The sequence below is a fragment of the Carassius carassius genome, chromosome 3 (genome assembly GCF_963082965.1).
Source record: "Carassius carassius chromosome 3, fCarCar2.1, whole genome shotgun sequence".
NCBI classification, from domain to species: Eukaryota; Metazoa; Chordata; class Actinopteri; order Cypriniformes; family Cyprinidae; genus Carassius; species Carassius carassius.
In genome coordinates this window covers 22706760-22778848 of record NC_081757.1, presented here as the reverse complement: position 1 = coordinate 22778848, position 72089 = coordinate 22706760, and the positions used below count along the sequence as shown (strand labels likewise).

Genomic DNA, 72089 nt, shown 5'->3' with positions numbered 1-72089 from the left:
CATTATTATTATTATTATTATTATTATTAATATTAATTTGTTAGAATACATCTTAAAATTGTTTTAATAATAATAATAATAATAATAATTATTATTATTTATTTATTTTTCATCCATTCTCAAACTGCTTGTTTAATGTAGGGTAAATTGTTTCTTTTGTATTTTTTCCTTGTCTGGAGCATAGATTAAGTAAAAATTGGTCTGGCTTACAACACACTCCCCTATATCAAAATAATAATGAGGTAGCAAGGTCTTTTGGAGTCTTAGGGTTTATTTATTGATCAGCATTGTGGCTCTGCATGGGCATCTCTTTGTTTGTTGACCCTTAACCCTTTGCTCATCAGTCCCAGCAATGGGGAGGCGTCAACTGTAGCCTCTCTATCCACAAGTTTTATGTTTGTTTGCAAGCATCACCTTCTTAAACACAACCATTTGTCATTCAACCTACCCAAAAAGACACATAACGGGCAGCAGTTCAGTTTATGTGCACCTCGTCCCTGCTTGCTCTTGAAAGAGCAGCACCTCGAGGAAGATTAATTCTTCCTGCTGCCCAGTTTTCAATGCAAGGATGCTAAACGAGGTGATAAATACCTTGAGTTATCATACACTGAGGAATAGAAACATCAAATCCGATCCTGTAGTGGTGATTCATTGGTGGACGTGGATGCATCTCAGAGGACAGTAATTGTGTGAGAGAGTATGTTCCTGCCCAACCGACCCATCTGAGTAGAAGCGTATTGATGAATTCAGGAACAGTGAAAAGTCAATACATATAGCACACATTTAATGCCAGTGAGATGAAAATCTAAAATATATATTTAAATTAAGACCAAACAATGTTACTACATGCTATATGTTGGGGTTCCAATGAAACATATGTTCACCACAGAGATGACCTTTAACTTTTCAGTTGGCAGATGGCATTGCTCTGAACATGAGTATCTACTGTATGTGTTCAGTCTGAGCATGGTTTTCAGTCGGCAAGGCTGCTTGAGAGGTTTTCGAAAGTTCAAAAAGTGAGCTTTGACAAACCTTTGACAAGAAGTACCTTGAGTGCTTAAATAATCAGTTCTGGATGAAAAATGTAAAGACAAGGTTGCTTTTATTTACTAGGGAGCATGTGTGGGCGAAAAGGGTGGCATATCCAATTGTGACATGAAACAGCAATTTACAGTAAAATGTTTCAAATAAACAAAAACAATTGGAGCTTTCTAGAACCTTATTTACAGAAGCAATGAAGGTTGATATAGCAGTGTCAAAAAATAAAATTAAATAAATGTTTTATATAACAACAGGACAGTAGTGGAAATAGCCAGATGCTTGATCCCAATGTGAACTATGTGAATTAGCTGTTTCAAATGTGTACCATAATCTTACTATCAATCATAAATAGTATATTATAGTACTACTGAAAGATTTTACAGGCCACCTCAAACTCATACACAAACCAACAAACCTTCCTAAAGCATTTCCTTTCCTCCCACACTCAGTTAAGGAGCTAGGTTTTACTTTATTTTACCTCCCTGTTTTCCTGGAACAGTGCCCACTCTCTAAACTGTTGGGCAAACGTAGTAAGAGTGGTGTGTCAAGCAGAATAAGCATGCGGTCTACTGGGATTCCTGGATTCCGGTTGTTTTGTATGTTCCAAAAACTCTTTCAAGGTGAGAGAGCAATTCATCATTGTCTTATGCGATGGAGGAGATCCACCCTTCTCCGCCAATCACACAGGGGACCAAGGGCTTCGGTTTGACAGAATCAGATCTGACTTTTTCAAGTCACTTTCTGGATGTGCCTGACTGTCACTGTTTATTTTGCTCAAATTGATGACAAACTTGAACAGTTTTTCCACAAGTATACTATGCATCTCAGTTGCATGACAAATAGTCCCATGTGAGTGGCAAGAGTCTTGTTGTTGGATTGCCAGGCATCTGTAGGAGAGGCCCTCTTCTCTGTTCCTTAACTGCAGCTGCGCTTCTCACTCTGACACTTGCTTGCATTTGGATGATTGCTGGTTCTTTCTCAAAATACTCTTGAGACAAGTTGTGTATAATTATTATTATGTCCTTGGAGTTAAATTCTGTAATAAGCTCAACCTTTCTGCAACTTTAGTTCATGTCTAAATGCATTTATAAATGTCTCTTTGTGCAACTGTGCCATTCAGAAGTGAATTAAGAATGGCTTGCTATTTCCAATTGCATTCCCTAATGTTCAATGGCATTGCAAACCAAATTGTTCAGGACAACAAAATTCAGGAAGTAGAATTAAAGTTAATTTAAAGAACCTATTCAACTGTAATTGATAGATTTCAGTAGTTGATAGACAGAACAAAGATAGATAGACAGACAGACAGACAGACAGACAGATAGATAGACAGACAGACAGACAGGCAGATAGATAGATAGACAGACAGACAGACAGACAGACTGTGTGTTTCTAGATCCCAGAGCTGAGAAGCAAAAGATATAAATAAAATAAAATAAACCCTGTCGAATGGTTCAGAATGAAGCTGTGATTGAACTCCCAGTGGATGTAATGCGCTGGTGCCTGGTACTGGGAGAAATATTTATTTTAACAACAAATAAAATATTATGAAACTAGGAATCTGTGAGATATTCGGTGACAGGTCGCAAAATGCTTTCTGTTTTCCCTGACAAGGGGGACCCGAGGGCTTTACGTCCAAATGGTGAGCCTGCAGTCTCAGATGAGAGGGCACCACTCTCGGGCCCTTTCCACTCTGTTGCCTGCAAAAACTGAGAAAATGTTCTGGGTGGAGCTGTGAAATCCATTGCCCATCATCACATTCTCCTACCACAGGCCTCAGGCTGCTCTGAGACACCTGACAATACTGTCACAGAGGTGAGGTCATGTGGACCAAAGTGACCTTCAATGAGGATACCACACAGGCATTCTAACTGCTTTGTAATTTTTTAAAGGAAAGCATTTCTTATAAAAAGAGTTATAATTATTTTCATTTGCCTTATTAGTGGGATGTTTACACAAACGCCCCATTAAAGCCGACTGCTGCTCTGAGCCTTGTTACGCTCTTACTGTTCGAGCGTCTTTAATGCCATCAGAGAATTCAGTTTAACGTTTAGAGAACAGAGGAAGTCATGCAACAAAATTGACTAACATAGTCCCATCCTCTTAAATTTATCATGTCTGAATCACCACATATTCCCTTCTTACACAGATAATGGGATGTGATGAAATGTTTCACTTTTACTCTGGCTGCATTCATATAGCCTACATAGAAGAAATATATTTGAATTATGAATGCACTCATGCATACATAAGTATGCACAAATGTGTATGCCTCTTTCTCAGAAATCCATGGTGTTTGTAATGGTATTGAAATATATATTTTTTTTGCTTTGTGCTTAGACTACGTGTACAAAATAAAATTATTTTCTTTGCAAATCTGCCATCCCAAAAGTGTTTAATTTAATCAGATCAGAAAGGGAGATGCTGTGGAAGACATCATTGCTATGGCAGTGGAGGGACACAGGATGAAATCTGAGACATTTAAGTATTTAAAATCAATATAGAGTTAAGTAAGGAAGATTTAAATGAATGAATGCACAATTGAACAAATGAACACAAATTTAAACAAATGGACATACTTGAAATAAGGCATATTTGAGGGAATAAGCAAACTAATCAAACTTTAAATGAATAAAAGCAAATATTTGAACAAACATTTGACATGGCAAGCATTTGAAATAACAGGCATTTGAAGGAACAAAAGAAGGTACAATTGAAATAATTAGAGAGTAAATTCACGTTTGAATTAATAAAAAACATGTAAACAAACAAATGAAGACATGAAGTAACACATTTAAAAAAAAAAGCAAACAAACTCACATTTGAGAAATGCATGCATTAGATGAATAAACAAATGCACATTTTAACACAAACATTTGAGCAAAAAAACAAACAAATGCACATTTGAACAAAAGCATAAATGAATGAATGAATGAAAGACTGAACAAAGTCGAGATTTAAACAAACAAACGCACATATGGACAGACAAACAAATACATATTTGATAAAACATTTAATGAAAAAAATGCACATATGAATGAAAGAAAAAAGACACATATTTGAACAAATGCATATTTGAACAAACACACATTTGAATGGACAAACAAATGCACATATGCATGAATGATTGAACAAAGAGATTTGAACAAATGCACATAAGAATGAACAAATGGATGAACACATATTTGAACAAACGCACATTTGAATGATCAAACAAGTGCACGTGTGAACAAAAGTATGCGTATTCAAACAAACAAACAAATGCATGTATGAATGAATGAATGAATGAATGAATGAAGTGGAGATTTGAACAAACAAATGCACATATGAACGAACAAACAAATGCATATTTGAAAAAAAAAACAGATATTTTAACAAATGCACATTTAAAGAAACAAATAAATATTTGAATGTACAAATATCTGAATGAGCAAACATGTCTGTTTCTGAAACGTATAAATTGTTGAGCTATACTTTGGTTTTGCATTGCCTTAACCCGCCCAGCCCGGCTGAAGGTGAAGGATGGGCCGTTCAGTTTTTCTCCTCTATTCTTATCTTGGATACCGTGGAGAGCAGAGAGCAGACAGCAAGTGCGAGTGAAGGGCTGGGATCGTGTCAGCTCTACCCTGCAGCTGCACACCCAGCGTGCTGCACCCTCTTTGGCTTCAGATGCAATTGAATAATTTAAGGCAATTAACGCTGGCAGGGGTTAGGGCCTGTGGCGTCCATCTTTTTCTGAATCTGCTGCTGTGTGGGTCACAGGGGAATCTTTGTTGCTTCTGCTCTTGCAGCTGGAGTGAGAGAACACTATATCGCATCACACTGGCAAGAAGCCCAACAGTCCACAGCGTCAGCCCTGCTGCCTGCAGGTCTCCAGTTTTTTGGGTGTTGAGTTTAGCCATTTTAGCTAATATATTTATCTGGCTGCTTTAAATGTCCTTATTTTACCCCTCAGCGATGACAACTGTTTTAAAAACTGAAAAGGGCCACTTGCGGTCAACAGTACTGTAGTGGAAACGATTCCTACAGCATCACGATCATCCATCTTCCTTTTTCAAATTTTCTTCATTAAAGTGCATCTTTTGAGCCAGACTCACGGAGACATAAAGTCCATCATGTCTTTAGTGCTTAGTTCCATCTGTTGACACATCATCTGTTTTCATTCCATAGGTGGCAGACTGCTGTTTCTTGGGGGTATTGACAGTGTCATTTTTCTGGATGCCTCATGTTGGGATCAAATGAGGATGAGTTTCAACTCTGGAAGGAAAGAAAACAAAAGAGCGTCAAATGAATCGACGTTAGAGGCAAAGACTGACAGACTGACGGGTATTTAACGACCTCCATTTTACATCTGGTCCCCTTCTCAAGTTTACTTGGGTCTAGAATGATGGCTGCCCAGAAAGGTCAAACCTTACCAGATTGTAAAACAACACTAATCATCCTGGCCAGCCCATTTCCCACACTGACATCCCCTAATTTGTTACCAGCCGTCCAGCCGTTTCAAAGTGCTGCCAGCCACAAGCAGTGTTTGGCTTCTCTTTTCTGCTAAATAAGAATTAGCGAGGGTGGTGAAGGGAGATGTGAAGTAGGGCTCAAAGCGGTTCATCAACACTGTTGTCTCTGCTGCTAAGGAGAAGGGCACACTTTATGTAAAATTTATATGGGCTGTCTTGTAAATGTCCTTTGGATGTGACACGTTAGCTCGCCGCTTGATACCAATCTGTAAGACTATAGTGTCCTGCTGTCTAAAACAGGGCTCTCCTGCCTGTTCTTGAGTATGGATGAGACATGGCCACTTCTTTACTCCCGCTTCCCCTCAGTAATAACAGCCCCAGCCCATGTTTACGGGAATTCCATCTTCCTTGCGAGACAGCCGGCTTTGACCATGTTTTGTTGTGAATAATTATTCACATTATGACATTATGACATTGATAAATATGAACAGGATATTAAACTTGCTACATGAGGCCTGGTCGCAGAACAGGAAAACAGACAAGGTGTGTTTACTGTGCATTGATACTAGAAGAGCTGCTATCCCAGTCACCGATTAAACCTAATAGAGAGCTAAATGGGACATTTGATGAAGAATCCACATTGGCAATATCATTTTCTCCAGGACAAAGTTTAGTCTGTTCATATTAAAAGCATAAAAAGAAAAAAAAATCTATTGACCATGACGGAGGTAGCAAAACCAACAGCAGAATACCGTTAGGATATAATACTATACTAAATAATGACTTTTTAAATAAATAATGTGCTTTTTGTCATGATGAAAATATTCTTTTTTGCTACCACTCATGACTCAATTTAATTTCCTCAATGGTATCTTCAGTGACCCATCCTCCAATTCAATTTCCTCAAATAGTAAGTAGCCTTCTGTCCAGGCCTAGCTAACAAGATCCATATGATTTCAATCTTAAGGCAGTGATAAAACACCGTTGAGAAGACAATTGAAATTATTGTAGAATATCTGTCCTTTTAACAAGGCATTCATGAAAAAGAGAAAAATTAAAGATAATTAGACTTTGATTAAGACCAGGCAGAGGCAGAAATATAGATAATGGGGCTTTGTGAATGAGTGTACATGAGCGGCTTCACTGAAGCGTATCCAAGAATGTGGTACCCACAATCAAATGAGCTTCTTTCGGGAAGACCTCTAGGCAATGTCCAGTTTTCCTATTCAAACCAATCAGACACGCTCTTTCTTCAACCCAGATGGCTGGAATCATCATTGTGTATAGATGCTGTCTGCAGACTTTCAACACAACAAGGCCATGATTCATTCATGTTGACAGGAAGTTGCATCAGCACATTTGGATTAAAAACAGTCAGATGTTTCTGATGTACTTTTCTAGAATAATATCAGCACATATGGAAAGCATTCATATACATGCACTTGTCTGATGTTCACACTCTTCAGTCTGAATACTGTAGTTCACATATGTCAAAATGGAACTATTATTTACTTAATTAAATTAACTAATGCTATGTATTGGTTTTAAACTGTTTCATTTAAATGAAAACAAAAATCATTTAAATAAAAGATTGCTTTGGATAAAAGCATCTTGTAAATGTAGTCATATTTTTTTTAAGCTATGAACTTCATTAATGTCCCTGATGGTCAGTAAACCACACTGAATGGAAAGTGAATGTGAAATATGTACTAGTGTACAAATATAGGGACATTTAAAAAGGCCTCATGTAATATCTTAATTGAAAGATACCAAATACTTCCAGCACATTTACATGGTAACTACATTAAAAAATACAGAAATGAACGCAACTCACCATGTGTGTTCAGACTGAGCACTGACATTTCAAAACTAAACTTCCGGTAAAGTATTAAAATTTGGCTGGTTTGTGAACACTGAGTTTCTCCATGTTTTTGCTTCTCACTCTGACCTCCTGTATCCTTTAATCCGGTGTCCCGCCTCCAAACCAATCACAGTGATGAAAATGAACAGGACTTCTAATCAAGTAGCTCCACATTTTTTTATCATGTACATCTTAGACAAAATGAAATGTTGTAATTTATTATTGATATCCCAATTCAGCAGTGTGCATGAACAAACAAGAAGAAATGTAACACATACTTTGCATAAAAATAATTTTGATATGTCGGAATAAGTAAGAGACTGACATATCTGTACACTGGAAGGGCAACACATGCTAACTTCTCCATAACTGGTATGAGTTCAGGTAATGCTACTTATAACATATGAAATTGGATATATTTGGATATATATTTAATTATTATTATTATTATTATTTAATTAGTTTTTTTGTAACGTAATGGAAATGTTGCCAGACGGTGTTTGTGTTTGAGATAGATGGCCTGACTCATATGTGTTTTGGGCTACAGTGTTTACATATTAGTAAATACAGACTGATGTAATACAGTAATTGTGCCTAATTTGTACATGTCGACAAATACTTTCATTTTACTATAGTTTAGCCACCTACTTTTCATGCTGAAGGTAAATTACAAATTTGTTTATTTGATTTACAAAATGCCTGTATTCTTTAATGGCCACGAGACATTATTAGAGAAATTCATCATTGCTTAACCTTTATTTGTTTATTTATTTGTTTAGTGAGAAAAATTGTATGCAATGTGTTGAATTTCCTTTTTCCTAAGTTAGAGAGTTATTTTCCAAATATCACCTGACATTTTACATCAAGCTTCAATGAAATGATTGCTTTGCAGGTTGCACATATTCAATGATGAACCAAAATGCTTGTTTGTGCTCATGAGGGTGAAGATCAATTATTAATTTAGCTTAGCCATGTGTAGTCCAAGTCAGCTGGTGTTTTATCCAGACTGAATTAAACACAGAGGCCACAAACAAGGTCTTGAGACCTTGATATATTTAACTCATTTGAGTGTCCCTGAAAGTAACTAAATGATCCAATTATTTTGTTTTGGTTCCCTTAGATAATGCAGGCAAAAATTCAGTTGGTTTGGCCAAAGCATTTGTGTCACATATGTGGCTATTTCAGTTAAGATCAATGCCAGTATCATGTACTTTTTAAATGGCATTGAAAAGTACAGATAATTCGATTTTGCCTGTTATTTGCTACATTGTGCCCTTGACCCCTTTCATTGGAGGAGTTGACCAGTTTAAGGTCTCTTATAAGAATATTCAATAGGCTAAATCCACCTTGACCCAGACCTTTAACCTCCGTGCATTGGGTGTTGCCATTGACAAAACTAAAAGAAGTTGGTAACTTGGTTTCTTAATTTTATAAGTCTCCATCTTTCATATACTGTATGACTCACACGGATGGCACATGTTTCTTAACAAACAGTGTTGCTAGGGTTTTTTCTTAAAACATTACATCCACAGACTTATGTGTGGTAAACATCAAGCAATAATGATTCCATAGTTATGTCTGATTGGATATTACATTATAATTGTCTAGAACAATCTATTATGAGATGTTAGCCTTTGTTCATAAACAAATACAAAGACATAAAGATTCCTGCAAGGCATTACATTTCACAGACTTACTGTATACACAGGCATTTGGTCATGTCCGCGCACATGCATGTACTTGCACACAATTACATAGTCTTTAACTTTGATCCACTGTTACAAATCCAAATCACTTTGGTGAATTTCAAATATGATTTGAGACATCTTGCTGTGCTGCTGTGAGACATTTATTTCAACATCTGGTTCAGGTTCACCCTTGTAAGCTTTCCTCTCAGATGCTCACAGTATGTTTATTGGGTAGTTTCACTCTGCTGTGGAAACTGAGAACATGACGCAGGTGTTGACAAAAGTTGCAATATGCTGAGGGGGCATAAAACACAACTGAGAGAAAATGAACAAAGCTGGAAAGGCATTTTACATTTACATTTTGATATCAATGAGCTTTCTAGTTTAGATAGTTTAGAGTTCAAATTGGTTTATACAGGAAAGAATTCAAAAAGATTCAGTCATAAAGGAGTGTAAATCACCCCCTTAGCACAGCAACATGTAGCAGAGCTTAAGTGCAGAGACAAAGAGACACATACATACACTGAAATACTAGATCCCCCCCCCCCCCCCCCCCATGAGACAGGGCACAGCAGTCAGCAATGAGTTAACAGAGCCTCAGATGAGTTTTTACCTCTCCATCATCTGCCTGTTGAAATAACAGAAGGATGAGAGGCATTATGAACAGCAGATTAACACCAGTGTAGTTTGCATAGCAGCCCTTTGCTCCTATAATGAGAAATACAGAGATGAAAGAAGAGAGCCACCTGAATGAATCTGAACTAAAGTGACCGGGATCAGCCAGAGGCTTTACCTTTGTCCCTCCTCTTTGTATGCTCTGTTTTGACTAATCAGAACATAAAAGCCATGCAAATATTGTGTGTCTTTTGCATGGACAAGAGAGGTTAAGAAAGGACATGCTAAAAGTCGGAACACTGAACTTTCACATAAAGGGATAGTAAAAAAAAATAAAATAAAAGGAAATGCTGTCTTTACTCACCCTCTTGTCATCCAAAGCTATTATTATTATTATTTTTATTGTTATTATATAGATGATATTTTAATAATGTCTTATAATTTGTTTTTGTTTTGTTTTTCCACTGTTGGCCCTTACGCAAATGTAATATATGTATAAATATTAATTTAAATTAAAATATCATAAGGTAGATATCTGGACCAGACAAATATGCTTGTTTAAATACATTTTTAGACATAAATGTCATATATGTACAGTACAGACCAAAAGTTTGGACACACCTTCTCATTCAAAGAGTTTTCTTTATTTTCATGACTATGAAAATTGTAGAGTCACACTGAAGGCATCAAGGGCTATTTGACCAAGAAGGAGAGTGATGGGGTGCTGTGCCAGATGACCTGGCCTCCACAGTCACCGGACCTGAACCCAATCGAGATGGTTTAGGGGTGAGCTGGATTGCAGACAGAAGGCAAAAGGGCCAACAAGTGCTTAAGCATATCTCGGGGAACTCCTTCAAGACTGTTGGAAGACCATTTCAGGTGACTACCTCTTGAAGCTCATCAAGAGAATGCCAAGAGTTTGCAAAGGAGTAATCAAAGCAAAAGGTGGCTACTTTGAAGAACCTAGAATATGACATATTTTCAGTTGTTTCACACTTTTTTGTTATGTATATAATTCCATATATAATTCCACATGTGTTAATTCATAGTTTTAATGCCTTCAGTGTGAATCTACAATTTTCATAGTCATGAAAATAAAGAAAACTCTTTGAATGAGAAGGTGTGTCCAAACTTTTGGTCTGTACTGTATATCCATACTAAAATATAAAAAGGTATATATAGACATTTATATGTAAAGATAAATTATAATAAAAAAAACATATAAAGATACAGATACACACACACACACACAAACACAGTATGTTGTTTTGTAGATTAGTTGCACATTTAAATAAAATATGTAATGTTGTCATATATGGTGGCTACATATAATATCATAATTTTATCATTCCAAAATTACCATATAGATTTTATAAACATATGTACATTATTGATGTAGTTGTACATTGTTGCTGCTGCTGCTGCTTCAAAAGCAAGTGCAGGAACTTGCTACTGCCAATAAATAAACTAATACAGTGCTGTGAGACATAAAGGCTTTATTAAGTATTTTTTTATTTATTTAAGACATACTGCTGCTGCACGAATGGCATATAAAATAACCTGTAGCAGATCTATACAGGGGGAGCTGGGGAAGGTGGAGGATTTCAGAAAAACTCTGTAAGCATGCTACAAAATGCTCCAGTGAATGCTAACCAGCTATTTAAATGTAAAGCAATATGATAATTGGCTACATAAGTAACATAAACCAATCAGCTTAGTAGTTTAACACTGTGAATATCATCAGTTTGCCTTAATGACCAATTAGCCTGCGCCTAGGCTCTAAAGTTTCATGACAGATCTTATATAATATAACATAATACATATAAGAAGGCATATCTTTATTTTTTTTTACCCAGAAACTGTAAAATTATATTTTGACTTACAGGTAACACATATGGCAATGTCTCTCTTAATATATGGAAATATACAATAAATCATGGAGTATGCTACATATCTGTATATATGCATAAAGACATGTAATGGGGTCCAATGTTGTCTGGACCTCAAAATGTTCAAAACAGCTTCTCTTGTATTCCTTGGGGAAAAGAAAGGCATGCAGGTTTGAAACAACATGACAGTGATGACATTTTGGGATGAGTTGTTTTTTCCTTTAAGGGAGTGAAGGGAAATTGTATGTCCATGTCGCATATGTTACACATAAACCTCATCTATCCACATATTTGCTCTACAGATTTATTTTTTAAATAAAATTGAAAGGAAGCAGTAGTGAGGATGACATGCAGCTCTCCAATCTGGGGTGTCGGGTTCTTCTTTCCCTGCAAATAACGCTCCAATTTTTATCCAAGCTGTCTTGTGATTAGCCACGGTGGTCCAGCCTTGTCACTAAGGAAATGCCCCATGCCACTTCTTGGCATTGCAAATGAGCGTCAGAGTAAGCCAGCTGGCCCTAGATGGCTCAGTCCCCTTCAGTATGAAACAGGAATTTCTGAATGCTAAAAACCTTGGCCTGTTGCATCCCTCTGGCTGTTTTGAGATGGAAGAACTAAAAACTGACTCATTCAGAAGCTATTTGTGTTGAAATCTGAATTAAATGTTAATAGTCCTTAACGTGTTGGCTGAGTTATGGTTGTATGCTGTAACTGTCATTTTAGTTTCAGGTAATAGATATTTACCTGCTTACAGTCATTAAGCTCAGCTTTAAGGACATTGAGCAATAGCTGGCAGTGTTACAGGGAATCTAATTGTAGCTCCACTTACCTGCAGATGAAGTTTAGAGGAGATCTTGCGTCTGTGGCTTGGCGGTGGGTGGTGTCTCTGATCAGATTGATGGATGAGTTGAACTGAAGGGGCAATAGGTTGTGACAGTGTGGCTCGATTGAATTGTCCTTATTGGGCAAAGGGGAACTTTAGGGGGGAAAACAAGGCATATGAGTGACAGGTATGGCCCAGACGCTGTCTGAGGTTACTCTGGGATGGTGTTTGAAAGGAAGTGCAAATCTCATCCACCTTGTTTAAGACAGTGACATCAGTTAACTCACTCAGCTCAGACTTTAAACAAAGCAGGATACTGTTCAATAAACTGGAGACATGATAAAGCAAAATAGCTAAATCCATGATTTATGTATTTCCCCTATATACATAAGACCCTTTTATACAAAATCTGAATGTATATGTCCTAAAATGACATAAATGACAATTACTGAAAGGTAATTTTTCTCTTTTTTTTTTTTTTTTTTTTTTTGGGGGGGGGGGGTAGATTGCTAGTACATAAATATTGTGAAAACAAGCATGTGCATTTTACTGTTATCTGAAAAGCCTTTGAGCCTCAGTGTGGCTGATTATGACTTTAAGACCCAAGCACAGTGAAAGCAGAAATAAATTAAAGGAACAAAATGATATGGACTGTCTGTGAATGTACATGAGGGGAGATGGAGAGAGTGAGAAAGAAAGAGAGAGAGATGGTGGGCGTGCAAAAGATCGATGCTACTCAACCAATTCTGTGTGTGTCTCTTTTAGGTTTTACTCTATCCATCTGTAAAATAAAATATCTTCATGTGCAAAAAAAAAAAAAAAAAAATGGTGAAATCCCCAGTATAACACGCCGCACTTTCATTTCTTTTGACACAGAAGAAAGCCAAGAACCACAACATTAGACAGTGAAAACAGTAGCTCAGTATTGATGGACCTAGGAACTAGCTTTGTATTAAAGACAGAACAGAACATGGTGTCCAGACAAGCTAGGATCACAATTAAAGTGAACCTTCTTCAGCAATGTACTTCTTTCAACATTTCAAATACAATTAGGAGTTAAGAAGTGCAATACTATAGTTGGTGGAGTTTAAAAGAGAGCCCTAAATTTATGATGGACAGTGTCGGATAAACTAATTTTTATTAAATGCTTGCCTGGGGCCAAGACCTAGTTTTCTCAAAGTATAATCAACATCACCTAGAGCTTACAGGAACTAGTTTATTCCATATGTCATTTCAGGGTTATGCTCACAAGACTGACGTACTATAACAACCAAACTGCTGGAAACAATAAAAGAAGACTATCTGTGGGCTATAAGTTAGAGCATGTGTGCTTGTCTGTGATAATATGTCGAAATAATAACATCATTGCAATGCCATCTTGTTTAAATTGAAATAAAACAAAAAGATCCTCTAAAGAATCTCTTATCAGTCACTAATTTGAGAAAAATGTAGCAGAATATTAAAATGATGCTGTGCCAACACCATATTTGTATTGTCAAGTCAGTCCATTTGTTGGAGCATGTTATCATTCTCCTTGTATGCCCTCAGATGTAGTCTCGGGGTATCATGCTTCTTGTGATCAGATTAGTGGGTGACACATGGCCATGGGGCTGGGGAGACTCAATGGCATCCAGTAGACGAACCCCATTGGGCTCAATCCTATTTACTGGATATCACCATAGCAGCAGGAGCCCTCCATATGGTGGCAAAGATTCCCATTTGAGTCTAGCAGCCTGTTTCCTTTCCATTTGCTGCTGCAGCACAGCCACAGCCCCATTCAATTATATCCGCTATACCTGCCAATGTCCTGCACTCATTGCCCAACTGTCTAAAGCAGACCTCACCTATTTAAATTTAAGGACTCTAAGCAGCAAATAGAGACTAATACTTAGCTTGAGTGACAAAGTGAAAATAGATTAAAGGAATTCACTCATGAATGAAATTCTGTCATCAATTACTTACCCTCATGTCGTTCCAATCCATATGACTGGAAAGCAAATTAATCTATTTTAAAGGCTGTTTCAACTGTTTTTTGCAGATACAATTAAAGTCAATGGGGTCCAAAATAACATTGGATTGGACCCTGTTGACTTTGAGTGTATGGACTTCTTCAGAGATTTGGAAGTATTTGAGGGTAAGTAAATGATGACAGAATGTAAAAAAATTTCTGAACTATCCCTTTAATCAGTTTCCCTCCCTCAAAATAAGACTATGACTAACAGTTTATGTTGTGAATTGTTTCTTTCTGAAGTCTTGCTGAATGATGTTACATACACTTGCAATAATTTCAGTGTACAGCCTGTATAAAAGAAACTCTCAAGCTTTAATTGTCTATTTAGGAAGCAAGTGTCGGAGCACGCAGTCATCCGGTAGACAAAGGTTTCTATAGAAGTTCTTTGTGTTCTCTCAAAGAATTCTCTGTCGCTTAAATGACACCACTGAAATCTTTCCTTATTAGCATATATGCCTGAGAGTGAAACTGTCACCCAGCTGCACCAGCAATTAGCCAGTTTCATCATAAAGACTCGTATCAGCAGAAAAAAAGTAATCATTTGCAGTACGGTGAAAGGCCTTCCTCGTGATTTCCTCATTAAATTATTCATAGGGCTTCCTCCTGCTTGTATGTTTTCCATTTAGAATGACAAGGTTCATTACGAAGATGAAGCTCCTGGAATATTTTTGTGTAACTCTTCTTACAGGGTCTTTTCTGATTTTCTGGAACAAAATCACACGCTCAAGTCGTGGACCACAAGTGAGGAAAGAGTGAAAACCTTCAGACTTTACAAAGCAAGATTAAGAGTGAGAAAAACACAACTGTCTGTTTGCTTGTTCACGGTCTTCCCGTACCTCGTCTGATGTGACACGACCTGATAAAGAGCAAGGACCCCATGTTTCCAGAATCTCCTCAGGTAGAAAGGCGGCACCCCACTTGCAACCATATCTGTGGAAAATCTCTTAAAGAAAATAAAGCGAGCTCTCTCTGATGAGCACCTCCAACTGATAAGGTGTCAGATGTATCACTCCATTAGTGTGACTGAGGTCGTTCTGTTTTTCTTTCATTTGAACTCACACCGCAATAGAGTGAGTAATCAGCTCCTCTCTGTGCTCTGCCGAGACCCCCGCCAGGTCTCTGATCCACCAACAGATATCAGTGTCTCGTAATGGATTAAAATAGGGTTAGACAAAATGGATATTATATCAAAGAGTGCATGTGTCTGGATGCTTCTGCATGTGTTTCTGCAGTGAATACCTGATCAAAACAAAAGAGACAGAGTGATAATAGTTCTGAAGTATGTCGGAATCCAAGCCGTGTTTGCTTCAGCTGCTGGGATGTACATTGGCATGGGTGTCTGATTTTATTTACCCAACTGTGCCCCAGCAAGACAGTGCAATTGATATTGGCAGCCATTTGTTTGTGCGAATAAATGATAAAACAATAAAAGACATGTTCATTTTTGTCTTTTTAGGCATATTGAATGGTGGCTTTAGTCTTTTAATGTGTTACTTCAAAACAATGCTGCCACTGTCGTATAATCACTTGTGGGAAGTTAATAAGACAAACTGCATAAATCGTGTCATGGAATCCTCTCGGGAAACCTCGACAGGCTCTCCTCAGATGTAAAATTGTAAGTTCATACATACGATTTTGAAATGGAAAGGCAAAGCAAGACGTTTTCCTTATGTGACGCCTAATTTGTGCCTCAAAGGAACCTGATTAAAAACTGACATGGATCTGATTGCTCTGCCATCCTGAGGTATCACTGCCAACGTTGTCGCTCTGCTTCAGTTTGCTTTTTTTCTATTCCACTCACACCCCCGCCCTTACTTCTCTCTCTCTCTCTCTCTCTCTCTCTCATACACACACACACACACACACACACTTCTTTAAACCAGCTTTGGCTGAAGCTACCGTGTGAGCAGTGAATCCATTACCCGAGCGACAGCTCAATTCAATTATTAGACGGGCTAATAATCTGACTGAATTGATTGTTCACTATATCCCCAGCCAAATGGCTAATGGAGAGAGGATCATGTTTGAGATTTCTTGCCGTATAGACAGGAATAGAGCACATGCTGAATATAACCAGGAGCTGCTCTTAATGAACACCACAACGCTTCCTCAATCTGAGACTGTGGAACCTGAAGTCATAAATACGCCTATTGAAATCTCGTTTTTACCAAACAATCATTATTGTCTTCCTTTATTATAACGGTGTTGCAAAAACAACACCAAAGAGAGAGAATACATTTTTTTTCATCTCATTAAACTCTCCATCTAAACAGAGTGTTTTGCATTTCTCTTGATAGACTCCAAATGGGATCCTGAACAGTGATATTACAACAGTTTTATTTTTCAGCATGATCCACATTCATTTCCCTGCCTCAACCTTAAGCCACAAATGGAAAAGAAGTGGGTCAAATTGCAGTTTCAGTAGAATACCAATTTCAATCAACAATGCACAATGCTAAGAGTAGACATTCCAATTAGCAGGGCAGTAATGGATACCATAATTATAGACCAACCTACAATTAAGCTCTGACATGATGGCCAGAGTAATGGTCTTACAACGTAATGACCTATTTGCAAAATGAGTTTTTGTGAGTCATGTGCTGTTCTCGACAGTGATTTTATGTGTGCAACACCGTATTTAACCTTAAAAATTGTATTACTCTGAAAACATAGTCATCTTTGAAACAGGGGAAACTGGAGAGTTGTAAAACACCTTTACATTCAAAACGCAGCATAGCTTTGAGTACCTTAAAATCGTTATAAAAAACTTGGAACAGGTTTTTATTAAACCATTATTATTGTTATTATTATTATTATTATTATTATTATTATTATTAATATTTATTATTATTATTATTATTATTATTATTATTATTATCATCATCATCATCATTATTATTATTGATTAATTAGGCACTGTACACATATATGGTTAACAGGTGTTTCTGTCAGAGCTGTTACAATTTTTTTGCATCACAGAACAGCTTTAATTTTGTATTGACCAATCAGGTCATAACTTTTCATTTATTTATTTATTTATTTATATTAAATTGATAACATCAAAAGCATTTCACATATTTGCAAAAAAAAAAAAAAAAAACCACCAATAAAAAATAAACTAATAAATTATTTTATTTTATTTATTTATTTACATACTGAATTTAAAAAATGGAAGACATAATTTTATTGTAACAAAAAAATTATAATAATAAAAAAATTAAAAATAATATAAAATTGATTAACAAAATGAATCCACTCATAACTTGCTGTATAGCAGTCTCCGGTCTTTCCTATAGCCATCACGTCAACTAAACAAACAACAGTAAAAGTTCGAGTTTAAAAGAGTCATTGTGGATTCGCAAACGGTCTTTATTAGTTTTATTAGCTCGACTTTGCAAAGAGAATTGTGGCACTTTTACCATTTTTATATTATTTTACTTTATTGAGACGAGTGGGTTTTTCATTCCCCAGTGGGGGCTCAGCTTTCATCCGCCTGTTTTGATTGGAGGAGGATTTTAGAGGCCGGTTTAACAGTTACGTTGGCTGCTCGCTTCAGATGGGACCGCACGACAGGACAGATGAGAAACTGCTTCCATCTGGAAACGCGGGGACAGAAGGAGGGTCGACACGACTCAGTCACCGGCGGTAAGACACACATCCTGCTTGCGTTACATCGCACCGGTCATCATCATCATCATTCCGACTGTTGGAGGAGCAGAGCGAACGTGCGCGCAGAGCAGCTGCACCTGACTGACTGATCGTGGACATACAACAGTCTTCATTTAACAGTTGCCTTCGGTACTTACTTGAAGGAAGAGGGGAGAAAAATAAATACATACATACTAATAAAACAAGCGGCGTTTTATGTTTTGCTTCAATTCTGGGAGAGGACTTTGGCAAGGAGGACCCTGCGTCTGGAGTGCTAACACACTGACTGCTCTTGTTGGATGTTGATTGTTGGTCAGAGAGAAGAAGTGGCAACGTTTAGCCGCTGTTGGGACCATCACTGGACAACTGGTGTCGTCTTTGAAAGTGTTCTGAAGGTAGGAAGTGATGCTGCTGTTTACGACTGAAATGCGCATCATATCAACGCTGGACTGTATTCTGAGGAATGGAGAGGACAGGTCAGCCGTTCACACCAAAGGTTTTCTCCATTCCTCAGCAGTCAGCTCTCTTGCAGTGACTGCACACCTATTGTAAACCGTGCACACTTAGTCTGAAGTAAATGTGAGCGCCCCAGATGACATTCAGAGGAGCGATTTGCTTTCGTGGAGAATTTGCTGAAACATGGAGCTCTTACTTATGGCTCAGCGAGTAGCTCAACTTTTAGTTTTGAGCTGCTCTTCAGATCGTGAGTACGACGTGGTATGCACTGCGTTCCACTGAGGCTAAGCAAATAATAATAATAATAATAATAATAATAAAATCACGTAGTCAAGTTAATAAAATATAGCCTGTGTGTAGTACAGAAATACGCTGTAGTTTTATTTTTAATTGTTACATATTAGCCAATCAGTCTATCAGATTTAATTTTGTGACTTTGGCATTATTATAATGACTGTCGATCATGCACAACTTCCCATGCCGTTTAATAGCCTATAGCCTGATATCCATTATAACGATTCCATCTGGTGCATAGTACAGGATTTGTGTCCCCGGATTGTTCATTTGTTAATTTATTAAACGAGTTAAAAGTTAAATCGATTTTTATTATTATTTTGATAGAAGTAATGGGGTTCACGAGTTTGTGGACTGTAGAAGGGAATGCGAGGCGCCTGTCGCTGGAGTGAATCCACAAGCGCCTCAACATTCACGGTGAGGAATGAAGGAGTCGTGCGGTGGTGAGAGAGCACAACCTCGGGCATAGAAACAGTCATATAGCCTACCCCCCACTGTGAGAATCACACCATGAATCATTACACAAATCTTTTATGAACAATATCAGCTCTGCGTTTCCTCGGTAGGACGCGTAGAACTAGTCAAGACAGTGAACGATTTAGTGAAGTGAAACAATGTGTTTAGATCTAACAGTTAAGGAAAGGCCTTGAAAGCTGGATTTTGTATTTAAAAATTATTAAAAATGACCTTTATTTATTTATTTATATTTTTTTGAAAATCATATTTTGGTCGTAGTTAAGTTATGTTTTTTTAAAATTGTGGTATGTATTTGTCAGATGCAATAGGTAAAAGATGTCTGCTACTTTGTGACAGTTCTCAGATACAGGCCTAAAAAGATACCCACATACACATACATGTATATATATATATATATATATATATATATACATGTATATATATATATATATATATATATATATATATATATATATATATATATATATATATGACCCTGGACCACAAAACCAGTCTTAAGTCGCTGGGGTTTATCTGTAGCACTAGCCAAAAATACATTGTATGGGTCAAAATTACAATATTTTCTTTTATGCAAAAAATCATTAGGATATTAAGTAAAGATCATACTCCATGAAGATATTTTGTACATTTCCTACTGTAAATATATGAAAACTTATTTTTGAAATATTTTATTAGTAATATGCATTGCCCAGAACTTCATTTGGACAACTTTAAAGGTGATTTTCTCTTATGTGTTGTTTTTTTTCTTTTTTTTTTCTTTTTTTTTTTGCACCCTCAGATTTCAAGTAGTTGTATACGGGCAAAATATTGTCCTAGCCTGACAAACCATACATCAATTGAAAGCTTATTTATTCAAATGATGCATAAATCTAAATTTTGAAGAAAAAAAAAACAAAAGAAAAAACAGTATGACTGGTTTTCTGGTCCAGGGTCACAATATATCCTTACCTCAATCCAATACTAATGCATTTGGCATTTAAAATAACATAAAAAAATTATAATAATTAAATAGATAATTGAAATTGATAATTAAAATGGGGCATCACAGAGATAAATGAATGTGTATACACACACACAAACATATATTTATTTATTTACATTATATCCATATCTCAATCCAGTACTAATGCATTTAAAATAACATAATAATAATGACAACAACAATCGTAATATTTGAAGACCACCATGTACGCTCACATGCATTCAATAGAGGGTGCTGTTGTTCTTTTTAGTCATGGCCCAGTTTGCTTACAACAGTTTTGTTTTGAAGGGCCACTCAAAAAGATTGAGCGCCACCGTCTGTGTTGCTCACGCTCCCGAGGGATGCAGAATTCAATCTAGCAGAGGCTCTGGCTAATGCTGTGGCACTTTGTCAGGATTAACATCTTTCTAGTCAGTGACTTCTGTTACCTTTGGTGTCACATTACCACCTTGGAGTTGTGTACAGGGAGAAAAAAATGAAGCCCCGGTATCTTGCTCTTGCATTGTGCTGGGTGCTGCGCTGCTCCAGTCCCACATCACTGCGGGTCGATAGAGGAAGAGACTCAGTCATTTTCAACAAATAAAGGCATTTGTTATGGTGACTGGTGAAGCTTCTCAAAGAGACCTTTTTTTTCTTTTTCTTTTCGTCACATCTGAACAAGGCAGAGAGATCTCTGTGCTGAGATTAATTTTCAATTAAAGAAATAAATACCTCAGCTAGAATATATTTTCAGAGCTCTTCTGATCAGTCCATATCCTGTGAGGGAGCGTTTCATTTCAGCCTTCATTAAAGCCAGTCTTTTGAAAGGCAAAAGCAAAGTTACGATCAGACAAACAGCGCTTTGGCACATCATTTGGCTTTGCTGAAAAAAAAAAAAAAAAAAACGTAAATTAATCTCCACACCTAGGTAAATTCAGTCATGTTGATGCCTGAAGAAATTACTTCTGATTCTGCTGGCTGCCTCCTCGACAGTATGGTCTCATTGTGGTGCTTTCTACTCAGGCGCAGAATAATGATGATTATACCAACAGTTGGACAGGGCCAAGTTGTTCGTGCCAACTGTCTCCAGTGCAGGAATCTCATGCCATCTGTTAGTGACCTTGGAACACAGAAATACAACTGTCTGACTGGTAGCATGGTGCTATAAGAGAACCCTGCACTTTCTAGGGGTCTTTCCTGGTGAATGATTGAAGTGCTTCTTTTGATCTGATAACCAGCTTATACAATGGCCTGCATCTTTAAGTGTTTCTACAAAGATTCATGAAGAGAGTCTACATTTACTGCTCTGAAATTTGGTGGATGAAATGTGGCAACAGGAGAATAAATTGGATGCTTTATTTATTTATATTTTTTTTTTATTCCCCTCAAATAATTATTAATAGTGTATTTGACACAGTGGAGAATTATAGCTTCATTTACACAAAGCAGCCTTCATGCTGAACGTGGTTGTACTAATCACTGCGTGGGTGCGTGGAATACATCCATTCACCCCTATGAAGAGCAATTAGCAAAGCAGAAAATCATACACCCTTTTATATGCTAACTTTTAGAGCAGGGGCTGATTTTCTTTTCTTTCTTTCATTCTTTTAACGCTTTACAAGGCGGTGCAATGACAAACATTATTCATCATTTGTGATCTCACAACTAATGCTGTACAAAAATGTTGAGATGTGGATGACTATTGAATAATACCTGAGGTGATCTTCTTAGTGATACAGAAGTATATGAGCATGAATTGATATGGAAAGTGGCTGCAACGTGCCAGTTGCAGTTTGGTGTTTGTTGTTTTATGAGATTTGGTGTGATATGTGATCTCGCACTAAAATGTTGGCAATCTGAAGCCTGCTGTTCTGAAAATGCATTGGAATATGAATGAAAACACAGGAATGTATTATGAATTTGCTGCCAACATTATGGCATGCAAGATGTACTAGGCTTCACTGTTAATATTCTTCATTTACCCTGGATAGCCTGGAGTGTGACAGGCCAAGTAGATTTTGTCAAAGCGGTTTTGAAATACTTTTTTCTGATGTCAAGTCCACTCTTTGATCTAGCACTATATCATCATACTGCTTTTTTTTAACCTTTGCCTTTGAAGACCATGATGTAACTCACCCTTCTTTCACTGTTGTGTCCTGTATTCTTTTATGGATGACTATACATGGATACTATACCACATATTTTAAAATGATTCAAGTGCACTGCTGTTCTCATGCTTTTATGTTTTTAAATGCATTTAAATGCAGCCAAACATAATGCATATATTAAACAAAATTATGAAACGATGAAAGGTGGCTTTTTTATTTTATTGAGAGATTATCAAGCATGTGGACAGATTTCATTTTTATTTATATGGTATTGCTTCACATGGCTTTACTAATAGTTATAGTACATTTAGGATTGGCATTATTTGTAGCCTATTTTTCTTAATGTATTCAGTCTTATCATTGTTATGAAAATGGACTTTATATAATATTTATATATATTTAAAAAGGCTAATTTTGCCAGTGATATTTTGTCCTGTAGACCCAGTCATTAAAATACTTCTTGAAATAATTTTTGTTGAAATGAACCCAAAATACCAAATCTTGCTGCATTCTCTCAGAGCTGACCTTTAGAAAGAAAGCACTGGTCATAAGTGATGTCTTAGGTGTATGGCCAGTAATAGGCCAGATTCTTCTCTCAGGCTTGTTGGCCGCAGAATAGCAGATCACATTATCCTGAACCTATTTCCACACAGCGCAATTAGACATGAGACACGTAACCTTTTCTTCAATAGTGTATCCTACGACAGAAATGCCACCCCACTTTTCCTCTCAGTTTGAATTCCAGCCGTTATACCACTGATAAAACAGACGTGATGGGTCAGATATTGGAAGCACAGTAAATATTTTATTTTATAAGGATGACAACATGTGGTTGCATGTATATTAGGTCCTTTTTCGCAGTGGGAACCTTTTCATAGTACCAGAACTAATTGTGGAACTACCCACTTTTGGGCATTTTCACACCACCTGAACTGGGTGTGATTTTATTACCTGACTACCATTTTCGAGAACCAAATTAGCTCCTACTCCGGAGCAGGGTCTAACCAGCACAACTGGTACTACCTGTGACGTAAGTAGACATTGATTGGCCAGACGCATTCGAAAACGCCCTCACTCGCCATGATTTAAAATGGCATGTAAACATACTGTAAACATTGTATCAAATTATGTCACAAGTATGATGAACAGCGATAGATGAACGGACACTGAAGTGCAGGCAAATATAGCACTGCCTGTTGTCGTTGGAGATTCTTAAGCTGCCTTTCCGTTCTTTCAATCACTTTACGAATACGTCGACATTCCATCTCCATTATTGTGAAACCTGCGAGACAAAACAAAACACAGCTCCGATCACAGCGTCCTCCATCCTCCTGTTGTTAACGTTGTTCCTCTTTGTTAGCGTTGTTGAACGCCGCGCATAAATGACATCGCTGTCGACTGGATTACGTCACGTCCTAGTACACACTGTCGGTGCGAGTGCAGCCCTTTAAATGGTACCGGAAATAGTTCGCGCAAAATTGTCCCTGTACTTTAGTACTGTACATTTAGTTCTCGAACTAAAGCAGTGCAAAAGGCCCCATTGTTATTTATGCACTAGTTCCTGCCATTTCATGAATTCCTGTTAGTAAACAAGTATGCTTATCTGTGAGTCCAGATACCAGCCATGTGGTTAGTGTTGCTGAGGTTTTTCACAGGTTTGCAACTCTTCCGTTTTGGAGTGAGACAGTGGTGGGAGGATGAACTGATCTGCAATGACACGCTCCATTACTCCTTCTTTGCATTTGCAATAAAGCTAATTGTTGGGTTTCCCCTGTTTAAGCCCAGCATAGCCATAATGCACAATAACACTAATATTCAAGACACTGAAGACAAGGCGTGCAGGCTGTGTTTCTTGTAGACCAATCAGAAACAGCACCCCTGCAATTGGATCTCAAATACCCCCTCCTTTTCCTCCTGAAAGTGAACTAACATCTTTTAATTTACAGATCACCCATAGCCCACAATCAGAGCGTTAAGTGCTCTGGATTCATTATCTGGTGGCATATGGTGACACATTTGCATGATACGCTAATACTTACTCAAGATCTCTTCATGTTGTCCTTCACTGTGCTATTGGCAATGTACAATTTGGTGCAATTAAACTTTTACCGGAGATGTATACTCTTTGTTCTTTTGTCTAATTAAGTCTTTGAACATAATGAAACAATAGGGAAGAACACACCTTGAATCACAACCTGATCGTTGTAATTTTGCTCTACGTGTTTTGGAGGGTTGTCTCTGAAAGCATGGGGTGCGTAAATACCTACGTTATTCTGTCTTTAAATATTTATTTGCTGCTTCACCAGCCCAGAATTTACCAGATCAAAAGGAAAAAGACAGAGAAAACCAGTCATGATGACAGCGGCTAATGCTTGGTAATTGTCTCTTAGCTAGTTGTCTCTTGCGGTTTGTAAGCGATGTGCCATCACCCAAGCTTTCATAGCAATGTTCAAGTAGCTTATTGTTTCCTACTTAATGGTAATGAATATTACTGCAGATTGTTGATATGCAGAAACAAAATAATGAAAGGGAAATCTCTTAAAATTAGCTCACTTTAAGACATGAGGCATGAAATTGGATTTTAAGTTTGCTGTAGAGAAAGAAAGACGAAGAGAGGGAGGAAAAGTGCATTGCTGTTCTCACAGTTCAATGCATCCCTTATTGCTTGCTGTCCTTTTACTCTGTTGTAATTCTTCAGAGCTGCTGCCTCACCTGTTCTCAATATTTAATGTGGTGGAGGGTCTTTTGGGCTTGTAATGAAGTGGAGGTCAAGAGCTTCCTCCAGCTTCTTTCCTCCAAACTGGCCCTGTAAATGTCAGACGGCTGTGAGAAAAAGAGTCTGAACTTTCCCCCGTCTATCTCAGTCAGTCATCTCTTATTTTTCTTCATCACTGCCCACTCTTTTGCTCCCTCCAACCTTCATCAGAATTCATCTCAGAGCTCTGGCCTCCACTCAACCATAATCTGAGCTTTTTCCATGTTATATTACCACCTCATCAGACTTTTTTTCTGTCACTCATCTCCCCTCTTTTCCCTTATCTGATGAAAGACTGAGAAAATCCACCAAAACAAAATGAATTTGACACATATGATGTGTATGGTTATGGATGCTGCATAAACATAACTTTTTGTTTTGTATATATATATATACAGAGGACATAGTCATTTCTTTTGGCAGAGATGGAAAAAGACGTAACTCATCACCTCCTGCACTTAGCACTTTTGTGCGGCCCTGGGCATTTTGGTGGCCTTGATAAAATATTCATCCCTTTTAATCCCTAAGCTGACAAAATGGTGTGTGAAGAATCAGGCTATGTTCCATTCCACTGAAAATCTGATGGGCATCCTTCTCTAAAGAACTGGCCACAATGCTAGCGTTTGGCGGGTTCACTTAGAGAAAACAAGAGGTCCAAATCTAGGAGCACTGGGGCTTTGTCAACAGTGAATAACAAGCAGGCCAATTACAACTCAGTTACCAAAAGAACAGGGGAAAAGGCTGCGAGGAACAACAACTCCCAAACGGTGAGAGAAAACTAGGTTTATGGAACAGATGATGTGAAAGATAAAAGAATTTGTTGAATAACCTGGTGGGCCAATATTTCAGGCGAGGGATACAGATAAAGGCTTCCAATTTTTGTGTTTATACATAATAAGAAGAATAAACTGAGCTTGCACTACGGGGACTTTAACAAGTACGACACTGATATCCTTCTGTAGTCCTTGTCATTCACAGCCATGTATCCACAATCTCCAAGGCCTCAAATTAACTTCTGGATGGAAATCTGTCTCGAATGAATTATGATGCTAAAATAATCCTGGGGATTCTTAATCAGTAATTTTGTTTACTTTAGCCAATCGCAGGGCCCCAGATCCATGCTGTGATGTGGCCCTTTCTCTGCCAGGATCTGAGGACTTGAAAAGATATGTAAATTATATTATTTTCTTTATTACACCTCTTAGTTTTTCAAGGAATTATAATGGGACAAGATGCATGATTGATTACATGTATTTAGCTAAATTTAACTATCTGAAGAGCTCATTTCCTCAGAGGGAAATTGCAGCTAAATCAATAAGGATGAATAATATTTTCTTTATTTTTTCTTTTTTATGAAAGAAAGAAAGAAAGAAAGAAAGAAAGAAAGAAAGAAAGAAACTCAGTTAGTTTGGAACATCTGGTGTTTTATAATGTATATTCTTTTGACTTGATATGCTAATGAAATTTTTAGACAAAAGAGAAAAAGCACTCAAAAGAGTAGAGGGACAGTCCCAGCACATGTTCTCGGATCCTGGTTTCCCTTCCTATTGACATTTTAAAGACATTCAGTCAATCCATCTCTCCAAATGTTATTTGTGTCATTTTCGTTTTTAACCCTGAGATCAACAAAAATAGCATGGAATGAGTGAATAATTTATTTAGTTCTGCTTCTAGTGGCTGGGTTAATGGGAAGCGGTTTGGTCACAAACGCATACATTTGTAAATGAGGCAGATAAACCTTTGGGTAGACAAGAAGCGTTTTGTTTGACACAGGAATTCTGTTGTTGGCTGTTTTGGTTGTCAAGTGCTCTGGGAAGGCAGGATGTGTACTGGGCCTACAATGGGCCTTTCAGCTAAGCATCTCAAATGCATGGCGACGCTGTCCCGCCTCCTTTCACACTGCCCTAATCTCTTTATCAGGCAGTCACAATGGCGGATTCAGTCTTAAGCCTTGCCGGCGAGATCTTAGAGACCAGGAGGCAGATGCTTCAAAACTGACCACCGTCTAACCTCAATCAAGTTTTCACAAGTGCTCAAGGGTTATAGACATATTGAGAAACTATTTGCATGATGTTACTAAATCAGTTCTAGGATTAGGATTGTTTTTCTTTTTGTACACAGTCGCTTTTTGAAATATGTTGTCAGTTTATATGAAAATCTTCAGTGACATATTTTCTCAATTTTGGACTTTGAACTCAATCAGTGTGGATTCCTTTGTTGTTTTCTGCTAAATCAATGCTAGGAATGATTTATTTTTTTCTACATGACAACATATATACAGATATACTCAATACTTTTGAATAAACATTAATGACACTGAACAATAATTCTCAGCATGCAAGATAATCTATCCTGGTTTTCTGTAAATGTTGTCTTCATCATTCAGTTTGAACATTTAAAATGGGGCTACAGCAAATATTAAGGTTTATTACCATTTGAAAAAAAACACAATAAAGAAATCGACTGCATGTTTAAACAAGATTGCTTTAGTAGGATATGGTTCTCTTTGTGTAACTTTATAAATGATAATAGACATATTTGGACCTTTTGTTGATTTCTGGTCATTTTAAACTTATTTTGTAAAATAAATATAATTTTATTGGATTGCACAACACATTTTAATATATTTGATTGATACTTTTGTATGTTTTGTCTGTAAAATGAACTAAAAATATATTGAATAATCAAATGAAATATATTATAGATTTCAAAGAAAAGAGAATAATGTGGGGGAGAAAAAGACCACAAAAGCAGAATGCACCACTATAGTAGTGTCTGTTCCTCCATCCAGCACCTCATTTTTGTTTAGTGCCTGTCAATGAAGGTTTGCATCAGTAAACTCATTCACACTCTTGGATCCAGCACCCTCGGGAATCCACTAGCCTTGCAGTGCTAACTCTGTAGCGTGGACTTTGCCGTTCTATTTGCAGGCTGTTTGTCTTTGGTGCAACAGCTTTTCCATTGCTTATATCCTCTCTGAATCATTCTTCGCTCTCGCATTAAGAAGGCATTTTAGGTCTGGCTGGATCACTGTAATGCCAAAATGCACTTAATTTCACACCTCTGTAAATTCTGTTGTGTCAGGAAGGCTCGTTTTAGACCTCTTTCTGTCACGGACAAGCTCTGTAGTAAATAGTTTGGGGCCTCAGGGACTCGTCCAGCCTGAGGTTTTAATTGTTATAATTTAATGCAGGGGTGTCCACATCCTGTTGACCCCTGTTTGCTGGGTTTTGTAGGTTACTGTAAGGCAGAAATTATTTCCAGCTGCCTGACATTGTGGGTGGCCCATGGGTGGACAGTATTTTAAGAAAAGCAGCCGCTTCCCTTTCTAATTAGGCTGTTAAACATTAGCACTACAACTGTTGGAGGAGAAGGCTGTAATGGCCTTTTCAGTAAGAACGGTAAAGGGCTGTACACTGCCTGTCACTTCCACAAGGACACAGGGCTCGTGAAGGCCAGCAAGGCGTTCATTAACATGACACTTAGGCTGCCATTGTAAAACCCAAATGGCTTGTAATGGAGAAGCCCGGCCCCTGCTGAGAGACCAGGACAGTGCGGTGTATGGGGGCCCTAAACTAGACCACCATCCATACAAATCAACCCACCACTCTCACGAAGAGCAAACAAGCTGTACCTCCTTCGACTGTCATGTAAAACACTGTCTTTCATTTTATGCCAGAAAGACCAGTTCACATCCGCACAGGCGCTTTCTTCTTTTGCCATTTGCCCATTTGCCTTCTGTATTCACCTTTTACCCCACAACAAACCATCTTTTCTTTGATACCCACTCGTGTGATTGTTGACCTGACAGCTGTCTGTGTTTGAATGGCTCTCCTTGGTAACATTCGAGAATGCTCCGATGAAAGTGCAAAAGCAGTGACTGTGCTGCCTAGAGAGTATAAAACCATTGCTTATGAATTGCATCATACACTCCTCAACGTTATGTCACTTGTTACATACGTGTTAAAGTAACTTGACTCTGAGTTACTTTATTTCTTCATGCTGCTTCTGAAATCTGAGCTTTGAGCAGAACAGTTACTGCTGATATTTAAGAGTGAAAGGTTTTGTTTAGAACTGGTGTTAAGATCAATCCGAGATGATCAGAAGTGGTTATGTGTCAATGATAAACACAGTCCAGAAGATTTTGGGATCTGATCACCCATTCTGAGGTGCATGGACCACATCCCATTTGAAGTGTAAACGCTAATCTGTCCTGAAGCGACCCAGATGGTTAACTGCTAAAATAAGTTTTTTTTAAAACACTGCTGTGATTAAAATTGATTTAAATTGTATCTTAAGTTGTGTATGTGGTATAATGTTTAGGTATTAAGGGAGAAAACATTTAGGAAAAACATTATTATTATTATTATTATTATTATTATTTCCCTTTTAGATTGTAAATTATTGATAATAATAATACAAACCTTCCCTGTTTGTTTGTTTGTTTGTATGAATGGATGTTATTTTGTTAATCTAAAGACAATAAAAAGTTAATCACAAAAAAAAGAAAAAAAAAAACATTATTGTAATACATTCAAAACACCTTAATGAAACACACACACACAAATATATATATATATATATTTACTGCTTTTTATTTTAGTTTTTTTCTTCCATGTGCAATGTGCAATGTGTATTGCCAACCTCTTTCCAGTGAGCACCTGTGTAAGGAATTTATAAATGCAGGTGGTGAAGAAGGCAGGCAGATGCTATCATTTATCACAACCCTTCTGTATGCAAGCAAAGCAAATCCTGAGGCTAAGAACAGAGAGAGAGGGGCGGAAAAGAGAGCGATTTCCATGCCTGTTGAGGCCACACTGACAGATATAGTTGCCTCTGAGATTAAATCAAATTCACAATGAACACATCTGATACTAACACAAAGCTCGGCGAGAGCTTTGTTATTAACATTGTTATTCATTTCCCATCCAGCCAAGATAGAAAACATTATTGCTTGGACGTAGGGTGCCCGGTGGATCATTATGGGTCAGTGCAGGTGTCCCTGGAAATCTTGTTGGGTAGCTATTCACACTGAGGTGCTAAGACCCACTCGGACCATTTTCCCCTTGGTCTCCGTCGTCAGTATGCAGCAAACACAGTCGCTCAGTCCCTACATCGGAGGTGGCTTTTCAATTACTGAGCGAGGCTGCGGGGGAAAGGCGCTTGACAAAGGCCATGACATAAACCATTTATAGTGCGGCTCCATCATGGCCCCAATGCCAAACCGGGCTGGACGGTTCATTTAAAAGAGAAATTAATCACACATGGTTTCAGGCACACAATAACAGATTATGACTGGCTAGTGGCACCTCACTGAGTCCAGGGATAAAATTTTAAAAAGACAATTAAATCTGTGGAGATATGCAATGGGGTTTGTTGAATTGTAGGCCTGCGATTTTAGCTTATTTCCGAACTGCTGCTGAACATAGACTTTGTATCAAAAAGAGGGAGAGAGGAGAATAAAACTGCATAAATATATATTTAGTTTTATTAAGTAACTAGCTAAAGGTAGTGATGCTACAAACTACATTTCTCAGTAATATGATCATAGTTCAGTTCTTTTCAAAACACTAACAAAGAACTTTTTCCACTGAGTGTAGAAAAAGAAAATGTATTTTTCATCATATTTTATTATGCCTGCAGATGAATGAGCTGAGGCAATACTCAGAAAAGCTCTGTCTCCTGTTGCATGTGTTGTGTTCAACTGATTCGCTAAAAACTATACTTCTCTTTTTCACAGTTAAATCAGTGATCAAATAAATGATTTTAACCACTATTTTAAACCTGCTGTATAAATTGTTTTCTGCTTTTATTCATAATTAAATTAGTTAAGTACCACGGTAAAAAAAAAAAAAAATTAAATAAAAAATAATAATAATATTTATATATAATTATATATATCAGCATACTTTTTTCATCATGAGAAGAATAAGAAATGGTTCTTGAACAACAACAGTAATATATCTTCTTGTTAATACATTTATTTTTCTTAATAAAAAGGGTATCTATGTTAAATTCTAACTTTGTAGTCTAGTTAAAAGTTGCTTCCCCGATAGTGTCTTATATTTTAAGTTACAAACAATGAGTGTTCAGTGTAATATATGATCTCATTATCACTTCTTACTGTAATATGGAAGGTTACTGTGTCTATACAGTCAGAGGATGAGAGTCTAGGCTCACTTTCACTGAACCACTGGAATAATTCATTTTCATGAGTTATTCCATATTGTAGTCTGCTTAATAAATGATTGTGGAAACTATGAGACATCGGAAAAGAAATCCACTCAAAGACCAAATTGAATATAAGAGAAGCCGCGACAGAAAAAAGATTCTGGGCAAAAATGGCCAAGAAGCTGTTGAATCCAGCATACCACTACTAATCAAGCATGATGGAGACTGTAAGCATAAGGAACAGAAACCTTTATAATGCTGGAAATGACAGATTTAGTCATTAGCCACAGTATGGAGCACACATTGGGAGTTACATCTGCCTCTCCCCCGTGAGTGAGGGGTGTGAGCGTGGTTTGAGAGCCACTGCCTTGATGAATGAGACTCAACTGCTGCCGATTAATGGAGCGTCCATGAGTGGGTGAGATACAGAAGCCAGATCGTCCTCTAAAAATCTCCCTCTCAGCAGCCCTTACCGCATCCTTTTTCCGTGACTCTTTCCACTTTTGTTGCCTTTTAAAGTGGTGTTTATTGATAATTCAAACTTATTGATTTCATTCTCGTTTTTTATCATCGCACTCACAGAAGGCTGTGGAGGAATCCCGTCCACTTCAGGCTTGTCAGATTCACATCAGGATGCATTTAGTATTCACGAACACAGGCCAGAGCCTCTATTAATTTGGCGGGCGACAGTGGGTGTATGTCAGCGGCCCTACCTCACCTCTGGCTACTGCGCCCTGAGGTAATGGCTATTTAAAAGGAGGTGACGATTATAATGGAAGGGTTTTTTTTCTTTGTACCCCCTCCTGAATGGCTGCAGACTGTGATTCACGTCACTTGATATTCATTGGAGGCTGTCACAGCGCATGCAGCTCAGGGCCTACTCTTATCAAGATAACCATTCAGCTGCTCACAGCTTTTGAGCGCTGAAAGAACTAGAGCAAAATAAATAAATAACTCGGTAAATAAATAAACAAGTGCATTCTGTAGGTCACTTTCCAATGACAACAGCCAAGGAACGAAGAAAAATAATATGTTCTTATCATGTTTCTTTCATTTAGCTCCCAGCACCCATAATGCACCACCTTGCATGAGAGTTCAAGTTCTAATTAATCACAAGGTTTATATTGACTGCTAAATTGTGATCCCGAAAACTTCAGGAATTAAAAAAAGGTGCCAGACTTCCTTCAGGCTTATCTCATTACTAATGTTAATTTTGTATTGGAGACAGACAGTTTTTCAAGCGTCCTTTACTTATCTCTCAGCCTATCTAAATATTGGTTTATCTCCCATGTATCGCTGGGCTCGTCTTTTCTATTAATGATGATTTTATCAGAATGCACCTCGGCTATGCAAACAGGGCATCGATGTTGTGCAGGCACAAAGCGCCATTTAATAGCAATTTATAATTTCCACGGCTTGTTCTTCAGCTCTCTTCATTTCTAAAGATTTCTGTAAATAGATTACTACAATCAAATATGCTGCTGCACAAATCCTATTAGAAAGCAGCAGGGTGGAGAAAATCATTTGCAGTTTGATGTGAAGAACTATAGACAAATAATACAAACCTAATGATTTACAAAATTAGGGTCAGATAGGTGGAACTGCAATACTTCGATGAGCATACTGGTAGAAACATTGCTTTTTTATCAGATATACTCAACAGCAAATCTGACACCGGTCCCGCAGAGGCTAAATGAATGTTGAAAGCATATTGAATTTCCCCCGATTGCGGGTTTTCAAACAGGTAATAGGATGCACTAGGAGCCTCTTTTTCAAAATAAATGACAGTCAAGGAGGAAAAGTGGAGTGATTTAATTTGGCCTTGAGTCAGGTGATCGCCAGCAATAGAGGGTCACTGACCTTTTTCAGGGGAAATAAAGGACAGTCATTCTGAGCCACATCTAATAATATGTGGAATACATATTCAAGAGCTTATCCATAAACATCACCCTCGAGAGAGAAGTGGTGCCAGGAATATCAGCGTTCCATTGACCCATGCTTTCCTTAAGCTTCTGTGGCTCTCCACTTTTACATATATTACCAATGCAGTCACAGTTTGTGATTTGTTTTCTTTTTTCTTTTTTTTTTTGACCTGTTGTTGTCGTCGTCACACACACAGACACATACAGACAAATAAAGCCTGTAAGCGCCTCCTCACAGAGAGGGTGGTTTCGATGCTGGTTTTGATGATGCTTCGAGTTGGAGGCTTCAGGGACAAAGTCATTACTTGAGCTGCACCCTCATTTGAGGTTCCTCTTGGGGAGGGAAAAAAATGGCCTGGAAAATAAATGAAAAACCAGAATAGAAGACTAGCTGTGAAAAGAGGATAGCCATTCATCAGCCACTCACTTCACGCCACTGTTGTCTTCCATACATGAAGCAGAAAAGCACTGTTGCTAGAATATGGCTTGACTTTGAAAATGTCTTCTTACCATCAGTTCAATAGAGGCGAGCCACACAGTTAGAGAAGGTGACCTCGCCATCTGACTCTTTTTCTCTCCGTTATTGAATCTCTGATGTTGTCGTCTCTGAGATGTTAATAAAACAATGTTATTTGGTTACTAAATGAACTGTGTCCATTTTCCCCACAGAAAAGCAGATGAAAGCAAGTTTTCTTTCTTTCTTCTCTCTCTCTCACTGTCTCATACACACTCACACACATACACACACACACACACACACACAAATTCACATAAGCATCCTATCAGAAGCACTGGGTTTTGATTGTTCTTCATATCTGTAGGAGATTTGACGGCAGTTATTGGTTTTTGTGCTGTCTGTGTTGGGCGTCATGCATGGTGTTTGAGGATGCTTATTTATGCAGTTTGTTCCCCCTGTCTGGTTTGAAGTGCTGGAAATCAGGCCCAGATGGTGTTGTTAGGATGCTAGAACTATAGATGAGTGTTCCGTCACTTCACAAATCCTTTAAGGTTGCTTTTTATTGCGCCGCTTTGATCGTATTTTGAATTGTATATTCTCTCACGGTGCCATCCACTTGTTGTGTTTTGTTCCCAGGGACATTTCTGGTCATTGCTATTCAGAACAGACAGTTTTCAAACAGTTGTAATTGGACACCGATAATAAATAATGAAACAAAATATGTAATATTCACAAAGACATTGAAAATTCAAAGGGAGAAGGGGGAGGGGGAGTAACATTGGGCCCATCTCAAATCTATTTGCTATTTCCTCATAGTTCCTGAAAACACACAGCTTTGAACATGAGTAATTTAGTTCTCCCTTACATCTCTGCCACAAATAATAGTAGTGTCTGGCAGGATGCTCCGTCACGTGTGGCTCCACAGAGCTGTGACCTGTATATTTACCCTGTAAACAAGTCTAATCTGTCCACCCGTGCTCCATGTTTGCCCAAACCCAATTTCATCCTTTGTCCTGATTCGCTGAGGTTGGGCTGTACCACACAAGATATTTTACATTAAAAATGGAGCACATTCATACAAAACAAAAACAGAGATGTCAGATGCACAAACACACACACACACAACTTTGCTTATACCTCTACTTGAAATGTAACCTCAGTTATTTTTTGACAGGTCTTCATGTTTATGTGAAGTAACGTTGGAGCATTTTCTTTTTTTTTTAAGCAGACGACTGTTCGGAGGTCCTACTCACTGTAATTACGAGGATAACTTGCTCTGCCAGGTTTCACGACTAGGCTGTTAATTACCCTTCTCATGCCTTAAGATTTGCAGTCTTGCAGCTGGGGAACAGCAAAACTCAATGGGCTGTGATTGGATATATGTACTGGCAGATTCCTTTCTACTTACATTTGCAAGTCTAGACAAACATCTTAATCAAAGCTTTAGAGATATGCGTCCAAATCTGACTTTTTATTCCAAATGAGTTGACTAATAAAAACAACATTTCATTTCGACTCTACATGTGGTAACATGTAGAGATTTAAAAACACAAAAATAAAATAATGGTCCAGCCTGAAGGGTTTTCAAAGTATGGAATCAGTGGATGCAAGTGTATCCATAAATATTTAATACACAAAATAAATAAATTAAAGTGCATAGTTAAAATGGTACTGTTACATTCTGGTTTGAAAAAAAAGGTGGGTCAGAAATCACACATTTTATTCTATTGATCTTTGTAATTTTCTGTGCCTCTTCAGGTTTATACATTAATGTATACAACATTCAGTTATAAAAAAATAAGGTAAAAAAATATAAATAAATAAATAAATTGTGGTAAAAAAAAAAAAAAAAAAAAACACCCCTTTTAATAGAATGTACATTTTTTATATAATGTAAATATTTTCCAGGTACGATTTGACAAATATTTATAATATTATTATTTTATTTATTTAATTGGTTCTTGGCCACGTCCATATATGGCTGCTTTTATATTTCAAGAAGGGGGTCCCTCGCAAGAGCATCATACATGGGGGGTTTGTGGAATCACCACATTTGAAAACCCTAGGTTTAGTCAACAACCAATTAACGAAACCAGCCTAATTATATAGTCGATTGGTCATCTAGTCATTCAGGGAACCCACCAACAAGTCAATTTTAAAAATACATGCACATCCCTAGTCTGAATTAGATTTGAGACAAAGCGTCTGCTTTCTGTATTAGTTAGGCCAGTCATATTTCCTGACAGTTTCTATATCTTTTTAATTCAAACTCCCCTGTGCCCTTTCTCCAATACTCCCCGCTGAGACCATTTCTCATTTTCTCTCATTACTGTACAGAATCAGCGGCCATCATTGATATTCAGAGGGTTCAGAGAAGTGACTGTGAGTCTGCCTCCTAGTTACCAAAGTTGATTTCATGCTAGTGTAGCACTAAATGTAATTCAATATGTCACCAGGAGCCATTTGTGGCCCAGAGCATAAAGCATTTAATAGTTTAACCTTTCTTCATCTTCAACCAGTGTTCTAGCATGTAGAGATGTGTAAAGATGAAGGCTATAGTGAGTTTCTCTCAATACTTCCCTTTCTATAATTGGCTGAAAGACTGAGGGTTTCTTCAGTTTGTCATAACAAGCACTTAGTGTGTGATGTATTTGTCAGAAAGGTTTTGCAGAACAAACTCAGCTGTGAAAAGTAGCAGCACCTGAATGTACAGCTCTGTGAAAGAGAAGTTTTTTTATTTATTTATTTATTTATTATCATTTATGTTTTTTTCTTTTCTCAAAAAAAAAGAAAGAAAGAAAAATGTGCAATGTAACTGCATTTCAGAACATTTATATTTACGTTGCTTCTGACGTGTTTTGTGACTCTTTCAAAGTAAAATGTCCAATGAGTGCCATTAAAAGAGCATTCAATATTAACCAAAACAGATGAATTTGGCAATATTTTATCATATTGGTTGGTTTGAAAATAAATGTCGGAAGTACTTTGCTCTACCAGTTGAGTTTACTACATTAAAAAGCCATAGCTATATGAAGCTGCTGATGCAAACATCAAATTTATCAGGTTAGTTTACAAATCACATACTATAGTAATAATGTTTCGAGGTTATAGCATTGTATTGTTCTTTATTAGTCAGTAATCTGCCCCTGTAATCATAATTAGTGTGAAAATAAATAATGTTTCACTATCACTTGTGTTCATCTCAGCTGGAAACAGAAGTGAATTGGAAAAACCTAAACACAAGACTTTACAAATATGATCCTAAATTGCACATACTTAGCAACCTGACCCACACCACAATGATCCCCCTGGTCCTGTTAGGCACAGCACTTACAAATATACGACTTGCTTTTTTATAGGCTTGAAAGGCAAACCCATTCATTCAATGTAATGATTTTTTCTGCATGAGTTGCCAGGATAGAATATACTTTATTGTTTTTTTTTTATTATTATTATTTATTTATTTATTTTTTACAGCATGACCTTCGTGAATCAGTCATCCACAGTGGAACACCCCCCCCCTAAAAAAAAAGGATTTACACACATGCATTCTGTGGTATTTAACCCTTAAAGACCTAGAACATTTTTGGGGCGCCTGAAACACCTGCACTTTTCTTTGTTTTTCAGACCTATTCTAGCAGTCAGCATCAAGTGCCATATATCATTATAAACAGGAGGACTTACAGTTTAAGTTTAACTAATTCAAAGTCTCAATTTTACTTTACAGAATTTTAAGAAAAATGCAAGCAACAGTTGGGTGTTTTTTACTGTGTACTCAAACAGAAACTCCTAAAGTTTGGATATTTTTCTTTAGAAAGTTGTGTCTGGGTATTTTACACTTCCAAATAAAATTGTGTTTAGATATATCATTCCCCAAGCAAATTTTAGCCATTTATTTCAATATTGTTATCTGCGCTTTTAAGTAAAAAAAAAAAAAAAAACAGGCCTATTTCGTTAACTAACAATAGAGATGTGTCCAAAAACATTTTAATGAGTAAAGAAAATGGAAAGAGTGTTATTTGATAACAAAACCAAACAAAACAAGTTTTTTTTCTTTTTCTGAGAAATATATTTTCAATCTGAGTATGAACTATAAACATAAACTATGCAGCATAGGCTATAGTAAAACAATTGCACAAATTGTCTTCAACAAAACAGTGCTGCAAATGATTCACAAACTACACAAAATGAGTGAGAAATTGCAACAGAAAAAAACAGTGCAAACTATCTTTTTGAATTATCTTTTATTTTGCATAATTATTTTATTATAAAAGACATAATGTAAATGAGAGATCCGACGACTGTAATATGTGTCAGAATCGATTTTACCGGGACATTGCCTAGCGACCCAGTCCCTGGCGATTCCAGTGCTTTATCAGATATGTACCACTGTTTCATCCTTGGTTTTGATTTATTTTATGTCAAAGTTCTCTGTCGTGTTTTTTTTTTTTTTGTACTTTTTCAGAGTTTTCTCATGCAAATGTGTTATTTTGTGTTCGTATCCATGCACTCGCGACAGACTTCACTTTCAATTTGTGTTCGTTCATAGTTCAAAAGCAATATGTTGAGTAGTAGTTCAAATGACTACTTATTGGTTGAATATGGTACAGTTTGAACCAATCTGGGCTCGGGGGTGAGACTACGCGTCAACAATCATTTCTGTTTGGTTCAGAGGAACGAAAGCATCGGTTTCTTCTGACGAATCAATGTTGTCAAAATGTGATGACGTAATCACGTGCACTACGGCGCCTCTGAATATCCAGCTCTGCTTTACATCACTTTTTAAAGCATTCAGATTGGATTAGCGGTTCAAAAGTTATTAAACATTAAAAAACAACAGTTATTGTTAGCCGCGGGCGGCTATATCGGTCTTTGAGGGTTAAGAGATAGCTGCTTCCATTACATGACTGACGTTTTCCTCGGTGTGCTCTCACTCTCATATTGTTGTCTTCTTTTCATAGTCTGGATTTTTTTGGCTGGATTTTGGAATGTTTTTAGTGCAGATATTGCATCTGGTTTCTTTTATGTTTATTTATTTATTTTCTTAATTTGCTGATATGAATGCTAGGATATGAATTTCAAATGGTCTGTAACTTAAAAAATAAAATAAAAATAAAACTTTTATGCATAACAATGATTTGTCATACATTTGATGTTAGCATGGCCTACATTTTGATTCAGTTTTCCCCATGCGTCTGGTAGGGTGTAGCTGTTGATTGAATTATTTTGACTGATTGATGTGTGATGCATGTAAATGTCAGGTGGTTAAAGAATGCACATCCTCAAACCAGCGTTCAGAAAATGACTCATGTGGGTAAGCAAGCGTTCCCCTTCCATTATTTCACTGCATCAAGATGTGACAGCTCTCATCGCATTTGAGGTGCGCACTCTCATAGAGCAACTTGCATTAATGAGCACTAACTTGTTGTTTTAGCAACCTTGCAGTTTTATGAAACTTTTTGCTAGAGCATGCTCTAGAAATAATGCATGGTATGAATTTGATCTTGACTTGTAGCTTGGCTTTGCCATATGTCATGATTGACAGCAGACACTAATCCTGTCCTGTCTACAACGTGAGAAAAAAAAATGCCTGATTTAAGCAAATGCCCTGGGAGTTGGATGCTAATGTCAACATTTGCAGCAGTTAGCCCCCCTCCGAGCCTTAACCCCTGACCCTGGCCCTGGCGTAGGATAAATCAGCGCGCTGGTGACATTTATGGAGGAGTGCAGATGATAACGAATCTGTTGTCTTTAACCATTGACCAAAGGATCAGTCATCAAAACAAAACACTTAGCCTTCTGGATTTTAAACAGAGATTATAAATTTAATACAAGCCATGCAGGTTAAACTACTAGATTTATTGTCTTGTTGCCATGGTAGAAGACAGATTTTCTCTCAACTAGTTTGTGGTTTATTACTAATAGATAAGAAGCCTCCCAACCATCCAATTCTTCCCCCTAGAAGGATTTTCCTGGATTTTGATGTGTCACTGGTGTTTTTCAGACCCACTGGAACTATTGATTGTAAGCAATAGTTTTGATTAAACTGAGATACAAAAAATGACAAATCGATATAGTGCTGCAGTTCAAAGCAATTGCTGATATTTGTGCCACTTTGATCAAATTTGTTCACTCAAATTTGAAACATAACAGTTAGTCTAAAAACAGCAGATGCTCTGGCAGAATATAGTCTAAAATGGTACCTTCAGAATTCATGTTTTTGACAAGTGGTTCAAGTATTGTACTTAAAAAAAAAAAAGACTTACGTATTATACGGGTAATGACATAATAGAGTATGTTCTCACTATCAGTACAAACAAAGCAAAAACTAAAAAACGAAATATATTTTACATGTACTACATAAATGCATGGCCCAGATAAATAAATAAAGTAGAATTCCCTTGTCGTGGGATTATAATGATTCATAAATCCCACAGGAATCAAATTTAGAGACAAAAAACAAATGCAAACCCCAGAGGATTAACAATCTCATTTTCCAACTTGCTAGAATAATGAGAGGATCGCCCTGCTTCCTTCGATACCTGCTAAATTACTATCTTCTTCATTTCTTCTGCTGCACAGTAAGCGTGTCGGTGTGCACTGGGGCCTGGGAGCTCCGGTCAGAATCAACCAGGCAGACGGGCCTCCTTTTGTGCTGCTCTTGAAATGGTGGATTGTGTCAAGCGCTGTTGAAAGCCCCGTGAGGCACATTCACGTGTGTGTCTGGATGTGTGTGGAAAGGTCATTATGTAAAGGTGAAAAAGCACTGGGTGAGATTTACAGACAGTAATGCTCAATTCAGTGAAGGATTGGTTGGGGAAGATACTCCTCAGACGAGACCTGATGATAAGGCGATGCCCTCTGCCTTGCAGTGATTTAAAGGTTATTCGGCTAGGTACAACAGATATGTGACATGAATTAGCATTTGATGTGGATCTGATATTATTGTGACTGTGTTAGGACTGCTTATGGTATTGAGGAATAGTGTTAATATGACTTAAAAGTATTTTTAAAGCTTTTAAATTTCATTTCTTTGTAACTATAGTTACTTCTTTGAAATTTCCATCGAATGATTAAGTGGACCTGGAGGAGATCCAACTTGTTGGTGGTTCACAACCAATGATTGACAGACACACAGTGGAGCGGCGGTTGGGAGGGGAAATGTTAACTTGCAATGTGGCAGACTGTCACTTTGTTAAATTGCAGTGTTGCATTTTCCATAAAATTACTTATAGCTGAAACAGCTGGATACAATTTTGTTATAATACCTCCATTATGACCAACAAACCTTGCCAGAGCAGAGATCAAGGTCCCATAATGCAATTTGAATATATATATATATATATATATATATATATATATATATAGCTTTTTAATGTGTCTTTATATATTTTCTTATTATAAGACTTTAAAATCTATTACATTTTATTTAAAACGTATTTGCCCCTTTTATTAAGAACTTTTAAAAATTAATCTTTTGATTTGTCTTGGTATTATTGTGATCAGGTTATGTGAAAATCTAAATATATCACTCTCAATACTATTGTTTTCATTACCTTTGAGATTTTCCTAAAATAATGAGAAGTGGCAGAGAAGCGCATCTCTGCCAGGGCAGCAGAGTCACAGTTTAAAGATCTAATTAATTTTCTAATTAAATTCAAGATTTCTGTATAATTATATGAAAAAGTTTTATTAGTCATTACTAAACTGGTCAGTAGTTGGACATTTTTAATTTACAAACAGTGTATTTTTACTTTTAAGTTGTTTAACCTTTTAATCTCTAGCTAAATATATCAGATATATGGGGATATCATCTAATGATAGACATATCAGTTGCTAATGGGAAAGTTATTGCTCATTTATAACCCCTGGTTTCAACAAAGAAATGTCCTGAGAAGATTGATAACAAGTGTGATTGTGTTCCCCTGACTACATATTCCTTTGTTTACTCCCTGCTGATCTAGAGGGTCCAAGGTTCTGTGTTATTATATCACTGCCTTTTCCAATTTTGAATCATTTTCACCTAATCTGTGGCTTGAGGCCATCTCAAAGGGGACTTGCTGGTAGGTAGTTGTCACCAGATGTTTTAAGGAGACAGAGTATCTTTGTTGATTCAGCGGTGCATGACAGAGGCGGATTGGGTCGGAGGATTGAGGACAGACATCTCCTTGTTTTAACCACGTCTCAGGGTCTCTAAGCCATAGTAAGAGGGAAGCTTGAGCTTCAAATTGCTTGTGTTGAAAGACAGATGCATTCTCTCTAATGCCTTTAGAAATGGTCCAAAAGCAGCTTAAATGTGTTTTTTTTTGTGTGTTTTTTTCAGAGAACAAAAATTCTCACTCTGCAGTTTCTGCTTTTGTACTTTTTTAGCTGGTTTGCTTTCTTTTTCCTGGTAATAGGAATTTAAAATGTTTGCTTGGTCTAGAAACAGGCTGGGGAAATGCCATCATTTTAGAAGTCCCAGCCCCCCACAATATACCTCTCTGTGAAGGGATTATGGGTATAGGTTCAGTGTCACAGCCTTCTGTTCAAATGAGTCTATGGCTTCATCATTGATAAGAGGAAATTGGACGCAGTGAAGTGCTCTCTGACAGTGCTTTATGTTCTCTGCTTTTGATTTCCCTTTGCTCATGCTGTTTACCCTCAACCCTCCTTTCCTTTTTCACTTCATCTTGCTCATCACCTTGACGTCTTCTGTGTTTGTTTAACAACCATAGAGACAGTTTTGGTTCTGCTGCCCGCACCCATAAATGAGATCTGTTGAGTGGCTATGAAATTTTGAGTTTAACATGTATTTTTGCCATGTTCAGTTGCCTTAATCCTGGGAGAAAAAATGGTCTACAGTTTTAGAGACTTTTAAGGACAATTTCAAAGTCTTCCTTTTCATGTATTTCATCTGAATATTCATTGAACAGTGAGTAAACATGTATTCCCATATGGATGTTGAGGAGTATCTCATGGCTGGAAAGACCTCTCAGCCAATTCAAGGACCAGAACGAACTGCTCTATAGGCCTACAGTGTATACTGTACAGTCTATGCAAATGAGCAAAAGAAGCATATCAATTTGGAGTCATTCTTTAAAAACTGGAATATATATGAAATCCATTGCGGGACTGGATCGGTTTTAACCCAGCTTTAGACTGCTTTATTATATTCTAGTTTTTGACTTAATGTGACACACATGCCTCCATTTCATTCTCAGTTGCATGCAATTCTCTGCCAGAGCAGCTGTATAATCATTTTCAGTCTCTCTTCTTTTCGGTTGCGCACAGTTGAAATGGCACTGAGGTTTAATTTCTCTGTTTACCAATTCAATGAATTAACCTCTCCTCAAAGGAGACGCTTGGTGAAAAGGTATTAAAAATCGAGTGATGTTTATCAATGCACCATTTGCTTTTCAATCATCTCTGAAAAAGTAAAACAATAAAGCTGTCAGTCAAGTGGCTTCAGCAAGGAAGAAACTTGCAGATGCGAACGGTAAAAAGAAACAACCTACATGGAAATTCAGAAGTGGGGTCGTTAGTGAAAGTTGCATGACACGATAAGTTGTCTGGGCTCTGGGACTTGAAATGGTTCCCTAAATCCAGTCAACTTTGTTGCAGTAGCATAATAGTCTAATTTCTCGCTCACTCCACTGTTTCCCTACTTAGCATTGGTGGGATCCATGACTTTTTGCCTGCTGTCCCCCAAACCTCAGGAATCCCAAGTATTTTATTTTCCCTTTGCCTCAAATCAATTCCAGACACCGCAGTTTCCTGCTCCCCAGATCCTCCGGGACGGGGCTGTCTGAAAACTCTGACTAGTCCTCCATTTTCCAGAAAATGAAAAGGTTTGGGAATGAGAGGCTTTGGCAGCATCTCACCATTCACCTCTTTGTAACATAGCTGCTAAAAGAAAAATATGCAAGCACGTCTTACACACTGACAGAAATATTCCGCGGCCTTGTGCGTGAGACAAAAGAGAAGTCATGGGGCCTTTGTTAGCCTTGTACATTTTAAGAATGGATAAAGTGTCTTGCGGGTGATTGAAGCTCTAAGGAGATGCAGCTGTCATTAGTCAGTGTTTTTAGAACCTAGTCATTAGTATTCTTGAATATACAGTGAAGATATGAAGTGCTTATTGGAATGGCACAATAACTGAAGACATAATTAGGATGTTATTGATGTGTAAAGAGGGGAGAAAGAAGAAAGGAACAATTATCTAAACTAATTAGAAACAGTATTAAATGACATCCAAGAAGTCAATTGAGAGGCTATAAAACTCAGGAATCATCATTCATGGCTGAATATTTTCAGTCGTGCATGATTTTTATTTCTTTTTTTTCTTTTTTTAAAATGTTTTATAGACCCCAGTGACTCCATTTAATACTGTCATGTACGTCTCCTTGAACTGATCATTCATTAACGTTTGTTTTGTTGTTTTCAGTTTCCTTAGTAATTGCTCAAATATTATTCTTGTATTGCTTTCAGTTTCAATGTCATCATCTACAATACACGCAGAAGAAGGAAATTATTCATTTTTCAGTACTTTTCAACATCTATTCATGAAAATGTCTTATTGCTGCATTCATTTTTGTTATTATTTTATTTATTTAGTGGAGTTTTTTGTGGTGGTGGTGGGGGGGGGTATGGCAGGAAAAGCACAGACTGGCTGGGTGGATTTACAGATTGTTATTAATACACCCATATTCATGATTGCATTAATAAACAGGAGGATAATGTGTTAGCGGAGATGAATAATGATGAAAAATGCATGTGAAAAAGCTGATTCTCGTGGTTAATAATTATGGCCAAAGCTGTAATGAGTTTCAAAAGCTCGGATGAGCGCCTCATACACACAACACACCAATTGTAGCCACACCTGCTTATGCAGACACAACAATGACCCTTACACTCTAATGAGTGCTAGAAATGGTGCTGTATACGCTTTTAGAGTTTGTCATCAGGACATTCGGCCGTGTTTGACTTGTCTGACGGAAGTTGATGCTCTATTGGAAACGAATACACCTTGTAGAGTGGATAATCGAGGTATGCAGGGAATACAAGGCACACACTGTTGCCTTTAGGCATCTAACCTTCATGTTGTTCTAGGTAATATAAGTAGATTGCTGAGCCTTGTTTGCCCTAGTAAGGTGATACTCGGTTCTCTTCTCCAAGGGCACGTGCTGCAGAATAGACAGTGGTGGAGCCTTGGGCTCTTCTGAAATAACATCACGAGAAAATGTAAGGGCATTCATCTCTGTAGTCCGACTTTTGAGACTCCACCACCGTCGCTCTCTCGCTGTTAGTAACTGTGGTTTTACACTAACATGAAGTGGTGGTGGTGGAAAAAGCAAAGGCTTCCCCTCACCTCCATAGCTAAGAACCCTGGCCACAACTGTTAGCATATTCATAATCCAGAGATCTCAGAGGATGTGCGGGAGGCAGGAAAGGAGAAAACGGCATGAGCATTAGTCACTTTTTTAGAATACAAATCAGCTCTTTAGCCATGCACTGCAGTGAGCCAGGCTGAGGGATTTTTGTTTGCGAAACACCTCCACCGATTAGTCTCTGTAATTGAACGGCAATTAAGAGTCGGGTTTCGCCCTGTGAGCACAATCGCTGACCAGGGGAAGTACTGCTGGGTAATGAGAAACCAAAAAGCTCTTTTCTCCGTGACAGCATCGGGAAAGGCTTTGATGGCAGAACTTTGAAGTGAATAGATATGCATCTCAATTCCCAGGTCCATCAAGAGCACGTGTAGTGTTTAGAGGTTATGACTTCCTGTTACATTGCCACTTTTTAAAAGCCTTCTAATTTCTATGCCCTTAAATAGCAATTAGTCATTCGAAAGCTATTCTTTTTATAGCTGACTTTTAGTTGTGAAATTATGGTAGTAAGTACTACAAGTTTAGGCCTTCATCACACTTTTGTTTAGGGTGAGTCCACTACTGTAATGTGAAGTGTGAATGACACTCTGAGATCCTTGAAATTGCACTTTGATGGAGTTAAACACCCCATGTGTTTGTACAGTATGAGCACTTCCTATGATGTAGTGGAATTTACATCTTTGTGTCTTGAGAGTTGATCTCTAAGTGCCTGAGGAGAAAGTGAAGATGGAGGAGTCAAATGGGAGAGGAACAATCTTCATTAAAAATGGTTTCAGTGGCTTTGAAAACACAGAGCTATTGTTTGAGTGTTTCTGCAATATTTCCTCTATTCCCAGCTAAATATCAAGTGGCAATTACAACCGTGCGGTCACATTAGCAAGTTTTGTGGGCAAAAATTTCAATATAATAATGTATGAAGTACAGTTGACACAGAAGAAAGTTTCAAACCAAACAGCTTTATATTGGTAAATGTGTCAAATTTATGTGACCAACTACTAAATCTGTGTAAGAATATCTTACCCTCATGCAGAATTCTTGATTGCATGGATTCCCATTGAAATGACTGGATTTTGCATGTAAATATTCTCCAGACACACCTTAAATCAGCCGTCTTGGGGAGAAGAAAAGAGTGCTTATCTCTGTTGATTTAGGATAAAGTCTGACGTGTACCACTGGTATACAAATTCCAGCTGTGTATTCATTAAGGCAGTTGAATGGCTGTTAAAAAAGGTAACACTTTTTTTAATAGTCTACTTTATACATTCATCTGATAGTTACTAACTCTGCACCAACATGTCAACTACCAGTTAAGAGTCGACTGTCTGCTTAATATCTGCTAACACTTTATTTTTATGGTCCCCTAACACATTCTACTAAGTAACTTTGCAAGTAAATGTCGGCTTATTCTACTAACCATATATATATATATATATATATATATATATATATATATATATATATAATACAGACCAAAAGTTTGGACACACCTTCTCATTCAAAGAGTTTTCTTTATTTTCATGACTATGAAAATTGTAGAGTCACACTGAAGGCATCAAGAGCTATTTGACCAAGAAGGAGAGTGATGGGGTGCTGCGCCAGATGACCTGGCCTCCACAGTCACCGGACCTCAACCCAATCGAGATGGTTTAGGGGTGAGCTGGACCGCAGACAGAAGGCAAAAGGGCCAACAAGTGCTAAGCATCTCTCGGGGAACTCCTTCAAGACTGTTGGAAGACCATTTCAGGTGACTACCTCTTGAAGCTCATCAAGAGAATGCCAAGAGTGTGCAAAGCAGTAATCAAAGCAAAAGGTGGCTACTTTGAAGAACCTAGAATATGACATATTTTCAGTTTTTTCACCCTCTTTTATGTATATAATTCCATATATAATTCAACATGTGTTAATTCATAGTTTTGATGCATTCAGTGTGAATCTACTATTTTCATAGTCATCAAGTCATATTTCAAGTTTCTTCTGCTCATCAAGCCTGCATTTATTTGATCAAAAATACAGAAAAAACAGTAATATTGTAAAATATTATTACAACTTAAAATAATAGTTTTCTATTTGAATATACTTTAAAAAAAAAAAATTTATTCCTGTGATGCAAAGCTTCAGCATCATGTAACATCCAGTCTATCACATGATCATTTAGAAATCATTCTAATATTCAGATTTATTATGAGTGTTGGAAACAGTTCTGCTGTCTAATATATTTGATGAATAAAAGGTTAAAAAGAACTGCATTTATTCCAAAAAAAAAAATCTAATAATATATATTCTAATAATATATTTTCTTTACTAACACTTTTTTATCAATTTAACACATCCTTGCTGAATAAAGGTATTGATTTTATTAAAAAAAAAGAAAGAAAAAAAATTACTGACCCCAAATTACTGACCAGTAGTGTATATTGTTATTACAAAATATAAAAAACATAGCAAATTTTTCTTTTTTACTTTTTATTCATCAAAGTATCCTAAAAAAGTATCACATGTTCTGAAAAAATATTAAGCAGCAGAACTGTTTCCAACTTTGATAATGAATCATCATATTAGAATGATTTCTAAAGGATCATGTGATAATGATCTTAAAAATTCAGCTTTGCATCACAGAAATAAATGATAATTTAAAGTATAATACATTTGAAAACAATTATTTTAAATTGTAATAATATATCACATTATTACATTTTTTTCTGTATTTTTGATCAAATAAATGCAGGCTTGATGAGCAGAAGAAACTTCTTTCAAAAACATTAAAAATAGTAATGTTTCCAAACTTTTGGTCTGTACTGTATATATATATATATATATATATATATATATATATATATATATATATATATATATATATATATATATATATATATATATATATATATATATATTCAAAATGTACATTCTAACATTACCAAGACCATCAAAACCCAGTTTCATTAACTGGAGTTGCATAGTAAAGCAAAAAGCACTGCTGGATGGTTTTACATGAATCGCCATGTTATTATACTTTTGAAAAAACAGCATAGAGAGTGTATGAGTGTGTGAGTGACAGTATTACTACATATACATACTGTATTCTTAAAAAAAAATGACAGCTGTGGTTGCTCGAAATTCACAGTGAAAATGGTGATTTTTTTTATGTATTACAGGTATTTATTACAACTTACAATTCATGCTGTAGGTGATAATATACTAATATAGCCTACTAGTCTACTTGAACTACCAAATTTGCTTTACATTAAATGTACTGATAACCACTGTAATAATATGGGTAGCAAAACAGAAAACCACATGCTGGTTTGTGTTAATCATAGGTGGCCATGAAGAAACAATTATTTATATGAAACCCATGTGATGTTTCACACAGGCATTTCTGGGAATGTCTATTTACTGTATTACACTGTTCATTATACAGCAATTCCTAGCTTGTGTGTTTAAAACCTAACTATGCTGGTAATGTTAAATAATGTATCACAACTGACTCTTGGTAGGAGAAACCTACAGTAAAAAGGAAAAAGGTAATCTATGGCACATTTTCTAGCGCAAAAGCACTTTAGTGTAATATCAAATGTGTACATGTGCACATACTTTAGATACACAGAGACGCATGAGAAAGCAAAAGCTAAGGATCCAAGCAGCTAGTAGCATACATCAAATATACTGTACATGTAGAGAAATTTATCCAGGTGTCCTTTTGCCCATTCCTACAACAGTGAATGTCACTGAGAGTAAAAGAAAAAAGAAAAAGAGAAAGAGTGGGGGAAAATGAGTGAAAAATTGAGTAGAGCTGACCACACCATTTTCACATTAGAGTTTGCTCTCAAGCCACTTTTCATTAGATCCTAAGTTTGTGGTTGGAGATCCAGAAGCAGAGTGTGCTTACAGCTGAATTCCTGTAATTTTCTGCTTTAGTTTAGCGATAGCTGCTAAAATTCAGAAACCAACAGGGTAAGTGGCTGTTAACTGAAAATACTGTGTAAAGAACAGAATAACTGTATTTCACTCAGGTCTCAGTCTTCCACAGAAATAGCTTCACTTCTGTTTGATTTCAAGTGTCATTCCATAACCCTTCCTCCATTTCGCTCTCCATTTCCTTTTCTCGATCCTTCCGCTGTGAGAAAATTTGATAGGAAATTAGATTCTTCTCAGACTTCTGAATGCTTGCAATAGGCCATGACAGAGCTTCTGGATCCGGTTTGACATGTCTCCTAAGGATTTTGAGATCTATTAATGTATCCGTTCATCCGTTTATTTGTTTTATATCTTTATACTTGTTGGGCGAAAGGATCACTTCCAGTGCCTCTCAGATTTTGCAGTTGCTTCGTTTCATCCCAAGGCTCTCGCAGTTGCAACAGAATCCGTAACTCAGCATTATGATTAAGGTCTTGGCATTTTATAGTGCAGAATTCAATATTTAGTTTAAGGCGTGTGTAATATATTCCACTGAATATATCCCACTAAACTAGTAATTATAGACTGTGGGGCAGGGTGATCATTTGTGGTTCCAAAACACTGAGGCATTTTCTTCCCTTGCCCTCCATTAGTCATAACAGTACACGCTAGCAGTTTCTTTGTTCCAGAGACACACAAATACTGTTGCTCTTAAAATACAATATCTGTTTTATTTTCTCCGTCAAATGTGTTTTAAGATACAAGAGCTTGAATCCCCTCAGCAGAGACACACTTAGTCGTCTGGCCGTTAAGAGTGCGTGATAAATAACGGTATCGCTTTTACAGACATTACATTGCAGGGTTGGTGAATCACTTACCAACTCTGAGTGACTCTGCGCTTGGTTTGTTATACGAATGTTTCAGTAAGGACCAGAATAACTAACTCTGTGGTTAGACTATTTATTGTAATTTCTCAATGTTTTAATCATCATGTAGTTTGGTGTTTGAGATAAAAGAGCATTTACCCCTGGTGACTGAAAAAAGGCTGAACTCTTCTCAAAAGAATGTTGTGGGTGGTAGGAGCGGGGTCTTCAACCTTTTTTCAGATCCCTTGGTGGAGAGAGAAATGGAGCAGGGGCTTCTGCTAAATATTGTATAAAATGGCCTATAACAGCATGCATATAGTGCCATATAAATGTATTTACATACTCTATTAGGTTTACAGTACATTACAAAGCTATTAAAATAATTTTGTCAAATGTACAGTCATATGGTTGTAAATGTTGAGTGAGAGACAATGAACATTTAGCACAACATTAACCTCTTAATTTGAATTTCACTGATTATTATGCTTTCGGATAATGCATATATTAATTTTGAGATCAAACAGTAATGTGCAGACTTAATGCAGTACCACCGCAGACTCCAAGGGGTCTTCAAATCCCGTGTTGAAGACGTCTTACACCATAGTTTTAACTGAAAGTGTGTGACAGAAGACTTTAACTGAAAGACGAGATATGATTATTAAAGTGTTTCTGAATACAGTATTCAGTTATGTACATCTTAACCTCAAGCAAGTATGTGTGCATCCTTTTTTTTTTTTTTTTTTAAGAAATTGATAATTTTAAGGGATTATTACATTGATCACACTTAACAGTAAAGCAAATTCAGATTTGCCATAACAAATCAATTCCATTTTGAGATTTACAATCTTGTAATTTTATTGTATTTTGTATCTAATAAATTCAGCCTAAGTGCATTAGAGACTTAAAAAAATAATAAAAATTAACTTATTTTAATCGAGCTAAATGCTCTGGATTCCCAGTGCTCTCAAGAAGCACACTTATGAGGAAGACTTCAGAGGCAGTAAAACCACTCCAAGTAGCAGTGCATCCTGACATTTTGGTGGCCGGTCAATAAGGAAAGGAGGGATAGAATGTCTTCTTTCTCTAGCGCCGATGCCAATTTACAGCCAAGACTGAGACAAACGTGAAGCAATATAATGTAATCAGGGCCTGACAGTACAGAGGTCTGCCTGAGTTAGGGCACCCACTTTCCTAGTTCTCCGCTGGATGCACTTTATTTAGGAAATATTTATGGGCTTTGCTTTGCAGACTGGTAATTGGTTAGGTTTAGGTTTAGGTTTCACACTCTCACAAACCCTTCCTCTGAATGTGTGTGAAGTGATGATTTGACTTACTGTGATTAGGGTAAGGATGGCACTGCGTGCGTGCGTGTGTGTGTGTGTGTGTGTGGGTGCTGCAGGCTATTGTGGCTGTTGTTGTCAGAGCTGATGGTTGTTAGCGGCTCAGTGGATGAGAAAATACCCGGCGGGCCGCTCTCCCATACCACATCCACCTACACCCAGACAGAGAGCGATGCACGGACTTTATAGGATTTCGCCCAACACTTCAAGTGGTTAATTATGGGATGTGTAACATGACAAGCGTTTACACAGGATAAAGATCTGGAAATGGATGGTCATGTGGGACATTTATATTAGGAATTTTATGAGACATTATCAAATTTCCTATATTAATTAATATTAAGTTTTTTTTTTTTTTTTTTTTTTTTTTCAAAATATAATTTATTTCTGTTATTGCAAAGCTGAAATTTGCCACAAATGGAAATCTTTTGCAACTTTATAAATGTCTTTAATGTCACTTGTAATCAATTTAAGGCATCTTTGCTTAATAAAAGTATTCATTTCGTTTAAAAAATCTTAATGACCCCAAGCCTTTGAATTATAGAGAAGGAGTTTATGTGTTCATTTTGCTCTTCATTTTGTTCTCTTTATTGTGTGTCTGATCTTCTGAAAGTGAATAGAAACTTATTTTTTTCATTTCATTTTCAAATAAACAGCTATGAGACCTAATAGACCTTGTGGTTTATATACTGCAACATAGAGAATAGCTTATCGCAACAATGGTTTGCTGGTAGACCGCTGACTGTGTAATGTCTAATTGAATAGGCTCAAATGGGCTTACAACCTCAGATGCTTAATTAATTCAGGGTACACTGTTGGAAAATGAATTAATACATTTCAACACAGTCAATTTAACTTGACTCCAGTGCGGTCTTACAAAAGTCACATTGTATAGCCAAGTTTGATATAAATTGGGGTCCAAGATTGAGAGCACCATTTTTCTGATTTAATGAATTGTTTTCATTACACATTATATAAGCATAGCAATTTAACTAAAAGTTGAATTGAAATACTAACATGTATTTCAGGATGTATCTTGTGTTTGATTTGTCCCCTTTTGTTTTAATGAGAGCAGCACTCAAGTTGCACGAACTCCCCAGGTGTGTTAATATAAAACCTGATGATCATGTTCTCCAGCATGATTTGAGCCAAAGAACATCTTGTGCTCCAGTGGAAACAAGAATATATGACATTTACAAAGAATCTTTGCACATGATCAGTGACACAAATGTTCTCATTTGATTAGTGACCTAGTAATAGTGCAGAATCGTTTTAGTCAAAGTGTCATTAAATGTTGTGTTATCCTAAAACTATTATCCTGTCTATTCCTGGTTTTATGCGGACAATTTAGACCTTTGTAACTTACATTTCGCCTTGTGAGTAATGATGTTTTTATTTATTTTTTTCTCTCCTTTTTTGTTTCAGAAACAGAGAGGAAGAAATAGTGGAAAAGAATGACTTTGTGATGAATCTCACAGGCCAAATCTAGTGAGGTCTCCTCCTGTCCCCCTCAACCTCTTTATAGACCAGACCATCAAAGCTGACAGCATTTCAAGATTTTCTCTGAACCTTGATACCACAGGAGAGGAAGTGGACAGTGTGGGCAGGATGTGGGAGGGACTGAGACTGCAGGTGTTCTTCTTGTGTTTGGGGGCTGCACTATGGAGCGCTGCAGCAGCAGCGACACATAGGGGCTCAGGGCCACGGGAGCGCGGCCACAGCCATCTCTCATTGCACAGACATAGGGAGAGAGGTAAAGAGGGCCAGGTGCTTCACCGCTCCAAACGAGGCTGGGTCTGGAACCAGTTCTTTGTCATTGAGGAGTACACAGGCCCAGATCCTGTCTTAGTAGGTCGGGTGAGTAGAAACAAGGAACTTGTACATCCATTTCTCTACATCCATTCTTCATCTCCCTTCCCCTCTATATTTCTCTTAAGGTTATGCTGTGAATGAAAGTCATTGGGGTTTTCATTACAGACAGAGTCCTTGCAATATCCTTCATTTGTTCCACAAAAGCAATCAGTGGCCCACTTGATTAAAGGTTATAAATTGGATTTCCTTTTTAATAACGGTGCAGTTCCCTATGGTTCTGGCATAGGGGGAATGGACGATTTATGGGCCTGCCGGATAGTTACATGGCGAACCTGCAGCACGTTGGCCTTTAAATTCCCACCTGAACCCAAGTGGAGGTTTAGACTTATTGAGTGGGGATATTCTGTGTCAGGAGTTTAATTTCATTTTAACCAGCATAATCAACATCCCTTAATTCACATCAGCTCTATACACGTTGCTCGCAACATATAAACAGTCATACATTACAAAAATGAGGTTTCTTCTCATATTAATATAAAATGATGAAATTCGCTCGAGAGTAATGTAGAGGGATGTTTAGGAGAGGGATGTTTCCCTGCTGAATTCTCTGTCAGTGCAACCGGCCATCAGGGTGGATATCACTAAGAGATAGGAGTGTGTTAATTTGATACTCTAGAGGAGATGCTATCATGGATTGCTGAAGACCAGCCAAAACGCTTTCTACTTTGAGTCAGCGTTCTTGTTTGACCTGCTCATTGATGATGGAAACCTCTCACTCACATGCTCTTTCTCTTCTTCCAGCTTCATTCGGATGTAGATTCAGGAGATGGAAACATTAAATACATCCTTTCAGGGGAGGGAGCAGGCACTATTTTTGTCATCGATGACAAAACGGGCAACATTCATGCAACAAAGACACTGGACAGAGAAGAACAGGCCCAGTACACCCTGACCGCCCAGGCTGTGGCTCGAGACACCAACAAACCCCTAGAGCCTCCTTCAGAGTTCATTGTCAAGGTGCAGGACATCAACGACAATCCACCAGAGTTCCTTCACGGCCCTTACTATGCGCGAGTGGCTGAGATGTCAAATGTTGGTGAGTCCGAGCCTCTGGAAAAGCTTATTTGTCAGCTTCTTCTCTTTCTCTATGAGTCCTCGCCTGACGGCTTGTTCCTCATGCATTATTCAAAAGAGCTGAAATCTGACTCTCAGAAAGTGAGTTGGTACTCTTGTTTCAACTGTTGTTTTGTGACTGCTGACTTGTCTGGGGTTGTGTGTGTGTGCTTGCATTTGTTTGTGTGCATGTGTTTGTGTTTACTGCATTTTCACTGTGCAATACATCATCAGTAATGCTCTCCTGTCACAGGGTAACGATCTGTTACCCCGATACCCCCCATACACAGCTCACATAATACTACTGGGAACCTCGAAAGGCTAGTTTTTTCCAGGTCAATTCCTTATATTTTTTTAGACAAGTTTGGTAAACATGCTGGGTAAATTGATTTTAGTGTGTAAACAGAATCAGATCTCATGGAAATTAGCCCGGCTGCAGGCAAAACATTGCATGCACAAACCCGAGGCAACGGTTTGTATCGTCTAGCTTTAGACTCTGAAATACTCTTGTTGCCTTTAAGAAAGGTTATTCAAGATCAACTTTATAACCTGAGAAATAGTCAAGTTGCTGTTCTCTCTCTTATCTTTGTTGTGAATGTTGATGGGAAGTGTACCTTAGACTGTGAGATATGTGCAATATCCAAAAGTGATCCCTATCGTGGCTTTCTCTTCAGGTACATCAGTGATAAAGGTCACAGCTACAGACGCCGATGACCCCACATACGGCAACAGTGCCAGGCTGGTCTACAGCATCCTGCAGGGCCAGCCTTACTTTTCTGTGGAGCCACAAACAGGTAAATATAAGTAAAGATATTTTCACTGGTTCTGTGTTAGTTCTGTGGAGCCAGCCATGCATTCAAATATGCATCATGTGCAATTTCAAGTCATGTTTGGCTTCAATTCAATTACCATGGTATGAGGATTGGGAATGAAGAGGATAGTCCTTTCACGCTTCGCGAGAGCACCTTGTGTTCTCTGAGCTAAATTAACCCAGGTTACATTAGTCCTACAGTGTCCCAGTGGCAGTGGAAACCCCTACAGCAGTCAGAGATGATGAAGCAGATGCTGCTAATAAACTAAAGCTGGATGTTTTGCTCGATCCTGTTCAGTGCTGCTCATCTATGTGGTACTAACAAAACCATAATGCGACTATTCATAGCACATTTGTGTTAAATGCTTCAAGACCTCAGGAATGAGCAAAATAGCCACATATTTTTTTCTGGTCTGAAAGAAGACTGGATGAGTAAAGTGTCAACTAAAAGCCAGACTTTTGTTCTACAGCACTATCCTGAATTGTAAGACCAAGGTCAGTTGCCCTACTGGATAAAAACTGCCTGTGTATGACGTGCACATGGTAGGAGATGAACAAGAGTGTACAAGATGCCCCCTTAAGAACAGTATGCATTTACTGCAACTTGATGATCATCAAGCATATTAAGGAAAGCATATTTGCTAATTCGGCTCACACAAAATGTGTAAAATATATCTTCTATCATTTTAATTACTTTTTTTTAATAAGAAGTCATTCATTTGAAATACTAAATCACATATTCCATGCAAATGTAAGCATTTTGACAGATTAGTTGAATGAATAATGACAGTCAAATCAAATAGCATAATAGAATCTGGCAACTTCATTTAACTTTTAATTGAACAGATTGTTGTTATAGCAGTACTATATATAATTTATACATATATATAAATTATATATGAGCATCTAACTTAAAGGGTTTTCACGTCAAAATAGCAATATTTGTTACTGCAAAAATCCATTCCTACTGGTTAGATGGAATAAATCTCATAAATGGTGATGAAACATACAATAAATCAATCAGTGAATGCATGGTCATGAAAGAATGGTTCTTCATACTGTGTTTATATGTGTGTCTATAGGAATCATACGAACAGCTCTTCCTAACATGGACAGGGAGGCCAGGCAGGAATACGATGTCGTCATCCAGGCCAAGGACATGGGTGGACACATGGGCGGTCTGTCAGGCACCACTCAGGTTAAAATCACCCTGACTGATGTCAATGACAACCCTCCGAAGTTCGCTCAGGGTGAGAAAATGTGAATGTTCTCTCTTTCTCTTTCTTTCTCTCTTTTCTTATCTCCATCTCTCCTCCATCCATCTGTTTTGTCCTCCTCTATCCCTGTCAGGTTTTATTATTGTCACTGTGGCCATGCCCTGCTCATTGGCTGGCTACACACAACATTACTCTGACCTCTGCTATGCATGCGCCAAGGGAGGAGAGTTTGCTTTTAGCCAGTGTACAGCCCTTTCTTCTCCACACTTCAATCCTCAAACCACATAATAACATTGACAAGCCCTCAGGGACCAAGTCAGAATCTGCTAATATGAGCTACAGATGTTAACATGAAAATATCACAACTTAATTATTCAAATGTTCTTTAAACGTTCAACGCAAGCGTGATGACATCAAGTCTCTCGAGCGTGAAAGGCTGGATGAAATATTTACTGTAATGCAAAAACAAAAGTGCTGCATGGGGTATAAAGTTTCGGTGCTCTTTGGTTGTGGGATAGTAAATCTCTTAAGACAAGAACTCCAAGGCACTCGAATATCTCAGTGAAAAAATTAAAAAGCCTTTATTACATTCTTGGCTTGCTTTTTTTTAAAAATGGTGAGAGGTACACCTACGCGTTGCGGCTACATGCCTGATGAAGGCATTTAGCCGCAACGCGTAGGTGTACCTCTCACCATTTTTTTAAAAAAGCAAGCCAAGAATGTAATAAAGGCTTTTTAATTTTTTCACTGAGATATTCGAGTGCCTTGGAGTTCTTGTCTTCAGAAATATTTACTGTGTTTGCGTGTACAGAAGATAACAGTGTGAGCTAGCGCTCATGTGTTGCCAATGTGACATTAAACTGCACACTAAGCACATAGATTTAATCTGTCTTTTGTTCCAGAAATCGGCCTTATAAATCTCCTCCAAGCTTTTGCTTTTTTGTGCGCTCTGAGCCTCAGGCTCGGTAGAAAAGGGCCTTCAAGCTTTTCCCTGACTTAAGCAGAATGCATCATGGTCCCAGCGCTCCAGCTCCTATACAAGCCCTGTTTTTGGTGCTAGTAGAAACCATTATTCATGGATCAAAATAAACTGTACATTGCAAGGTTATTGCCCACAATGAGTAGCTTAGACTAGCAGATCCTTAAATCTACCTCACCGATAGTTTTGAGCTGACTGCATGATGGAACATTTCAGGAGCAAGATTTTTTTTTAATGTGGACAGCAGTTTGGCACAGAGAACAGGTGAGAATCTGGGCTTCAGCTATTTAATATGGTTCTGCTCACTCCAAAAAATACAGTTTGAGCAGTGGGCTGTCTCTTTTAGGCTCGATATTGATTCCCAGAGATGTTTACCCTATCCGAAACAGACTTTGACACATGATTCGCTGCAAACATGTGTAGTGTAGATGAAAAGGTTTTTTTTTTTTTTTTTGTTCTGTCGAGGGTCTGATTGAAAAAGCAGACCTCTTTTCACACCCTGGCCTTTTTTCGCGAGGATTCATCCCCATGTGGGAGTTATTTTTGTAAATGCAGCTGAAGCCTTTGGCTCTCAGCAGACAGGGAGTGGAGCCATATGGTCCTTCTGCAAGCTCCAGCCTCAGGCAGGTGTCTGTTATAGTCTTCATACACCCACCCACATACGCATACAGGCTCACTCGAGCACAAAAATATAAATTTCACACATGCACTCCTGTTCTCACAAGCTAAGAGCTCACATGTGCCAGGCAGCTAGCTGAAGGTAGCACCGGTATCATGCAGAGAACCAGCTCTCCATTCCCGGGTGGGCAGTGTGATCATGATTTTTCTCGCCCGTGACTCAGAGATATTATAAACCATATAACCTCCTACTCTCCCACCCCCTGCCTTTTCTGAGAGCTCCCAGGACTCACTCTCCTTCTTCACAGGTGTTTACATCATGGCGGTCTCAGAGGACAAGGTTCCCGGTGAGGAGGTGGGTCGATTGAAGGCCAGAGATCCCGATCTGGCGGAGAACGGACTGGTAGATTATCGCATCTTGGAGGGAGACGGCATGAACCTCTTCGAGATCACCAAGGACTCGGAGACCCAGGAGGCAGTCATCAAACTAAAGAAGGTGAAGTGTGTGAGAGCACCAAAGAAGTATGTGTAAATGCAACGTCTAGTTACGTATGTGTGAATGGAAGCAAGTATGTGCGCAAAAAGGATTGAATTACTGTGAATTTATCTGATCACCCCTTAGTCTTCTTCAGGAATCATTTGCATTTAACTTATTTGCTTGTTCATTTGTGTTCCTATTTGCATGGATGCTCAAATATGCAAGGTTGTGAACGCAAGTGCAGGACTGCTGGGAGGCTGGGAAGTGATTTTTCACCATTTTCACTCTGTAATTGCAATGACATTGCCCATCCCTTCCCTATTATGTCTGAGATGAGCATTGACTTTCATGGCTGCTTCTCTCCGTCCGTGTGAGGGAAGCTCATCTGGGCCGTGCTGCCCGGGTTACTCTTCCCCTGCTCTGAGGCCCTGGATTATGCAGACAATTACACAGCCACTCGGGTTAGGCTGCCGCCCATCCATACCCCCACCTCTCATGGCCGAGAGAAATCTCACATCGCCCCAAGAAGCCTGCTAGCCACTAACCAGCTTTAGCCTGAGAGCCAAAGAGACCAAGCCTGCAGCCTTAACACTGCCACCTGCTGGTGATCTTTTACCTCTCAGCCCCACAGCTTAAGATCTGGAGTGATCATCTAAGAAATGATCATTAGAAAGGAAAGCATATTAAAAGAAAGAAAAACTGCAGTCAAGAATTATTGCTGTTTAAGCTATGTAATCCGGTGAAGCGTCAGCATATTTGTTTGTGTAAAGGAGGTTTGTATGAAACAAAAACAATTGAAGGGGGATTTTGTCTGGCTTTTTTTTAAACATCATGACCACAGCAGTGCTATTTCAGATTGCCGAGTAGGGTATAAGGAAGGGATGAATCGTGCAGAAGGGTGAGAGAACAGACAATACGGCATGCCTACAACAATCAGCTTGATGCAATGCTGCTTTACTCAATAACACAATGTTTCACTGATACACCTCTTGGGAAATCATCACCTTTTGCTCTTCAAAGCATGTTGGAAATTAAAGTCGAAATTACTGACAGAATTGCCAGGGTTTTAATCAAGTATTCTGTTTCAACTGCGGGCAGGGCAACACACGCTGAATATTAAGAGGAGACGTAGCATTATTGTGAACACTATCTGCTCCTGATTAGGTTCAGTCGGGAGTTATTAGGTGCCAAATAAAGGATTGTAGTAGGGGGCAAAAAGAGAAGGAGGGGGAACTGCTTTTGTCAGGATAAACAGAGAATAGTTTCCAACCTGTTGGAGGAAAGAACTGGGTCATACTTGTTTCCAGCGTTGGCAGCTCCATTAAAGAGATCCAAAGAAAAGAAAATGCGAGAGAAGAGAATGAGGAAGCAGGAAAAACAACTTTCATCCAATAAACAGAAACACAAAGCTAGCCGGCATGTGTCCGTGTGAGTGTGTGTTTGAGTTGATATGTACCCTTTATGTGTAATTCTCACTTGGTAATTTGTGACCGAGAGGTGTGACGGGTGAGACAGGCTAATCAGAAAACAGGCGGACGTGTGAAAACTGGCGATGCAGGAAGACACGAGCGGACCAAATGACTGGCTGCTTTTGAACACTTCTTTTTGTATCTTGTTTTATTTGCCTGAACCTAAATTGCATGGGAAATGTGCCATTTGAGAATTGTAAAAAAGTGCAATCTGTAACTGAAAGATGTCTAGGAGAGCCTTGATATTTCAATGCTTTTTTCATTCAAGCTTCTTTGTGGATTCAGTCTCCTTCCAAAATGTATAACAACAGTGCCCTCTAGTCTGCTTCTTTTAAACTTTTCCTTTTTTTTCTGGTTAGCTATATTATAGTGTTTACTTTTGTCCTATTTCATTTCACTTGATTTACTATATTGGTGATCTATTAATGGCACATTTATTTTTTAATTCACCTTTGGTTCTCCACCAGTCAATTGACACAGGGGTCATTTTCATATTTGAACATGTAGAGTGATTCCTGAAAAATAAAAATAAATAATTAAATTCTATTGACAGCTTCATCAAAAGTGAATGACTGAATTGTATCCTGACCTTCTGTTTTCAGCCTGTGGACTTTGAGACCAAGCGATCATATACACTAAAGGTAGAAGCCTCCAACCCACATGTGGACCCACGTTTCGCTACCTGGGGTCCATACAAAGATACTACCATTGTGAAAATATCAGTAGAAGATGCAGACGAGCCCCCGACCTTCATGGCTCCCAGCTACAGCTTTGAGGTGGAGGAAAATGCCCCAGCAGGCACTCTGGTCGGCCGTGTGCATGCCAAAGACACCGACATCATGAACAACCCAATCAGGTAGCAATTGTTTCCTTTAAAGAATCAGATTACTTTTGCTTTGGCTGTTTTTTTGTTTGTTTTTTTGTCATCTTTGTTTGATGACAGTAACCCCCTAACCAAAGTTTATAATTTATTTATTTTTCTTTATCCCAGATATATGATTCCACGATACACAGACTTGGAAGAGTTTTTTACCATTAATACTGAGGACGGCATTATTAAGACCACAAGGCCTTTAGATCGGGAAGCACAGGCTTGGCACAACATATCTGTCAGTGCTGCAGAGATCGGTAGGTCACTCATCGCTTTTCTGGGATTTTAAATAACAGAGTAGCCTTGCATGTTTCTCATTTTTTCCCTAACCAAGCTCCCTAGCTCTCCATCCACACTGCTCTTATGTGGTTGTAGCGTCGCCAGGCCTCCTGCACGATTTCAGAAGAGACAGCCACAGATTACCTCTTCAAACTTCAAATGATACCCTCAGTTCAGTGAACAGTGTGTAATTGGCCCTAAAATGTTAGATATTTATTTTTTTGTGTGCGTGTGATTTCCTTGAAGTGCAGGTAGTGTTTGTTCTGGTTGAATTCAAAGTTTCTGTGTGATACATTTTCGCTTTCATTTCAACTGTCTTTGATAATTTCGACCATCAAAATGTTTTGCCAGAAGACTACATTGAAAATAGTCTATTGCTATGTGGAGGACTCTTGTGTCTGAAAGCAAAATATCAACGGATTTACTAAACCTGATCATTTCAGATAGGAGATGTGAGTGAATCATTCCAATAGTGTATATTTTGGTTCTGTCTTGTCACTCGTGCCCTTCCACTAAGAGCTTAATCAAGTGTAGTGTTAGTTCTGGCAGGTCACGTTAGTCACGCTCGCATCAGCTGACTCTCAGCTGATCCCCATCTACCTATGGGAAAATAACACCTATCTAAGCTTTCATATATAAGGTCTCTCAGTATTATCAGCAATTTTTGCTCAATAGCTAATTACCCGGCCTCCTCCATCCCCAACTCCTCCTCTGTAAGTCAGGATTTAGCCTTCTTATTCTCCTTTGAATCAGACTTATTCTGAAATGTGTAGAACTTTTTACAGCACACACTGAATTATTAATAAATCTTAAAAATGTGTGTCCTTTGGAATTCTGTTGTTGTTCCAGGAGGCCATCACCAAGATGCAAAAGTACGAGTAAATATCAAAGTCAAAGATGTGAATGACAACGCTCCAGAGTTTGCAACTCAAAACGAAGTGCTTGTCTGTGAGAATGTCAGCCCTGGAAAGGTAAATCAACCGTTTATTTGAGGGCCAAGTATGTTTCAGCACTTATTAAAAAATTAGCAACACTTTACACTAAGGTTCATTAATAGTGTGTTTATGTTATTAATGCATATACGTACACATGCTTGACCATTCAAAGGTTTGGGATCAGTAAAATTACTTTTATCCAGCAAGGATGCATCATAAGTTACAAGTTACTAAATTACTAATCTTTGAATTAGAATAATTTCTGAAAGATAATGTGACAATACAGACAATTTTTTGATCTAAAAATAATAATAATAATAATACATAAATATATACTGTATATATAGTACTGACTCCAAACTTCAAAACATTAGTGAATAATCTTTAAAGTGTTGCCAGATAATATTTTATAGCTAGATGAAGAGGCTTATATAACTTAATGTCCCTCAATTTGATCCTTGTATCTGTGAAATGTATGACTGCCTATAAGTAGGTACAGGAAACGGTTAATGAATTAGCTAATTCCTAAAAGAGGTCACAACTTCTATCAAAACTTTTAAATGAGCACTATAAAAGATTATATTGATGTCTTAATTTAATCAATTCAGTGTTCACTTTCCGTTTGTCGGCCAGTTGCAAGTTTGAATGAGTGATAGAGAAAAAAAAGAAAGAGAGATAAAAGAGGCATACATTTATTTAAAGGCATGCCCTGGTGATTTTAACCAATTTAATACGACCTGATTTGAACCCTCTGCTCCACAGCTCGTTGAAACAGTTAGCGCTACGGATAAGGACGAAATGGCCCACCGCCAGCACTTCCACTTCAGACTGGCCCCTGAGGTCGCTAACAACCACAGCTTCTCCCTCAAAGACAACAGAGGTGTGTAGCACACAAAACACCTTATAACTGAATAATTTGCACTGAAGAACTGCTTCTTTCAAGACAAGTAAACTTCCTATGGAAATACGACCAACTAAAAATACAAAACTTTTTTTTTAGTCTCTTTCCAAATCAACTTTTTATCCAAATACACACATGGATATACAAAGTTTATCCATGTGGAGGAGTGTGTCTCTGCAGTGTTGCCCAGCCAACCTCGTGTTGATAATTAGGTCACGGTGAGGTGGGCAAACTCAAGTCAACTTCCTCTCTTATTAATTATGGAGGCGTCACTCTCGTTTGAGCATCTCCATCTGTGGATTCGAGACGTGGGTGAGGCCCAGCTGGTAGGCAGCCCTGTTTCTATCTGTTTCTCAAGCATCCTGATTGGTGTGACCAGAAAACCTTCAGCACCATGCTTTAATCTGATAGTCTTTCGTCAAACAGACAGGCACAGGTCTGAAGAACATGTTTGAGAGCCCCACCTATACTGTAATGTTAGAGTCAGTCGCTGGGAAATGAGAAGCCTCAAGTTAGAGCCAGTTGAGGAGCCTCTCTGAGGAGTGCCGTCGTGACTGGGTGGTGCTCAGTTTGAGGGGAATTTGCTGCTTTTATATGAACTCATTATGTGGTGGCTCTTATAAGCTGAATTATGTATGCTTCAAAGAAACTGTAAATCGTGTTTACTTTGCTCAGGAGTTTTGGTGTTATTTTAGAATGCTCTGTGTGACTGCTATATGATAATGATATTAGTCTAACATATGCTAACAAGCTAAACTATTTTCCATCTGTATATCTGGAAGATAATTATAATTTTCAAGCCATCGAATTAGAAATTTGCAGGCCGGTTTTGGAATTTGGATTTTTTTTTCTATTTTGTTTACACAAGTTACACTCTAGACAGTGAAAGCTGCTGTGCTTAAAGAATCAGACAACTGTAGCTCCATGTAATTCAATGCTACAGACCTCATTTTACTCAAAAATCGAAAACCTTTGCTTTTCTGAACACCTCAAGGGACCCCATGGTGAAATAGCCTTCCAGGATGGCCTACAAATTGACGTCATCGACTGAGCTGCTCCGTTCCATCGGTTAATTTCTGATTGTGCTATATTTCTCGTTGACCACCAATAGATTGGAAATATAATGAATTCCAATAGCTTATTCCAGCAACTCCACATAACTGTTGCCTGAGTTTTTAAAAGGTAAATGTTTACAATCACAGATCTGTTTAGGCTTTTTTCTTGGTTAATAGAGCAGACCGATGTGAACCGAGAAGTTGAGCGAGTGAAAGAGAGAGAGAAATGGGTGTCTTTTCCCATTCGGTCTGCTTTAATGAGAAAGGAGATGAGCAGTTTTTAGCCGGCCATTTCAAAAGCCAACAATATTAGAGAGACAGATTAGGCTACTCAGACTGACTGGCTTTATCAGGATCCGAAGTCTTTCAAATGGATACAGTTTTTAACAGCTTTGCCCACCCATTTATCTGACACTTCATTATGCTTCACTCTCTGCTCAGAGGCTCTGACATTGCTCTCTTATCAGACGGACGTAATGAAGGCCTGCTGATTATAAATGTGCACAAAATCGAAATTTTAAGTGTATAGAATATTATCGGGTTTAGAAATTATAAAAAAATGCATCAGATCTGGTTTTGATCTGCAAGGTTTTGAGAATGCCAACCGCATTTAAATGTGGGAACTAATCATCATACAGCAACTTCAATTTTTAGTAAATATCTGTTATTGAGAGCCATACAATTAATTCTGTAAGTTTTTATTTTTATTTTTTATGTGTTTTTGAAAAAAAGTCCAAATACAGTTAAAATACATTATTGCAGTCTATTTTGAATTATAAAGTTTAACATAACTTATTCCATGATTTTTAAACATATTATTAGACTTTTTTTTTTTTTTTGCTCAGAACTGCTTGATATAAACTTTCAAGTTATAAAGTTCTAAAGTCAGAGATGTAAACTCCCCCTTTATTTATTTTTTTAAACTAGGTGGCTAGGTCAACACATCAGTGTTTCATTCTCAACCAATATGCTGTCCAATGTCATGGCCAACGTTAGCCTGACGTTATATTGATGTCCTGTGCCTGCTTTGTTGTTATAAAGCCAGAATTGTGAGATATAAACATAAAATTCTGAGAAAAATAGTCAAAATTATGAGATAAATAGTCCATGGCAGAAACAGTCTTCAATAGAATATTTTCCAGATAATTATTTATGAAGAATTAGATTTGGCTTCAACTTGACAGTGTAAAAAAAAAAATTGTTTATAATAGCAGACTCAATATTTTTGTCACACATTATGTGTACATGACCAACACATTTATGCTCCCTTTCTGGCACAAAAGAAGGCTTCCTTGAGAGTGCTCAGTGTACAGCATTTGCCAATAAAGGTGGCCCAAAAGCACAACATCATAAACAAGGACCCAGAGGAGCTCTCTCAGGTTCAAACATTGCAAATTGATACTTCACACAGCCCATGGTAATCTCACTGACAGAATGTGGTATAGAATTATAATGGATAACATTAGATTGATCGAGCCTGTCCACAGCGTCATGCTATATGAGCGTTGTAGCCATATCATTAGTGGCCTTCCCTGACAGAGCCACTGAAGGTTGAAGAAAGTGCTGCCAGAGGGAGTGAAAATGACTAAACCCCAGGCCCCTAAATGAACTCACTCCATCTATGCCTTCAGCGTGACCTTGCACTGAGTCAGGGAAATGCACTGGCACTGATCCATCCCTCCCAGTTGCAAATAAAACCAATACCGTCTAACTTTGATTACACTTCCAAAAGCTGATAAATGTTCTCAGTATTAAACATGAATTTAATATTGGAGGATTCACACCCCATTGACTCTCACCGGTGGCAGTGGGTAGCTCTCCTGCACCTAAACTCCAGGGAACGGAGAACTTTCCTGTAATTCTATTCAGCGCATTTACAACTCTGTTGTTGTTTTGTTCAAATCCGGTAACCTCCTCATCAGCTGAAGTAAACATTCCATCAATGTTCCTCTGTTGCTTCCACAGATAGCACTGCTAGCATCTTTGTTATACGGAAGGGCTTCAGCAGAATGTCCCAGGATGTGTATCACCTTCCCATCGAGATCAACGACAATGGCGTACCCCCAATGAGCAGCACCAATACTCTTATAATCCGTGTGTGCAGCTGCGACAGCAAAGACACTATCCTCTCTTGCAATGTGGAACCTTTCATCCTATCAGCAGGGCTCAGCACCGGAGCTCTGATTGCCATCTTGGCCTGTATTGTTATTCTACTGGGTAAGCCTAATTATATTTGTTTATGAATACACAAGCGAAGCAATCACATGTAAATAATAGAGGTCTAGCTTGGCTGGTTTAAACATCTTATAGGGACCCGATGCATTTCAATATTTACATTTCACCCCAAAACACACTGGGATTCTTTTACACTCATACAACTACAGAAGTATTTGAAGAACAGATAGTTTACAGAGAACATCATTGATTTACTTTGCTTGCCTCTAAATCTGATTAGGGATTTGTTTCCCTAAAGCATTCTGAGCCTAAGAAGGTTGTAAAGACAACGTTTACTTAAGTAATATTTGAAATTGTCAGCGACGATTAAAACTTATGTAGTCACTTGTTGAACCACTGCAAAATAATACTTTTATTTAAGCCAGTAATTAAAAATAATATAAATAAAAATATATATATATTAACAATTGTTAAACTGAAAAAAAAGATACGAATGCAAAATACAAAAATAGAAACACAAATATGAATGAATGATTACATACATAAAAATATAAAAGTACAAAATAAATATATTTTATAATTATGTATAATTATAGACTGCAATTATGTTAAAATTTTTAGGTCAAAGAGCTTTTATGTTATGTTTTATACAAAGTGTGTGTTTGTGTGTACAGTATATATATATATATATATATATATATATATATATATATATATATATATATATAGACCAAAACTTTGAATATGTTTGATAATGAATCATCATATTAGAATAATTTCTAAAGGATCATGTGATAATGATCCTAAAAAATTTATAAGCAATTTTTGAACAGACAGCAGCTGAAACCACACACAAAATAAAGGGAATTAAAACTTAAAGCTTGTAATCTAAGGAGGGATTTTTTATTTATTCTAATGTGTAAAGAATGTCAAGTCATATTCAAGTACTCTAGTATTATAGTTCATAACTTCCCAAAACACATTAGCTATCTCAAGTTATGTGGGCTTATCAAAAAGCAGTATTAAAACTTTGCATTTAATGGGGACACTTTATCTTCAGAGTCAAATCTTTCCAGCAGCTACATTTAAGAAAACTGATGTGAATACTTATCTACAGAAGCATCGTAGTGATTCCAGCATAAGTGAAAGATGCTATTAGCATTGGCTTGATATTTGTTTGCATGTCTGCAGCGATCGTGGTGCTGTTCGTGGCCCTGCGGCGCCAGAAAAAGGAGCCTTTGATCGTATTTGAGGAGGAAGACATTCGGGAGAACATCATCACCTATGATGATGAGGGAGGTGGCGAGGAGGACACAGAGGCGTTTGACATCGCCACCTTACAGAACCCAGATGGTGCTAACGGCTTCCTGCCCCGTAAGGACATCAAGCCCGAGCTCCAGTATCCCATGCGCCCCGGCCTGAGGCCCATAGGCAACAGCGTAGACGTGGATGACTTCATCAAAACGCGGATTTCAGACGCGGACAATGACCCCACAGCGCCCCCGTATGACTCCATTCAGATCTACGGTTATGAAGGTAGAGGCTCTATCGCCGGCTCTCTCAGTTCTTTGGAGTCGGTGACCACAGATTCAGACCTGGACTATGACTACCTCCAGAGCTGGGGGCCGCGATTCAAGAAACTTGCCGATCTATACGGCACCAAAGACTCCGCTGATGACAACTCTTAACGTTCGCTCAAATAAGTCCTTTTCATCTCCCTCCATCCGGCCCTTCTCCACTAACTGTGTGTTTTGTGAAGTTTACTATAAGTATTCCATGAGTTTTTCACTTTATAGTAAACTCTAGGTCGTTTGTAAGTATACACACAGTATACTAGATGCTGGGAGTGTCATAGGTACAGTACAGTACGATCACAATGTGCTATGGGGAGCCAGAAGGGTAGAAAAAAAAATGGTACAAAAACAAAATAAAAAAACAACAAAAAAACAAAAAAAAAGATAAAGACACACAGACACATTTGTGGTGGACGTGGGTCTGTGGTGTGTATGAAATGAAGAAATATGTGACAATGTTGTTTAAGAACTGAAGAACATTACGTTTCACTTTTGATGTTTGTAGGTTCCTACAGGTTTGAGGTATGGATGTGGATCACAGAGAGACATGGATTTGCTGATACTGTGAACGAGCTCATGAAGAAATAAAAACAAAAACAGTTGCCTTATTTAGTAATCTGGAGCGAACGTCAGCAAATTAAGACTTCTGTAACTTCTGTAGCACCTCCATATTGTCTTTGGAGATATTGTCTAAACAGGTCCTCTTGTTTTTTTTTGTTTTTTTACGTTATATATATATATATATATATATATATATATATATATATATATATATATATATATATATTTGGAAGCAGATGGATCCAGCAAAAATAGACTCTGTGTTTCTGTCTTCTAGAGAAAAAAGAAACAAAAACGTAAAGGAAAAAAAAAAAACCTTCAGCCCAGTTCCATCTACAAACAATCACAAAGAAAGACCTGTGAGCTCAAAAATCGCCTTAACTAATGGACACTCTTGCAACGCAGTGCATTTTTTTTGTAACTTGAAAGCTATATCCTAAAGCAAGCTAATGTCCTTATAACGTATGTACAGTACAAAGTGCAAAATATGTATCTTGAGGATCAATCTTACACAGATCAGTTTATGTAAATCTTTCTCTCTCTTTTTTTTTTCACTATGATGATATCATTATGACTATCATTTTTTTTCGTTTTTTTTTTCAGTTTTCTTCATTTCTCATTCTCTTTAATGGCTTATGTTATTCTCCTTGGTGAGAAAATAGCAGTCTGTCTTGTCACAGTGAGAAATGGCTATTTTCTATGTCGATTTTATGGTAACTATTTGTACAATTTTAAAGGTTCTTATTTTAGTATACATACAAATATCAGTATTTCAACATGTAAGGAAAATATTACAGCATCACACTTATATTTTATGAACATTGTACTGTTGCTTTATTATGTGCTTCAATCTAAGAAGCAAAAACATTGAAATAAATGCTCTTTTTCTAAAAATTATCAATGGCGGTAAGAAATTTGTGTGAACACAATGTATCGGTGCTTTGCACGACATATAACCACTGTAGCGCGATTCATGATGGAAACTCAAAGGTTGAAAACGAATGCAGTGCAGCACATGAATTGCTTTTGCACTCGCAGAGACGTGCAGAGCTTTTCACCGGCGGCTTCTGTGCTCTCCAGTGCTAGGTTTGTCCATTTTCTCCCAGCAGAGAGCAGCTTGCATTCTTGCCTCTCCCAGGGCAGCCACACACTGAAAGGTCAATGTGCACCTTGTTAAAAAAAGAAAAAGAATGAAAAGAAAAATAGTCTTACATAAAACTGAACTTCAGCCCACCTGAATGAGATTGGACACCAATTTCCATGAAGGGCCTTGGAAATAAACAGAAGAGCACTGCTGCAGGCTCTTCTCGCACATGCAGGAAGTCTACATTTGCCGAAACTGTATGAAGTGAAGCACAGGAAATAGCCTCTGATGACAAACCATTCCCTGTGGAACTGTAGCCCTTAGCTGTCCTCCGTGAAATCCTGCTGGGTGTTCTCTTTAACAAGCAGCTAAAACGCATGCCCTTTAAAAATACTGGTTTTGGTTTATTCCACCAGTGTTATTGTCAGAAAGGATTTGGCTATCTGTGCTTCTGAGTAGGAAAAATTGTCACTCTGCATGAGTTTTTCTTGTCATGTGTCTAGACATGTTCTGACAAAAAGAACTAGATTGCGTGTGAACAGAGGCGCACTAGCAGCAGGTGGCATCCTCTTGTTAGCTGATTAGTGATTTTGAACTACTGGTCTAGAGATACATGCCAATCACAATCACCAGATTTCCACCAACATGGCTGATTGTTTTGGAATGCGTTTTACTGTTTCTAAAGAATGCCCTGTGTAGGTTTTATAAAGTTTAGTTTGAAACTTAACCGTCTTACGGAGTGCAAGAGTAAAAATGCATGTAAAACAATGCTATATGCTTTTTGAAAGACTCAGTTATGCCTAAACATGTTTTAAATGATCGTGTTTAACAGTGAAATCCCTGCTGAAAGTCTGCATTGCCCATGATGCTGTAAAGAATCCCACCAATCAGAGATCCGCTGCTAGCAAATTGCACCAAATGTCTGCTGAACCCTGCCCACTACCGTGAAGCACAACAAATGATGTAATACAATGTCCCTTGACTTTCAAACACTAAAACATTTAAATAATCAGTCATACTTTAATTTAAGGTCCAGTTCTTGCTATTAACAAATCATTAACTACATCCTTAGCATCAATGAACTCCTAATTCACTGCTTAATAGTTAGTAAGGTAGTTGTTAAATTTAGTTATAGGGCAGGATTAGGGATGGAAAATATGGTGATGCAGAATATGTGCTTTATAAGTACTAAGAAAAAATGTTAATAATAGGCATGCTAATAAGCAACTAGTTAATGAGAACTGGTCACTATACCCAAATAGTCTATATAAACCTAAAATATATTGTTTCTATCAACCTTATTTTTTTATGTAAAAAAATGTGCATGGCCTTTTGTAATTTTTATTGGTTTAACTTCTGGGCTCATCCATGTCCAGCTATTTTTAGCTGTACAAAACAGCTAGTTTGCTGCTTGATATTGCAAATTGGTGTGTCTTACCGTTTACTGCATGTTGTTCTTATTTCCCTATAGCGGCTAATGAACCAGAAGTTTCGCCCATAGGCTTACTTCTGTGTTCAAGAATAAGGTTGATATATACAATCTACAACTTTAAACGGATAGTTTTTTATTTCTTCTTCATTACTAAATTTGTCATTAACAGTGATTCATGGGATTGTAGTTCTTTTCCTCATTAAGAACACAGTCTTGTACCTTTGTCTTTTTTTCAGATTTTCAGTGACATTTTTCTTTGAATCCAAGTTTGCATTGTTGATATTTACCTTGAAGCTGGTTGCTTGGTTAATGTCTTAGAGACTGTTTAAACATCCTCATGGGGAAATTGAATGGATAAAATACTTCTGAAACCAGCAACATTGAGAAAGGAGAGTTACAGTCTTCTGATTAACTCAGAAAGCACAAGACGGATAAGGATAACTTTCGCATATACACACAAATGACTGTGAGTAGGTTTTATTTATTTATTTATTTATTTTTTCATCCATTTCGATCAGTATAAATAGGCATTTTTGAACCATTTCTCTCAAGCAAACCCTCTTGTCATTAGTCTGACTGTTCTGGGCTGTGTTTCCCAAAAGCATCGTAAGCCTAAGTTGATCGTAGAGCAATGATCAACTTAGGTGTACAATGTTTTTGGAAAACGCTGCCCTGGTGATCTTGTATCTTGTCTCTCTCTGGGTCCTCTTGGTCCCACTAACAGGGCCTGGGTGACTTCTATAACCTCAGTCTCTCCTCAGTGTCTAGGGGGCAGATGGGGAGGGGCAGACTGCAGCTCTGACTTGTATCTCAAGGATCTATACAAAAAGTGTCAGATACTTCCCTGGGAACTATGAATCAATAGTTCCTTCCTGACACCGGTGCTGCAAGCATTAAGTGTGGTTGGGTGCACTGCGACGTACCTGAGATATAGAAGGGTGGAGGAGGCTGATTCAAATCTACACAAAATACTCGGAAGTGCACAGGGCAGATTCACACTCAGAATAGGGAGTGAACTCTCTGTGTAAAAGTCAGAAACACTGCAACTAATCAGAGAAAGCAACAATGCATACTTACCGAAATCAATTCCAGTGTCAATGAGGGTTCAAGCTCGAAATGATTTTGTTAGAGGGTCACATTGTCTCATAGCAGCTGTGTATCTGTATTCCATAGCCAGATTCTCTGACTGTTTGTGCATGTGGGCGTTTGGGTGTGAAGCATATCACACCTCCACTTTATCTCCTTTATATTGCTTAACAGTGCTTTATGAACATGTGAGTAAATATAAGCCTATTAGCAGTTATATTATCACATATAATTTGATTATAATTAAAATGTATTCATATTTTATTAATTATATTTTATTACATGCATATTTTACTAATTTTAAAATAATATTTACAGTTATTTTATTACAATTTCACATTGTTTTTATTATTCATTACATTCAATAATTATTATATTAGTAACAGAAAGTCACTATTAGTAATTGCAACTCTTTGCAATTATTACTAGTAATTGCCAATTGTTTTATTATTAAAACTATTATGTTATTTTTATTACCTATAATTGCTAAATATGCATGACATTACAGAAATATGAGCTATTTTTAAATAAATGATGGA

General features: G+C 37.6%; 1 protein-coding gene across 2 annotated transcripts; it reads left to right on the top strand.

The window, feature by feature from the left end:
- Positions 1-17932: 17932 nt before the first annotated feature.
- On the top strand, positions 17933-67986 carry LOC132123384 (cadherin-11-like). 2 transcript variants are annotated; one of them, XM_059533979.1, is made up of 12 exons: positions 17933-18425; positions 52532-52957; positions 53714-54008; positions 54700-54819; positions 55919-56086; positions 57959-58146; positions 60200-60453; positions 60589-60725; positions 61597-61718; positions 62445-62562; positions 65604-65855; positions 67005-67986. In XM_059533979.1, exons 2-12 carry the CDS (start codon positions 52709-52711, stop codon positions 67499-67501), a joined length of 2400 nt encoding a protein of 799 aa, XP_059389962.1. In that variant the 5' UTR covers positions 17933-18425; positions 52532-52708; the 3' UTR covers positions 67502-67986. The 2 variants fall into 2 exon arrangements, with proteins under 2 accessions (XP_059389962.1, XP_059389954.1); XM_059533971.1 differs by having other exon boundaries at positions 52526-52957.
- The last annotated feature ends 4103 nt before the right edge of the window (positions 67987-72089 follow it).

Excerpts from the sequence above, each read along its gene's own strand:
- LOC132123384 (XM_059533979.1), top strand. The coding sequence starts at position 52,709 with ATGTGGGAGGGACTGAGACTGCAGGTGTTCTTCTTGTGTTTGGGGGCT. Across the intron at positions 60,454-60,588 it reads ATCATGAACAACCCAATCAG|ATATATGATTCCACGATACA; the intron begins GTAGCAATTGTT and ends TCTTTATCCCAG. Across the intron at positions 62,563-65,603 it reads CTCCCTCAAAGACAACAGAG|ATAGCACTGCTAGCATCTTT; the intron begins GTGTGTAGCACA and ends TTGCTTCCACAG.